The sequence below is a fragment of the Pleurodeles waltl genome, chromosome 3_2 (genome assembly GCF_031143425.1).
Source record: "Pleurodeles waltl isolate 20211129_DDA chromosome 3_2, aPleWal1.hap1.20221129, whole genome shotgun sequence".
NCBI classification, from domain to species: Eukaryota; Metazoa; Chordata; class Amphibia; order Caudata; family Salamandridae; genus Pleurodeles; species Pleurodeles waltl.
The window spans coordinates 193,391,213-193,463,301 of record NC_090441.1 but is presented as its reverse complement, the minus strand read 5'-3'; positions in this window follow the sequence as shown (position 1 = coordinate 193,463,301).

Here is a 72,089-nt window from a genome sequence, read left to right as displayed (position 1 = left end):
CCACATACACAAATCCGCCAGCCCAAAGGTCAGTGTTAAACTGTCGGTACCAACACCCATACTGTTACGCCAACAAAACAACGCTCACCACATCATGACCAACGAATCACCACAGTGGACATTCAATACCGTCAGTACATACCGCCGCGCTCAGAATGGACACCCAAATACAAACAACACTCCATTGACCAATACCAAAAACACACACCTGACACTCATACAACCCACAGCACCATAAAACACACACCCACATTACTCACAACCCTTTACGAACAAAAATGACTGCCTGGAGATTGACACGAACAGCACAGAAACAACACGACATACACCACATACACCCATACATTCCTCACACACCCCACCACATTACTCAACACACTCTCACCAACACACACCACAAAACACCCATGTCCCCACTAAGGCACCCTCGTTTCACTGATGAGGAGTTAAGGGTCATGGTGGAGGAAATAGTCAGGGTACAGCCACAGCTGTTTGGAGCACAGGTTCAGCAAATATCCATTACCAAGAAGATAGAGCTATGGCGGAGAATCCTGGACAGGCTGAACACCGTGGGACAGCATAAAAGAACAAGGGACGACATCAATAAGAGGTGGAACGACCTACAGGGGAAGGTACGTTCCATTGCATCAAGGCACCAGCTCGCCATAAAGAGGATTGGACAGTGGACCCTCACCTCCTCCCCCACAGCTCACAGCATGGGAGGAGCAAGTCTTGGCATTACTGCATCCTGAGGGACTGGCTGGAGTAGCCGGAGGACTGGACACTAGTGAGTCAATATTTACTACTTATCACCCCCCATACCTGCATGCCATCACACCCCCTCACCCTCACTCCCATCACTCCACTCGATCCCACACACTGCGCTTACACATATGACTAACCCCAATGCCAAACACTGCATGCCATACCAATGCATGGGCAGCCCTCCCAGCCCTGCGTGGACACCAATCACTAAAGCATGCACAACATAGGGAAACTAACAATCCCACAATATATCACCATACACAACCAAAGGTGTCAGGGCAACAGCAACGATAGAGGGGAAGCTAGGGATGTACAATATGCCACAGGCAAGAAGCAAACTACATTACTAACATCCCCATAGGTGCCCAAGGTCAGCAGAGAGGAGGTGCCACGACTTACCAGTCCCCCCATCAGAAGATGCCCCCAGTGATGACAGTAACTCTAGACTTCAGGATCTGGATCAACAACCTGGCCCATCAGGGTCCACTGGACAGTTGGTCACCCCAGCCCACTCACAGTCCACCACAGAGCCTCCCCCATCAGTATCCAACACCACAGCACCCACCCAGCGTACCCACACCTCTGTCCCCAGGACACGTCAATCAGCAGTGTGCACACCTGTACAGGGACCCCAGTCCTCACCTTGCCCCCAAGACAATCAGGGACCTGGGGTCAGTTGCAGAGTGCACACCGTTCAGGGGACAGAGGCACAGGTTGCAACAGGGACACTGGGAGGTCCGCTGTGCGCCAGGGGGAGGACAGGCCCAGGGAACCGATTCTCCAGGAGGTACTCACTGAGATCCTGGGAGCCTTCTAACATTCCCAGGATACGATGGGCCAGATCCTTGACAACGTGCAGGAGAACAGGCGGCTGCAGGAGGACCAGTATCAGGGGATCAGGGAGGACTTGCAGGCTATCAACATCACCTTGATCTCCATAACAGGGGTGCTGGCAGACATGGCCAACATCATGAGGGAAGCAACAGCACAGCAGCGGGCCTCTACCACTAACCAGTCCATTGAGCAGCCCTCCACCACCGCTGCAGCTAGTGGACAGGAGGCCCCACCACAGGACCCACAGGCCACCAGCACCCCTCCCCCTGCAGAAGGTGAACCACCCACAAACGTTCCCTGTGGCCCAGACAGAAGCCAGAGACACTTGCTAAGACCACCACCAGGAAATGAGACTCTCCTGATTGTCCCCCTTGTGTCCCACACTGTCACCTTGTCCAATCTGAACTGCCTTTGCTCCCCTTCCTATGGCCCCTTGGACATTGGACCTGTGCTACAAACAGACAGGAACAATACCCTGAAATTTCCTCCACCATCACCCCCTTCCATTGCACTTTTCCCTCAATTTCATAGCACTACAATAAACACCCTTGAACACAACTTCAATAATAGTATTTTATGTGTTGAAAATGTGTATTTATGGAAACAGTCACATCTAGTGCAAATTATCTGAACACTGTGATAGCATACAAATAATGACCTGTAGCTGTGTGTAGTCATCACATCATTACACAGTTGTTATATCTCCAACATCTGTAAAATGACGAGCCATAGGTGACAGTAAGTTGAGATGCAAAGGAAGTCAATGCCATCATGCTACAGCCACACAGAAAACATCAATAGTCAGAGGAATGGTCAGTTGCACTGTCTCACTTGTGTGTCATTGGAAGTATTGACTTATAACTGATGTTCTGTTGTCCTCATCCTCTGCCTCCTCATCCTCACTGCCCTCAGGGTCCACTGCTGCCACAGGGGCATCTCCAGTCTCCTCCTCCTGCAGAAACGTTCCGTTCCGTCTGAGGGCCAGGTTGTGCAACATGCAGCATGCCACTACTATCTGGCAGACCTTCCCGGGTGAGTAGCACAGGGATCCACCTGTCAGATGGAATCACCTGAACCTGGCCTTCAGGAGCCCAAAGGTCCTCTCAATGATTCTTCTGGTTCGTCCATGAGCCGAATTGTAACGATTCTCAGCCCCTGTCCCGGCATTCATCACAGGGGTCAGGCGCCACGATAGATGTGGGTAGCCAGAGTCACCTGCAAGTATTGAGGGAAAACATTTAGCCTCACACAATGCTATGGGGATGACACCTGAAGGCATACACTAACATACAGTGGGTGGGGACCCTAGCTCACCTATTAGCCACACCCCATGCCTCTATAGTTGAGCCATCAGATTTGGGATGCTGCTATTCCTCAGGACAAAGGTACTGACCCAGGATACTTGGCAGTGACGTGGGAGATGTACTGGTCTGCCAGGCACACAATTTGCACATTCATTGAGTGGAAACTCTTATGATTCATGAACACCCATTCATTCTGGCGGGGGGGGACAGATGCTATATGTGCCCCATCAATCGCCCCAACAATATTGGGGATATGTCCCATTGCATAGGATCCAGCCTTCTCAGTGGCCAAATCTTCCACCTGGGGGAAAGCTATGTAGCTGCACATGTGTTTCACCAGGGCAGACAAAGCTCTTGCCAGCACGATTGAAAACATTGGCTGTGACATTCAATCAATCAATCAAATTTATTAAGTGCGCTACTCACCTTGTAGGGTCTCAAGGCGCTGAGGGGGGGGATTACTGCTCAAAAAGACAAGTTTTTAGGTGCTTTCTGAAAGTTAGGAGGTCCTGGGTCTTGCGTAGGTTGGTGGGGAGGGAGTTCTAGGTCTTGGTGGTGAGGTGGGAGAAGGATCTGCCTCCGGAGGTGGTGCGTTGGATGCGGGGGACTGTTGCGAGGGTGAGGTCGGCGGAGTAGAGCTGTCGAGTTGGGTTGTGGAAGTTGATGCGTTCCTTCCGGTAGGCCAGTCCGGTGTCGTGGAGAGCTTTGTGAGCGTGGATTAGGATTTTGAAGATGATCCTTTTGGTGATGTGCAGCCAGTGTACCTCCAGCCAGACACATCCAACAACTACTCCCTCAACCTTCACTCCCATCCCGCATCCCTCATCGCACCCCACCGTCCCTAAGAAGCTTTTCCTTGCCCAACTTGACCTCTTCACTCACCCTCCCACACCGTCCTGCCCGTAAGAGCAGGGTCTCAACTACCCAGCCCAGCACCTCAGCCAAACAGTCCATGCGGACAGTGGAGGCACCTCCTAGTCGTGGTGGCAAGACGGTGAAGGATCCAAGGTATCTGAGGTGGGCGGAGATGCGTTTGTGGCGAGGGAGGTTGAGATGTGCGGCTGCGTTCTGGATGCACTGGAGTTTTCTCTGAAGTTTGGCTGTGGTCCCTGCATAGAGGGAGATGCCATAGTCTAGTCTGCTGCTTCTGAGGGTGTGGGTGACCGTTCTTCTTGTTTCTAGGGGAATCCATTTGAAAGTCTTGTGTAGCATGCAGAGAGTGTTGAAGCAGGAGGACGATATGGCGTTGATTTGCTGAATCATGGAGAGAGAGGAGTCCAGTATGATGCCGAAATTGCGTGCGTGGGTGTTGGGGTGGTCCTAGGATGGTGGGCCACCATGAGTCGTTCCATGCTGTCTTGTTGGGACCGAAGATGATGATCTCATTTTTTTCTGAGTTCAGTTTGAGGTGGCTTGCTGTCATCCAGTTGGCGATGGCGAGATGGCGAGGAGTCCGGTGTGTAAGTTATTCTTGGCGGTAGATGGGTTCCTCGTCAGGGAGATAATGAGCTGGGTGTCATTCCGGCTGCCAAGCCAATGGTCACTTGTAAAGAACCAGTTGCCAGGAAATGGAGCACTGATAGCACTTGCACAAGAGGGGGGATCCAAGACGGATGGCAGATAGCTGAGATCAGGTCAGGCTCCAATTGGGCACACAGCTCTGTGATTGTGGCCCTGTCCAGTCTATAGGTGAGTATGATGTGCCTGTCCTCCAGTGCAGCCAAGTCCACAAGGGGTCTCTACACAGGGGTTGTCTCCTCCTCCTATTCATCTGCAGCGGTAGAAATCTAAGGGACACAAGAGTGAGTAGGCTGTCACAATTAGAACAATGGAACCATCACCTCAGTGTACATAGTGCATTTCTGTGATGGGACAGTGGGAATGGTGAGGTATGTGCTAATCTAGGCTGTGACGCAGTTAAGGTTGATATGCTAATTGTCCACTACCATGAAATGGCGACCGCCTGTCCTGTATGTAGGGACAGGTAGAAGTGAGGTAACTCCGCCGACGCTGGACGTCATGGCGGAAGGAGGTCTTGCACCACCGTGCAATTCCTCTTTGGATAATATGGGGCTCTATGGAGTACAGTAGCCAATGGGGATCAGCGCCGGTGGTGACGGTGTACACTGCCACGGACGAGACCACCATTTTCCATCCGATTCCTCACTTGTTTCCTGACCTTGAACAGGAGAACACCTACACTGTGTGTGCTGCTGTGACCTGTGTCTGGAACCTACCATGGCCCGTGTGACTTGGTAAAGGGCCCCTGCCTTCATTGCGGAGGAGTTGGAGAGATTGGTGGATGAGGTCCTACCCCAGTACGGACTGCTGTATGGGCCTCCAGACCAACAGATGAGTATACCTTGGACATAATGCATGTGGGAAGGATACATGGAGATGTGTGTGCAAGCATCGTGTCATCAGGGGGAGGATGTCTTGTGGTGGAGTACATGGTGTGCGCCGGGCGATGTTTGTGCCAATGGTGATGGAAAAAAGACTGGTGGGCCATATGTGTGACAAGCTGGATTGTATGTGTAATGGTGTCATCCTGTCTGTATTACCTCTGCAGGTCAGCTCCCATCAAAAGAAGGGATTGTGGCGTGCCATCACTAAGGACGTGCTGACCATGGGGATGTATGGCAGGCGGAGTACCCACTGTCAGAAACGGTGTGAGGACCTGAGACACTGGGCACGGAAGACGGCGGAGGCCCAGCTGGTGATGGCCTCCCAACGAGGAAAGGGTGCCCGTCAGTACCTGACCCCCCTGATGGCCCGCATACTGGCGGTGGCCTACCCAGAGCTGGATGGGATCTTGGGGGCATTACAGCAGCCATAAGGGGGTGAGCACAGTGGGTGTTACAACTAGAATTGGTAGGTGTCATGGGATCAGGGTGGTGGTTGTGACTTAGTGGGTGCCCCTTACTGCCAGGTCAGACATTGCAGTGTGATCCAGCTCAAGGGTAATGGGTGTATGGCAAATGCAGGTAACCTAGCTTGTTAGCATTCCATGTCAGTCAGGTCTTTGTGGGTCCAGGAGGGGTGCAGTTGGCGGTGTGTGCCCTCATCTTGCCGTGGCATCTAGTCAAATCACTGGCAGTGCAATGCATAGTGCTCAATCCTGATCCCTGTGTGTGATGGTACTCTGTATGCCAACTGTGGTGTTGGTGCAGTAACTGCCCCAGTGTTTCCTTTCCCTCTCCCCCCTCTTTTTCTTCTGTCATCTTGTCCATGTGTGCATTAGCATCATCTGGCAGAGGAGCAGGGGCACCGGTGACAGAGAGAGCTGCATTTTTCTTCTGTCATCCTGTCCATGTGTGCATTAGCATCACCTGGTGGAGGAGCAGGGGCACTGGTGACAGAGAGAGCTGCATCCTACAGGACCCTGGAGGCAGAGTCCACCGAGGCCGAGGGAACCAGTGGGAGGGAGGGCGAGGGGAGCACCACGGTGGAGACAACACAGACTTAGACACCTCCTCCGATGGAAGCTCCCTGGTGGTGGCGGACACCTCTGTGACCACCCCAGCTGCAGGTACAGCCGCCACCCCCGCACCAGCACCGCCCTCCCAGTAGCCCCTCAGAGAGTTGCCCGTACTCGCTCACCCAGGAGGGTGGGCATCTTCTTTGCCCCAGGCACCTCAGGCTCTGCCCCAGTGAGCCCTGCTGACCTGAGTGAGGGACTTTTGACCTCCTGAGATCCATCTCTGTAGGATGGTCAACCATTGTGAATGCCATCCAGGGGCTGGCATCCCAGATGCAGCAATGCAATGCATTCCTGGAGGACATCCACGGTGGATTGGCGGCCCAACAGAGATCGTTTCAGGCTCTGGCCTCCTCTCTGATGGCAGCCATTGTCCCTGTTCCTATTGTTCCCTCCTCCAACTTCCACTTCCCAGTCCCAGTCTCCTCAACCTCAACCCACCCCATGCACACATACAGACGAGCATGCACACAACAAAACACACATGAGTGGCACAGTCAAACAAAGGCACCACACTTCATCCCACAAGCACTCGCATAAACACCAGACAGTTGCAGACACAACCACATCTACTGCCTCCACTGTCTCCCCCTCCTCCTCATCCACCTCTCTCACAGTCACGTCCACACTCACAGCTGCATGCACTGCATCAACATCCCCCACCAGCATCACCACACCAAGCAGCACACACACCTCACTAGCAGACACCTCCACTATATCCATGCACGTGGCCCCTGAGCCCTCTCCCACCCTGTCTGTCCCCCCCACCTAAAGGACACAAACGCAAGCACTCAGACACCCAACAGCCATCCATCTCACATCAGCACACTGCCCATGCACCTGCACCCAAGTCCAGCAGACATACACCTCCAACAACTACTCCCTCAACCTTCACTCCCATCCCGCATCCCTCATCGCACCCCACCGTCCCTAAGAAGCTTTTCCTTGCCCAACTTGACCTCTTCACTCACCCTCCCACACCGTCCTGCCCGTAAGAGCAGGGTCTCAACTACCCAGCCCAGCACCTCAGCCAAACAGTCCACGCGGACAGTGGAGGCACCTCCTAGTCGTGGTGGCAAGACGGTGAAGGATCCCACTCCACCAGCCAGGAAGGAGAAGAAGACCCCAGCTCCTGCCATGAAGGGGAAGAAGCCCTCAACTCCTGCCATGAAGGGGAAGGAGCCTGCACCTCCTGCCATGAAGGGGAAGAAGCCCTCGACTCCTGCCAGGAAGGGTAAGGAGCCCGCACATCCTGCCATGAAGGGGAAGAAGCTCTCAACCCCTGCCAGGAAGGGTAAGGATTCCACACCTCCTGCCATTAAGGGGAAGAAACCCTTGACTCCAGCAGAGGCTGGCAGGGTGACACCGCCACCACCAGTGGTCACGGAGCCCACACCGCCAGCTGAGGAAGTGCAGCCCACTACTCCTGCAGAAACTGCCCAGGAGGCACCTTCACCTGCTGCCAAAGTGCAGCCCTCTCCTCCAGCAGAGGCTCTCAGTGTGACACCACCACCACCAGTGGTCACAGAGTCCTCACCGCCAGCTGAGGCTGCCCAGGAGGCACATTCACCTGCTGAGACAGTGCAGCCCTCACCTCCCTATGAGACAGTGCAGACCTCACCACCAGCGGAGGGCATGTAGGCCACCCTTCAGGGACTGCTGTACAAGGGGCCCCCTCCAGAAGCAGTGGGCATGTTCCCTACCTGAGAGACTGTGACCTTGCACTCCCCTGCACAGAGAAATGGGCATGGAGCCCTCTCCAGAAGCAGTAGGCAAGTCACCCACCTGAGCGACTGTGACCTTGCACTCCGCAGCAGAGAGAAATGGGCATGGAGCCCCCTCCAGAACCAGTGGGCAAGTCACCCACCTGAGAGACTGTGACCTTGCACTCCCCAGCAGAGATAAATAGGCATGGAGCCCCCTCCAGAACCAGTGGGCAAGTCACCCACCTGAGAGACTGTGACCTTGCACTCCCCAGCAGAGAAAAATGGGCATGGAGCCCCCTCCAGAACCAGTGGGCATATCCCATATTCGGCTGAGGTGCCCCTCACCCCCATCCCCCGAGGTGCCTGCCCACTTGCAAACCGATGGCCCTGCAGAGTTCTATCCTGATGATGTCAGGATTCAAGTTGGACCTTGGACTGTGCCCTGTAGCCATGTGGGCCCTTAGTACTTTGGACTAGGCATTGGCCCTTTGTATACATTTGTACTTTGTTTTTCGTACAATTGGTTCATTTGGTGGCTGTTCACATTCAATACATTCTCATTACTGCATTCTTGTTGTCCTTGCATTATTATGACGTGTGTCCTGTGCCAATGTTTTTCGTCTGCAGCTGGTTGTGTGTATGGTGTGTGTGTGTCGGGTGTGTGTTGTGCACGTGTGTGTGTGTCACTCTTGTTTTCCTCCCACCTCCCTTGTGTGCTAGACGGCTGTACTCACCATTGTTGTCTTCATCGGCGTTGGTGTTCCAGCTGGAGCATGGCGTAGATGAGCATGGGGAAGACTTGCAGTTCCGGTTCCATGGTGGCTTTGTCCTTCTCTGTCTCCGATGGTGAGTCTTTGGTCTTCTGTGATGTGTTTCCGCCAGGCTGTTGATGGCGTACCTCCCCGGAAATCGTGGCGGTTGCCTGTGTCAGATATGGTGGGGGGAACTTTGTCTTCGGCCTGGCTGTTGATGGCTACCGCCGTGGTGAGTGTTGTTAACGCCCTGGCGGTTGGTGTGGTACTTTGGCTGTCTATGGTAGTTATCTGCGCCATGGTCATAATTTGGCGGTAATTATCGCCAGCCTGTTGGCGGTATTACCGCACTTTAACAGTCCCCGCCAATGTCATAATGAGGGCCATAGTGAGTGCTCTTACATGAGGGCGGTGGTCTCCACTAACTTGAGAGAAGATAGAGAGTGCTCTTACAAAAGGGTGATGTTCTCTACTCGCTTAAGAGAAGACAGTGAGTGCTGTTATGAAAAGGAAGTGGTCTCTACTAACTTGTGTGAAGATAGTGAGCGCTCTTACAAAAGGGTGATGTTCTCTACTCACTTGAGAGAAGATAGTGTGTGCTCTTACGAGAGGGCGGAGGTCTCTCCTCACTTGTGAGAAGATAGTGAGTGTTCTTACGAGAGGGCAGTGGTCTCTCACCACTTGAGAGAAGATAGTGAGTGCTCTTACGAGAGGGCGGTGGTCTCTCCTCACTTGAAAGAAGATAGTGAGTGGACTTATGAGAGCGTTGTGGTCTCCACTAACTTGACAGAAGATAGTGAGTGCTCTTACAAGAGGGTGATGGTCTCTACTCACTTGAGAGAAGATAGTGAGCGCTCGTATGAGAGGACGGTCTTCTCTACTAACTTGTGAGAAGATAGTGACTGCTCTTAAGAGAGAGCGGTGGTGTCTACTCACTTAAGAGAAGACAGTGAGTGCTGTTATGAAAAGGAGGTGGTCTCTACTAACTTGTGTGAATATAGTGGGTGCTCTTACAAGAGGTTGATGGTCTCTCCTCACTTGTGAGAAGATAGTGAGTGCTCTTACAAGAGGGCGTGGACTCAACTCAGTAGAGAGAAGATAGTGAGTGCTCTTACAAGAGGGTGATGGTCTCTACTCACTTGAGAGAAGATAGTGAGCGCTCGTATGAGAGGACGGTCTTCTCTACTAACTTGTGAGAAGATAGTGACTGCTCTTAAGAGAGAGAGGTGGTGTCTACTCACTTAAGAGAAGACAGTGAGTGCTGTTATGAAAAGGAGGTGGTCTTTACTAACTTGTTTGAATATAGTGGGTGCTCTTACAAGAGGTTGATGGTCTCTCCTCAATTGTGAGAAGATAGTGAGTGCTCTTACAAGAGGGCGTGGACTCAACTCAGTAGAGAGAAGATAGTGAGTGCTCTTACGAGAGGGCGGTGGTCTCTACTAACTAGTGAGAAGATAGTGAGTGCTCTTACGAGAGGACAGTGGTCTACTCACCTTTGAGAAGATAGTTTGTGATCTTACGAGAGGGCAGTGGTCTCTCCTCACTTGTGAGAAGATAGTGAGTGCTCTTAAGAGAGGGCAGTGGTCTCTCCGAACATATGAGAAGATAGTGAGTGCTTCTACGAGAGTTCGGTGGTCTCTATTAACCTGAGAGAAGATAGTGAGTGCTCTTACGAGAGGGTGGTGGTCTCTCCTCACTTGTGAGAAGATAGTGAGTGCTCTTACAGGAGGGCGATGGTCTCTACTTACTTGTGAGAAGATAGTGAGTGCTCTTACGAGAGGACAGTGGTCTCTACTCACCTTTGAGAAGATAGTTTGTGATCTTACGAGAGGGCAGTGGTCTCTCCTCACTTGTGAGAAGATAGTGAGTGCTCTTAAGAGAGGGCAGTTGTCTCTCCGAACATATGAGAAGATAGTGAGTGCTTCTACAAGAGTTCGGTGGTCTCTATTAACTTGAGAGAAGATAGTGTGTGTACTTACGAGAGGGCAGTAGTCTCTACTCACTTGTGAGAAGATAGTGAGTGCTTTTACGAGAGGACGGTGGCCTCTACTAATTTGAGAGAAGATAATGAGCGCTCTTATGAGAGGACGGTGGTCTGTTCTCACTTGAGAGAAGATAATGAGCGCTCTCACGAGAGGGTGGTGGTCTCTCCTCACTTGAAAGAAGATACTGAGTGCACTTACGAGAGGGCAGTGGTCTCCACTAATGTGAGAGAAGATAATGAGTGCTCTTATAAGAGGGAGATGGTCTCTACTCACTTGAGAGAAGATAGTGAGCACTCCTATGAGAGGACTGTCTTCTCTTCTAACTTGTGAGAAGATAGGAGAGGGAGGTGGACTAAACTCAGTAGAGAGAAGATAGTGAGCGCTCTTACGAGAGGGCGGTGGTCTCTACTAACTTGTGAGAAGATAGTGAGTGCTCTTACGAGAGGACGGTGGTCTCTACTCACCTTTGAGAAGATAGTTTGTGATCTTATGAGACGGCAGTGGTCTCTCCTCACTTGTGAGAAGATAGTGAGTGCTTTTAAGAGAGGGCAGTGGTCTCTCCGAACATATGAGAAGATAGTGACTGCTCCTACAAGAGTTTGGTGGTCTCTACTAACTTGAGAGAAGATAGTATGTGTACTTACGAGAGGGCAGTAGTCTCTACTCACTTGTGAGAAGATAGTTAGTGCTCTTACGAGAGGATGGTGGTCTCTCCTCACTTGAAAGAAGATACTGAGTGCACGCACGAGAGGGCAGTGGTCTCCACTAACTTGAGAGAAGATAGTGAGTGCTCTTATAAGAGGGGGATGGTTTCTACTCACTTAAGAGAAGATAGTGAGCGTTCTTACAAGAGGACGGTGGTCTCTACTAACTTGTGAGAAGATAGTGAGTGCTCTTATGAGAGGGTGGTGGTTTCTCCTCTCTTGAGAGATGATAGTGAGTGCTCTTACGAGAGGATGGTGGTCTCTACTAACTTGTGAGAATATAGTGAGTGCTCTTAATAGAGGGCGGAGGTCTATCATCACTTGTGAGAGGATAGTGAGTACTGTTACGAGAGGGCGGTGGTCTCTACTCACTTGTGAGAAGATAGTGAGTGCTCTATCGAGAGGGTGGTGGTCTCTCCTCACTTGAGAGAAGATAGTGAGTGCTCTTATGAGAGGACGGAGGTCTCTACTCACTTGAGAGAATATACTGAGTGCTCTTACGAGAGGGTGGTGGTCTCTCCTCTCTTGAGAGAAGATAGTGAGTGCTCTTACGAGAGGGTGGTGGTCTCTACTAACTTGTGAGAAGACAGTGAGTGCTCTTATGAGAGAGCTGTGGTGTCTACTCACTTAAGAGAAGATAGTGAGTGCTCTTATGAGAGGGCGGTGGTCTCTACTAACTTGTGAGAAGACAGTGAGTGCTCTTATGAGAGGGCGATGGTGTCTACTCACTTAAGAGAAGATAGTGAGTGCTCTTATGAGAAGGTGGTGGTCTCTGCTAACTTGTGAGAATATAGTGGCTGCTCTTACTAGAGGGCGGTGGTCTCTCCTCACTTGTGAAAAGATAGTGAATGCTCTTACAAGAGGGGGTGGTCTCTACTCGCTTGAAGGAAGATAGTGAGCTCTCTTATGAGAGGGCGGTGGTCTCTGCTCACTTGTGGAAAGCTTGTGAGTGCTCTTACGAGAGGAAGGTGGTCTCTATTAACTTGTGAGAAGATAGTGAGCGCTCTTATAAGAGGGTGGTGGTCTCTCCTCACCTGTGAGAAGATAGTGAGCGCTCTTACGAAAGGCCGGTGGTCTCTCCTCACTTGAGAGAAGATAGTGAGCACTCTTACGAGAGGGCGGTGGTCTCTACTCACTTGTGAGGAGATGGCGAGTGCTCTTACAAGAGGACGGTGGTCTCTCCTCACTTGTGAGAAGATAGTGAGTGCTCTTACAAGAGGGCGGAGGTCCATACTCACTGGTGAGAAGATAGTGAGACCTCTTACGAGAGGACAGTGGTCTCTACGCAGCTGTGAAAGGATAGTGAGGGCTCTAACGAGGGGGCGGTGGTCTCTACTCACTTGTGAGAAGATAGTGAGTGCTCTTACGAGAGGGTGGTGGTCTCTTCTCACTTGAGAGAAGACCGTGAGTGCTCTTACGAGAGGGAAGTGGTCTCTCCTCACTTGTGAGAAGATAGTGAGTGCTCTTACGAGAGGGTGGTGGTCTCTTCTCACTTGAGAGAAGACCGTGAGTGCTCTTACGAGAGGGGAGTGGTGTCTCCTCACTTGTGAGAAGATAGTGAGTGCTCTTACGAGAGGGCGGAGGTCTCTACTCACTTGTGAGAATATAGTGAGTGCTCTTACGAGAGGGCGGTGGTCTCTACTCACTTGTGAGAATATAGTGAGTGCTCTTACGAGAGGGCGGAGGTCCATACTCACTGGTGAGAAGATAGTGAGTGCTCTTACGAGAGGGTGGAGGTCCATACTCACTGGTGAGAATATAGTGAGTGCTCTTACGAGAGGGTGGAGGTCCATACTCACTGGTGAGAAGATAGTGAGTGCTCTCACTTGAGGACAGTGGTCTCTACGCAGCTGTGAAAGGATAGTGAGGGCTCTTACGAGATGACAACAGTCTCTGCTCACCTGAGGGCCATGGTGTTTACCCACCAGGTGTAAATAACACTTTTGGAGTAAATTTACACTCGTATCTTGTCAATAGCCAACATTTATTAAACCTGCTCAAAAGTGTAAATTTCTCAAAAGCATTTATCCACCAGGCCCTTCCATTTGGTGAAATCACGAGTTACACTTTTGGAGTAAATTTACATTGGGATGATTTTGTGAACAGCCATCAAGTAGAAAACGTACTGGAAAGAGTAAACTTCTCAAAGGTGCGTATTCACCTTTTTGAATCAGGCCTGAGGTGAACACAGAGAAAGAGAACATGTGTTCTACCCCCAGTTATTGATACAGAGAGTCTGAACAGGGCTTATGAGGGGAGAAACCACAGCAGTTGCTGTAATTTCCGTACAGAAACCCCTGTACATTAACATCTTCAGATCTGCATAATTCCTGTGATGCGCCAAGCAGGACCTGTTAATTTGAGATGTTAAATGGGTGATAAAGCTGTCAGATGAGCTTCAGTGTGGATTTCCTAAGGTGTCAGAAGTGATTCATGTGGAGAGGGGGGTAGGGAGGGTGAGGAGGAATTATTAAATCTCAGGCCCACCATAAAGCAGAATTGTTTACTGCCACTGAGGTGCGTCAGATTAATCACCCTGATGAGGCAGCCCCAGCCCACAAATCCTCCAGGCTCCCAGGCAGAGAACAGCACAGGGCTGCGAGGGGTGGGTTATGTAAGGTGAGCATCGCTTGCCAAGCAGAAGAGGTACAGGACTGTTAGCTGTACTGTGGGAATCAAGGTACTGATGGGTACAGAGGAGTGACACCCCAGGCTCCCTGGCAGAGAACAGCACAGGTCTGCAAGCAAGGGGTGGGTTATGTTAGGTGAGCATCGCTTGCCAAGCAGAAGAGGTACAGGACTGTTAGCTGTGCTGCTGGAATCAAGGTACTGATGGGTACCAAGGAGTGACACTCCAGGCTTCAAGGCAGGGAACAGCACAGGTCTGCTAGGGGTGGGTTAGGTAAAGTGAGCATCGCTTGCCAAGCAGAAGAGGTACAGAGGAGTAACACTCCAGGCTTCCCTCGTGAGTAGAAGAGGTACAGAACAGTTAGCTGTACTGCGGGAATCAAGGTACTGATTGGTACAGAGGAGTGACACTCCAGGCTTCCCTCACAAGAAGAAGAGGTATCACAGTACCGCGGAGGTACCGAGGAGTGACACTCCAGGCTTCCAGGCAGAGAACAGCACAGGGCTGCGAGGGGTGGGTTATGTAAGGTGAACATCGCTTGCCAAGCAGAAGAGGTACAGGACTGTTAGCTGTGCTGCTGGAATCAAGGTACTGATGGGTACAGAGGAGTGACACTCCAGGCTTCCCTCACAAGCAAAAGATGTATCACTGTACTGAAGAGGTACAGAGGAGTGACACTCCAGGCTTCCCTCACATGCAGAAGATTTACAGAACTGTTAGCTGGGCTGTGGGAATGAGGGTACTGATGGGCAAAGAGGAGTGACACTCCAGGCTTCCCCCACAAGCAGAAGGGGTATCACAGTACTGCAGGTACAGAGGAGTGACACTCCAGGCTTCCCTCACAAGCAGATGTACAGACCTGTTAGCTGTGCTGTGGGAATCAAGGTACCGAATGTGCACAGAGAAGTGACAGTCCAAGCTTCCTTCACAGTGACAAAGAGGCGTCCCAGTACTGAAGAGGTACAGACCAGGCAGCCACAGTCCACGTCTCCCATAGGTTGCTTATGGGTGTCAGAACTGTGCCCATCATTGCATGCACAGGTTTGTGCAGGAGGCACATTAACCACATGAGCTACCTCCCTGCCAGTACGGGAAGCAGGGACCTGCTGTTACTAATCTTACACTTGGCCACAGGACATAACCTGCGAGGTAACTCGGCGGATTCATGCACATTTTTGTGGTAATCTGCAGACAACCTTAAGGTTGCGGGTGTGTATGTTAATGGGACAAACTCAGCCTTTCATCTTTCTGGGGTCAGAACCGCTTAACCTGTTAATAATGGCGTATTAGGAATCAGAATGCTACACACTTGCTAAACGGAGGTTAGAAACAACGTGTAAAAACACACCGGAAGCGTGTGTGAATGTGGGTGCCTGCACTTAAGCTATCATATAGGGGAGACTGCGTCAAGGGGGCGCGTCCCCTTCTGACATGGGGGACCTCCCACCCCCCTGCACATCCGCCTTTTCAGTACACTGCAGCCCACAGACCAGATGTGCACAGCTGGGAAGGCTGGCTGAACACTCCTTCCGATCCAGTCTTAATCCACCAATGTATTTATCTTCACTTCTGGAACACCGGGTGGTTTTATGTCCAAGCCATACAGGTCACAAGTCAATGACGTTATCAAATCACCATTTATCCCATGTTAGTGGTTCCTGCTGCTTGTCAAGCATTCTGCATGGCCAGTGCTTCACCACCAACCATGGCCACAAGAGGGCGCTTAACTGTAAGAAACCGCCTACAAAACGTCAATGTCGTTATATGTGAAGGGAGCAGGCAAATGGCAAAATGTCATTTGTCCTGCTACTCTATGAACCCTTCCACAACACTGCAACCAGGCCTCCGATCCTCACGGTGCAGGGCCTTCATTGAAGTGAATGCATTCTAGGTGAGAAGTGGCTCCACGTCGAAGTGGTGTGCAAAGCCACGACTATTTTTTTCAAACTTGGAAAAAGCCTTAGAATACTTTGCCCACTTTGTGTATGTTGCTCCTGGGAAGTGGGTGTTGGGGAAGGCCTTCTCATATGTGAGTCAGGAGGCACATAGTTAGATAGTAGTTGGAAGCAAGGGTCACATGTGCAAAGGTAACTCTGCCACATTACAGACACGCGTGCCAGGCCAAGGGCCTCCTGGATTGTGTGGCAAGTCTGAGGACTTTCACAACTCCTGAGTGCAGTTTTGATAGGAGAGTACAGGGGTCCTGGATAGTCCTAGGCCTTTCTATCACATAATATTTAGATAGCTAATATCAGCACAAAAAACACTTATTAAAACAGTATCAAGAACCCAAATATCTCCATCCAGTACATAAAACACAAACACCGACTTCAGTCTTAGGGCCAGATGTACCACCACTTCATTTTCCGAGCCTCTAATTGCAATTCATTGCGAATGACAATAAGAGACTCCCAAAGATCTACATCATCAATATTCATGAGGTAGGTTGCAATTTGCGACCCATTGGGAATGGCCGCACTCACAGGGATGGTGGCCTCCTGGCGACAGCAAACCACCATGCCTGTTACTGCTTTTCAATAAAGCATTTTTTTGTAATACAGTCTGTTTTCCTTAAAGGAAAATAGGAAGCATTTCAAAAAGAAAAATGAAAAGTTTTCTTTTCATTTTTTCAGAGTAGGCAGTAGTCCGTGGGAACACTACCTGCTCTGAAAATATATTTTGCTGCCATTCACAAAGGGGAAGGGGTCTCGTGGGGACCTCTTCCCATTTGTGAATGGGTTAACACCAATTTGAAACTGGTGTAACTGCGATTGTTTTGCGACAGCATTCACAGTCACAAAAAAATCATACATACCTCTGCGACTTGCAACTAGGAAGGGACTCCCTTGGGATGCCCCTTCCTGACTGCGAGTCGCAGTCCCTATTTTACGGGTCAGTAACTGCATACCGACTTGCAAAATAGGGATGGTACATCGTACTTGGCCTTTTTGCTGTGGCAAAAGTTAAAAATCTAATTTCTAACTACAACATTTCAACTTCATAGCAGTAAAATTAAAAAAAGAATATGTTTCAAGTTTATTTATTATGATACGGAACTCCACAGGAGGTCCACATAAACGATACATATTTATGAAGAACCATTAGAGAAAAGTAAAAGGATTTAAGTTTCCTAGACGGTTAACTAAATTAATACAATAAAAAAAAAATACTTAAAATAGTTAAAAATTCTGACACAAAACATTTCATTTGGCGGAATAAAGAGGGCATGTAATAACTCCAAGGCAGTGCATAGGGAACGATTGAGGCAAACAGGGTGAAGCCAACTGCGGCAATGTAGCGATAAGGCCGGACAAATAAGCACCACATGTTTCAAATCTTGGGGGCCATTGTGGCAAAGATTACAAATAGCAGAGGAACCGAACCATCTGGCCTGTAATGTATTAAGGTGAAGCAGCCCCTGTCGCACCTGGGGCCAGAATCTTCTCACCCCGTGGGGCAAGTTCCAGATGACGTAGAGCTGTGTAACCCTCGGCCTTAAGGTATCAGATATAATATGAAAACTCTGCCTGTGTACACAAGCCTGGCTGACCTGGCGGAAACTCGCCGCCCAAGTTGCATTCCTAAGTGTGGATTTGAGCAATGCTGGAGAGAAAGTGAAAATTGCAGAAGAATCTAATTGCAGAAGATCTATGGCATATAGAAAATTCCTGCAGATGGTATATTTTGCTCTGTGGCCAGCTAATATTTCTTTTTTAAGAGTGACCGCAGAGAGTCATCGCTGCATGTCATCAGGCTAACCATCCAGCGAATTACCGCAGCCAATCCTTGAATGAAGGAACTGTGGAAGCCCAGATCAAGTCTTAATGTTGGTGCCAAAAAAGCAGAGTTTATGGATGAGAGATTCTTCAAGACACGTCCCTCGTGTTTATCGAGAAAGACCCATTTGGAAATCACAATGTGCTCTATGCCGTAGAGTAGGGACAGGGGTATCCTTGCCCGATAAACCTATAGATGTTTGAAGTGCCTTCTACCCATTGCCCTATATAGCGTATTCAGACCATTATTATGGTTGTGCTCGATATGCTCTCTATCTTGAAGGTTACCCAAAAAGGTGTATGAGTTTACTCTTTGGAGTTGTTGGGCTCCCATGGTCTAACGGAAACTACTGTACTTAAATCTTTTTTCCCATGAAATCCAAGATTTTGCTTTTCGAGCAATTTACCTGTAAAAAAATGGGCTTCGTGTACTGCTCGAGGGCTTGAAGACGGTTATTAAGCCCCTTTGGGGTACGATCTAATATAATTATGTCATCTGCATAAAGCAGACCAAATAACGGTCTACTTCCTAATTTAGGGGTGAAACCCTCACACTGAGTTAAATGAGTAGGTGAGTGTGGTGTGTTACATCATTTCTTTATTGAGTTTATTACAGAATTGTTCCTTTTTTCTGTATTGTGTTCCTTTTAGTTATATCCTTTTCTTAGTTGGTTTCTCCCACTGCTTCTCCTCCTTTCCCTTGTGTTCTTTGACTCTCCGGAATGTTGACGGGGGAGTCTTGGAAGCACTGGGAGTGGAGAGTGGATGCTCTGTGTCTTGGTGGTGGATGAAGTTTCTTTTATGGATCAAACTGGAAATAAACCTACATCAAATCAATCAACTTGTGTCAACTTGAATCTCTGCTTGGATGACAGCAATACCACATTTTTGGCGACGAGGGTGGTTCAAGACCCCTGAAACTGTTACCTTTGGAAACTTCAACACCCTCATTTATTCTGTTTCTACCGTTAAAAAAAAAAAAAAGGTACTGTAATATTTCGTTATTTCTGTGGCAAATTTTTTTTTCTCAAACTATTTCATGTGCCACATATTTTTTTTGTTCGTGTTTATTTATAAACTTTATAAGCGCGTTTGCCAACCGTCTCCTTATCTCGTGCCTCCGGAGACGCGCGCTCCTCATATGCTGTGTTGATTTCGTTGCCATAACAACGTGTACACGTGCCTTTTCTTCCCGGCCGCGCTCAAAGGAAACACGCGCTGTTTGTTTACCCAGCCGCGTTCAAGGGTAAGACGCACTGTCTGTTTATCCGGTTGCGCTCAAGACAACTCTTTGTTTTTCTCCACGCTCAATTTTGAGCTGTACCTATGTAGTTGCAAGTGGATTCTTAACTAATGAAGACGCGCATATATATTTTTTCCTTTCTTCTTGCATGCGCTTGTACAACATTTTCAACATATAAACAAAGAGTCCAGTTTTGAACTGTCTGTTTAAAACTACTATTGTCCAACTTTTATTTTCTTTAGCCATTTGGAAACAATGTTGGCCTGCTCTTAACTTGTCATTGTTGCAGTTTAATTTGTCCTGGATATTTTGTTTCATTTTGTGTGGCACTTCATATTTTGGTATTCTACACTATTTCTCTGCAATAAGAAGATATAATGCAGAACATTACACCTCCAACATTTTTCCTTGCTCTTCCTGGAGATCCGCCTTTACTGTGGCAAAAATGGAAAAAGGTTTTTCTGACCTACATGCGCGTCTGTGGCAGCAATTTATCATCTGAAAGAAAGACTTCTGTTTTACAACATTGTCTTGGTGCGGAAGGATAGGAAATCTTGGAAACTTTACCTGCAATAACAACATCAGATGGTGCTGAGGGTGACAACTCTCTGAATGAATTTGAATCTACGCTACTTAGACTAGACAAGCACTTTCTACCTAAAGTTTCAATCATTTTACAACGCTACTACTTTGGGAAACGAAAGCAGACTGATGATGAATCTACTGAAGACTTTGTGACAGCATTACGCAAACTAGCTTCATCATGTAATTTCGCAGAAAATCTAGAAGAGCGCATTAGAGACCAATTCATGCTTGAGTGTAAATGTGACAAAGTAAGAGAGGCGTTTTGGGCCAAGAATGATCCATCATTGGATGAAGTGTTAATTATTGCGAAGCAAGTTGAACATTCAATGGATTGTATTGAGAATTTGAGGAAATCGAGAAATGTTGCAATGGATGTCCAAGCTCTTGATACAAAAACTAATAACAAATTTCAAGCTAACATTAGAACAAGACTAATGTGTTTTAGATGTGACTCTACAACTCATTTAGCCAATAGTAAAGACTGTCCTGCATTACTTGTTACCTGTAACAAATGTTCCAAGAAAGGACATTTTGCTAAATATTGTAAATCATCATCAAAGTTTAAAGTCAAAGTTCAGGAAATTGATTTTAATGATGATCGAGATTTTGTTTTACAGATTATTAATGATGTTAATTGTGTCGCTAATATCAGTTGTCAGTATCCTTCGGACTTTGTGGATGTCAACGGAACATCTATTTCAATGATGATGGATTCGGGTGCGAAACTTTCTCTAGTCTCAGTTTCAGATTTTACTAAGCATTTTAAGGGGAAAGTTTCTCTACTGGATCCTGACATCATTCCTTACAGTTATGGTGGAAAACCTATTGAGCTGAAGGGTTACTTTGAAGCTACTATAACCTTCAGAGGGAACATGATTACTGGAAAAATATATGTTCCGGTTATTGGTGACACAATTCTAAGCTGGCCACATTTGAAGATGCTAGGCATTATATTGAATCCCAACTCTATTCCTCAGGTGTTGGTTCAAAATGTGTGCAGCATCAAGGAGGACATCATGGGTGAATTTCCTGACGTATTTACCTCTAAAGTGGGGTGCATTACAGGATACAAACATCGCATTTGTCTTAAGGAGGGTGTAAAACCAGTAGTGTGCAAGGTCAGGAAAATTCCTTTTACTTTGCAGGACAAAGTTAAATCTGAATTGCAAAGGTTACAATCTGAGGGCGTAATTGAAGAAGTCGAGGCGGCACAATGGATCGCTCCCATTGTAGTTGCCGTGAAAAAATCGGGGGATATTAGACTTTGTGTGGACCTTAGACAACTCAACAAAGCTGTGATTGAGGACAGATTTCCATTACCTAACATCAATGAAATGGTCAGTCTTTTAGGGGAGGCTAAATATTTCACAACATTAGATTTTAGTTCAGCCTATCACCAAGTCCAATTGTGTGAAGAATCCAAATTGCTGACTTCATTTATCACTGTGTTTAAATTTAATAGGATGCCATTTGGTTTGTGCTCTGCTGCTTCCGTATTTCAAAGATTAATGTATCATATTCTTGGTAAAACTGATGGCGTTAGTTTTTTTCAAGATGATGTTCTAATTTTTTCTAACACCCTTGAACAACATCTTTCTAAGGTTAGAGAAGTCTTGAAAAATTTTCGTAGTAAGAGAATCACACTAAAGGGAGAGAAATGCAAGTTTGCATGTACAGATATCACTTATTTAGGCCATGTAATTTCTGCTCAAGGTGTGAAACCAAAGGAAGATCTAGTTAAAACTGTTGTTAATTTTGCTGATCCTGAAAAAAAAGAAGACGTGCAAGTGTTCTTAGGCATGGCGGAATTCTATTCTAAGTATGTCCCCAAATTTGCCAGTAGGTCTTGCTGTATTAGAGAGTTTCTAAAGAAGGGTGTTGATTTTGCATGGTCGGAAGCGTGCAGGAAAGAATTTGAGGATTTAAAATGTGCACTATCCTCTGCTCAATGCCTCAGCAGCTTTCGTCCAGGGTTTCCATGTTGTGTCATAACTGATGCCTCGGATAAGGGTTTAGGAAGTGTTCTTAAGCAAAAGTATGATGGTAAGGATGTAACAATTGCATTTGCTTCCAGAGCGTTGAGGGGAGCGGAGTCGAGGTATTCCACCATTGAAAAAGAGGCTTTGGCTATTTACTGGGCTATAAAGAAGTTTAAACAGTTTCTTTGGGGATCTCAGTTTGTTGTGCAATCCGATCATAAGCCTCTACAAGAAATGTTTGATAAGAAAGGGATAGATTGTATTTCCTCACGTATTTGCAAGTGGATTGTTGGTCTACAAGACTTCCAATTTTCTGTCAAATATGTTCCTGGATGTGAGAACCACACAGCTGACTGTTTGTCAAGACTAAGGTCACTTGGTTGGGACCAAGATACAGATTGTAGCTCATGGTGGATTGATGAGAATGTTAAAGTGTGCACTTTGACTGATGGTTGTATAACAGAAAATGAATGGTTAATGGAGTTTAGTAATGATACTAGTTTAAAGCGGGTGAAGGATTTGATTGAATCTAATCGCATTTCAGCTGATTGTGACGAAGAGAATGTGTATAAAAAAGTTTGGAATGAACTTTCTGTCGAGGATGGTTTGGTTTTCAGGAGTGGGAGACTAGTGCCTCCATCTGGTTTACGAGAAAGATTGTTACATCAAGCTCATTTGGGCCACCATGGAATTTGCAAGACAAAGGAACGTTTGAGAGAATTTTATTGGTGGCAGAGAATGGATTTAGCGTTAGAGAGAGTTGTTCGCGACTGTGTCGAATGCAAATTTGCAGATAAAACGCTCAAGTGTAGGTCTCGTCCTTTGGAAATTAGAACAATTCCTAATGAAGTGTGGGAGGATGTTGCAATGGATATTATGGGACCTGTGGTTTGTGGTTCTGCTTCTAAGTACATTGTAGTTGTAATGGACATGTTGTCTCGCTGGCTGGAAATTTTGATTACCTCTGACATAACATCTCAGGGAAGGATATCCCAAGTGCGTCATAACGGACAATGGTGTTCAATTTACCTCTAAGCACATGTGTGAGTTTTTAGCATCTAGAGGCATATTACATAAGAAAAGTGCTCTATACCATCCTGAAACTAATGGTATGGTTGAGCGCTTTAACAGGACGTTAAAGGAAACCATTCAAATGGCTAAATTGACAGGACGTGGTTGGATAGAAGTTGTCAAATCTAAGGTTGAAAGTTATAGATATACACCACATTCCAGTACTGGTCAGTCCCCATTTGTATTGTTCAAGAAAAGGGTACCCAACACCAACATAAGTCCTTCATGGGTGAATAAATATATTGGAAAGGAGTTGAATCATGAGAAAGTTAAAGAACTAGCTGTAGCCAAAGAGAAGAATTTGCAGGAGAAGAGGAAGTGGACACATGATCTTCGTAAAGCAGTCAAACCTCTTGTTGTTGCAGTTGGTGATGTTGTTAGGATTAAGTTACCGAAAAAAAATCGCACAAGCTTTTCTCAATACAGTAAAATATTTAAAGTTACTAAGGTGTTTAAAGGAGCTATCAAAGTGGATGATGGGCGTATTTGGAATTTGAATAGAGTTGTCAAAGTGTTCAAAAAAAGTATTTTTCTTTTCATTTAGGGGGAAGATAGTGTGGTGTGTTACATTATTTCTTTATTGAGTTTATTACAGAATTGTTCCTTTTATCTGTATTGTGTTCCTTTTAGTTATATCCTTTTCTTAGTTGGTTTCTCCCACTGCTTCTCCTCCTTTCCCTTGTGTTCTTGGACTCTCCGGAATGTTGACGGGGGGGTCTTGGAAGCACTGGGAGTGGAGAGTGGATGCTCTGTGTCTTGGTGGTGGATGAAGTTTCTTTTATGGATCAAACTGGAAATAAACCTACATCAAATCAATCAACTTGTGTCAACTTGAATCTCTGCTTGGATGCCAGCAATACCACAGTGGGTCTGAGAGGAACAAAGAAAATAGCAATGGGGCCAACATACACCCTTGTTTTAGGCAGTTTTTAGTCGGAATGACATGGAATAGGCCTTGTTCACCCCCTAGCAATACTCTGCACCAGGTGGAGGAGTGAAGGGCTACCACAAGGTCAAGGAGAATATCAGGCATGCCTAGTCTTAAGAGCTTCTTTCACAGCGAGACACGGTCTACTTTATCAAATGCTGTGGAGAAGTCTACGAAGGCTGTGTATATTACTTCTCCTCTCAGAGAGACGTATTTCTCATCAATTACTTGCAGGACTGAGATATTGTCAATTGTGCAGTGATTTCTCCTGAAGCTTGACGGTTCCAAGGGGATCATTTTATTCCTTTCTGCCCAACCGCTAATTTGGGAAAGCAACCATTTGGCAAACATTCTCCCGACTGCATCCAAAAGTGCAATCTGGCGGTAATTCCCAGGGCAGCTTCGATCCCCTTTTTTGTACAGAGGAACGATAATGCTACGCTTCCAGGAAAGAGGGACATTCCTGGCTCCGTAGGAGTATTGATACACTGGGAATAAAATCTTACACCAGGAGGGTATGTCCTGTTTTATTAGCTGTATGGGGATTTCATCTGGGCCCATTGCGGCAGAACTACGCATTCCTCCTATGACAGACACAATTCCTTTTGGAGTGGGATGAATATAAGGAGTCTATTCTGGTTTGGGGGAGTTCCACTGTGGTCCCATTAGAGGCATAGAGTCTGGAAAGAAAAGCCGACCAGCTCGATTCATTGATGGACGTTGGGAGGGGCCTGGTTCTCGTACCGCACCCGTCTGCAATCAATTACCAAAACCGCCTAGTGTGGCCGGTGGAGACTGCTTCTCTTACTGCAAGCCAGAATCTATCTGTAGCTTCCCTTTTAAGGCACACTCTTAGCCTCCCCCTCCTCCTTATTAAAATGCCTAGGCAGGATTGTCTTGCTGATGTATGTTCCCTATACTGTTTACAAATAAGGGCATTGATTTCTCTATTCAATAGAAGTAAGGGGTGAGGTTTCACTATGTGGTTGCTCTGGGACTTCTGGTGGGGGATCAAAATAATCTGTTGCATAAATACAGCAAAATTCTCCATTACTTTTCCTGCCCAGCTGCCGAGATCGTTCAGGGTGCTTTCTAGGATACCTTTGAGCCCCTCGAAACTTCCAGGGGACCAATGTGTTCTTCCCATTTTGAAGTTAAGCCGGGGATCTGCCCTTCTAAGCTCCAGGGATCATCAGATTGCGCATTCAAGTCGAGAGAAACAACCAAAATGTTATGATCGCTGAGGGCGGTCTGTAATACTGCTATATCCTTTATCAAGGAAAATGTCTGATAGCTTGCTACCATGTAATCCAAAATTGCAGCACCCCCGGGTGACTTATATGTAAGATGGGCTGGGGAGTCGGATGGAAGTCTACCATTAGCAACGACACAATCATTCACCATCAGGTGCTCGAGAAAGAGCTCCCCACGCTTATCCGACCTTATTTCATGGGGTAAAATACAGGAAGGTATCCCAAATGCTTCCTCCTTTTCCTCGTCCCGAAAGGATGACAGCCCTAAGTTAGAAATGTTACAGTTTAAATCTCCAACCATAATGATTTGAGTTCCTTGCTCCCTATCGCAGAGCTCCTTAATGAAGTAAAATACTTTAACTAAAAGATTATTGAAAGGGGCGCCGGGGACATAAGAGTTTATCAATGCAAGGGAGGTTACCTTGTCTCCATCACAAATGCTGTGTAAGGTTACGACTAAAAACAGGTTACTGGGGTCTCTAAAGCATTCATACTGCCAGTGCAGCCTGTTGACCACAAACATGCAGCCCCATCCTTAGCATGACCCCTCTTTAATGGGGTGGCATTGCAGCAGAACGAATAGTAGTTTTCGTACTGCAGCTCCCCAGTGGACCAAGTTTCTTGAAGGCAAACTATATCTACATTTAAGGAGTCCAGAAAATAATTTTTTCCCCCATTACACTTTACACCTGCCACATTCCAGGATATAAGGGTAAACTCGTTGCTCCATTGATGGAGCAGTTAGCCAGGAAGGTGTGGCAGAACAACTTAACACTGCCGGTAACCAGTTCCAGGAGTTGGGATTAATGCATGGATCGGGAAGTGGACGTTCTGGGAAATCCCTGAATACTACTCCCCAGCCATGATCCCCCAGGCAGATTTTTAAGTCCTGTTAAATATGGGAATTGGTGTCAGGATTAACTAGGCGGATAGATGGGGGGGTAAGTTTCCACACTCCATCGTGGAGATGCTGGGGCGCCCACTCGGTTAACCTAAAACCCATCTCGCTCAAGACAGGTAATACATCAATACCTCTACATTGTAGGGACTCTAAGGGCCAGATGTATAACTTTTTACAATAGCGATTATCTAATTGCAATTTTTTGCGAATCGCAATTAAGTAATTGCTATTGGAATGTATGAAACTCCAGGAGTTCCAAACTGCGAGTCGCAAGGGCTCACAAATTGACCTACCTCATTAATATTCATGAGGTAGGTTGCAATTTACGAGCCATTGCGAATGGCTACAATCACAGGGATGGTGGCCTGCTGGGATCAGCAGACCACCATGTCTGTGATTGCTTTTCAATAAAGCAATCATTTTTTTTTTTAACGCAAACAAAGGAAAACGGGATGCTCTTAAAATGACAAATTAAAAGTTTTCTTTTCATTTTTTTAGGAGTAGGCAGTGGGCCATGGGACCACTGCCTGCTCTTAAAAAACGTTTTTGCATGCATTCACAAAGGGGAAGGGGTCCCTCCGGGACCTCTTTCCTTTTGCCAATGTGTTACCACCAATTTGAAATTGGTGGTAACTGCGATTGTTTTCCGACTGCATTTACGGTCACAAAACAATCATACATACCTCTGCGATTCGGCTTGAGACGCCCCTTCCTAATATCGAATCGGTATGTAGTAGCAAATCCAATTTGCGATTCGGTAAATTGGACTTGTTACATACCAAAATGCATTTTTGCTTTCGTTTGCGATCGCAAAAATGTTTGATCGGTGAGGTACGGACGTTACTCGAGAGACGTAGATTTGGAATGGGGTTGAGACCTGGAACCTCCTGGGTTAAAAGTTCTTGCGGGCCAGATTGATTTTCGGAGAATCGTTACTTTCTCTGACCTTTTTTGGGAAACTTCTGGATTGTTTTTTTTAATTCATTTTGGCTTTTTTCCTATAGCTTGTTGGTGTTTGCGCTGAAGTACCCAGACCCTGGTCGTGATATTTGCCTTTTGTTGAGTTCTAAAAATTGAAAACATGTCCAGGCCAGAACTTTGGAGGTCAGGATCTGAGCCTTTCCCTGATGAAAAGTTGCTCAATACAAATCTAATGGAGTTAACTGGGCTCTCAATGGAAGTGGGATTCATGGGTGGTAGCTAAACCTGGGGTGCACCAGCCTGAGAGCAAAAGTCAGTACCAAGGTTTTTTTTGTTGTTCACAGGAGTATGAAGCTGTGCTAAATGATCGCCACGATGTAATGTGAATAGAGATGAGACCATAATGAAGAGTGGTTAGAGGCTGTACTGCTGAAGAGCTGCAAACCCGTGGATGGAGGCAGGGGGAGAAGCAGGGAGATTTTTCTTCTTGGCAGGGCCCATATCTTTTAAGGAGTTCTAAGTCTAGGTCACGCAGGGTGAAATCCACAACGGTATTTTCTGGGCCAGCACGTGGAAAAGGAGCGTCAATAACAGATTCAAAAGGCAAGTTCTCCCTTGCGAGGGCCAAGCTGGTGGAATCGTGGATTGATGGAGGGGTTACATTTGGAGAAGGCAAAGCAGCTTTATGAAAAGCCGGAGTCTCGAGGATGAAGAAAGATGTGTGGCGTGTGGCAAGGCCCCTGTTTGGATCTGCTGAGACGTGAAGGAGGGCTGGGTCCTTGAGACAAAGACAAGAAGGAAGGGATTCTCCTGATGGGAGAGTGACCTTACAGCCTGGAGATCCAGACTTTGGAGGATTGGGGCAAGCCTTCTCTTTGTCCCGTGGAGAGAAGATTTGATGTCTGCATTTTTAGGTCTGAAGTGACTGCTCCCTTGTTACGCAAAGGATTGGATTTTGTTTTGGAACAAGATCTCTCCGGGAGTAATCGGCTGGATCTCAGTTTTTTAGCAGTCATTGTGACCCACGATGTTTTGTTGCATGTTTCACTTCTATTGCAATGGGAGATGTTCTAATAGATGGTGGAGTCTTCTGAAGGTGACATATCAATTTTTGCAATGGCATAGAATATACATAAAAATAATGTATATTTGTATAATTCTGTTATTCACAGATATAATGTTAGAAAGTTCAATTTACACCAAATCACAAAAGTATATACTACTGATAAGTTATAAGAGAAACACTTGGCGCAAAGAAGGTGCTTCTGGTGCTAGTACACATTAACTACTACTTCAGTGCTTGCATTTGTAGGGCCACCATCAAAGAAGATATGGTGGAATGTGTGAGAGAAAGAAGCAGAAAGTCACAAGAGCCCACAAGAAGTATACTAAAAATATACTTCTCAAATTCCTGGAGAAGTAACTGGACAACTCCCTCCCATAGAAAACTTAAAAAGACATAACTAGAACAAGGATGGAGCTTACTAGGGAAACGCCAGGAGCACCTACAACACAAGGAGAAAAATAAATCCCCAACATTTAAAAATAACACATAATAATAAATTCTCACAGCAGGACAATGAGAGCAGTGACAAAAAATGACTGACTATGCAATTAACAATTACTCACTAATGCTCACAGAATGCAACATATGAATGATGGGCGGGATATTTGAATCATGACTACCACTATTTACAGAAGTATACACTAAACAGGGACAATACCAAACAAGCAAAGCATAATGTAATGAATCTTACCACTAATCAAACAAAAACAAATAGCTACAATTGGAAAAAAAAACATTTTTGATTTTGAACAAGTTATGATTTCAAACATCCTTAAGGTGTGGCCACACACCGGGATACAAGGGCGCTACTACCATTTTAATCAAAGCATATGGAGGCGCCTACAAAAATCAACACAGTAAAGAAAAGCAGAATTTCCAAATAAAATAAAATAATTGCATTAGTCTATGTCCATGTCACGGAAGTAACCCATCACTAAGAAATGTTAATAAAACCCCCACACTATGAAAGAAAGGAAAACAAACTGCTAGGACTAATGGAAGAATTGCCGGATGGCTTTACTCCACATTAGGTTCCAGCAAGCAAGGCAACACAGGGCAGAGCACAGGGAGGTTTGCTCACATGCCTGTCATTCACACTTGCTGCTAACATTCATGCAAGCTCAGCAGTAAACCACTGTATACAGCATCTCGCGTCAAGAAGTGAGTCCCTGATTTGTTTACACCATCAATGTTTACGTGCCTCCAGACAAAAAAAATAATCCTAACAGCAGCAATCTGGACTACTTGTAGCCTTTTAATATCATATTTAGGACTTCCCTTTATACAGGGAAATAAGATAATCTAGCTTTGAGCAGATCATGCTCAGCACCAGCACTCTCTTAGTGGAGTGAAGCCAGTGAAGACATTTCCTGAGAGATCTAAGGGTGCTAAAGCATGAGCCTGATAACTTGTGGGCCTGGGATTCCTTACTAAGGGCCTCATTTACTAAGTTTAGCACAGGGCAGTGGCGCAAGCCTTTTTGCTGTGCTGCGCTGCATCAATACAAAATGGTAATCTATAAGATACTGCGCATTCCTGTCCTTGTCCCCTGCGCCCGTGCACAAACTGCTGCCTAGCTCCAATGCAGGCACCCTTGCACCATGGTGCAAAGGTGCCTGCGTTGAAGGGATGATTGTTTATGTGCAGGTAGGGACACCTTCCTGCACATAAACAATTATTAAGGGCATATTCCTCTTCCTATGTGTGCTGCACAAAAAGTGGAAAAAAACAGGCAGAAATAATGTTATTTCTCCCTGTTGCACCACTTTAACACCACCCCGGAGGTGGCATAGGAATCTGACGCATCCCCAGACTTGTAAATCTGGAAATGCGTCTGATTCCATCAGACTCCATGGGTGTTGCGTGGTAGCACCCACAGCAACATCCATGAAATGCCCCTTTCACGCATTGTTATGTGTGAAATGGGTCCATATTTACTATGTCATGAAAAGCCACGCAAGGTGGCTGTGCCACTGTACCATAAAAGAAATGACTCTCCGGTGGTGCAGTGCGCCACCTGGGCCTCATACATGAGGCCCTGAGTTTCTTATCAATCCAGAATCCTAGGTTTTTTTAGGCCTGTATTAGCGTAGTACGGTCTCCTAAATATTATGGCCAGTCAATTTCAGTCCATTTTGAGAGGTTGTTTCACACAAGAATGACCTCTGTCTTTCTGCCATTTAGTTTAAGACAGCTGCTGGCCATCCAGTCCGTAACCCTTGTGAGGCACTGGCCAAGCTGGGGTTGGGTGGAGTTGAGGATGGGATTAAATAGCATAATAATGTGTGTGGCGTTCGCATTCGACACAAGGTCCAGGTCAAATGATCGGACAATCTCAACTAGGAGGTTAACATAAATGCTAAAAAGCGTGTGGCTCAGGAAGGATCCCTGGGGTACTCCGCACATAAGTGGAAAAACATCAGAGAAGTCTTCCTCGCATACCCAAAGCTTCTATCAGCCAGAAAGGCTAAAAGGGCCTCAATTCCCACTTCCTTCAACCTTTGTATAAGGGTAGTATGAGAGGCAGTGTCAAACGCCACACTTAGGTTTAACATGATCACGGTGGCAGTACCACCCCGGTCCAGGATCATCCTCAACTCAGTGGCGGCAAGTAGGGTGGTCGCTGTACTGCTCCCCAGCCTGAGACCAGTTTGTGTGGGGTCCAGAATATTATAGACTTCTAGAAAATCTTGTAGATATCTATTAACATGCTTTTCTTGAATTTTGCTTGCCAATGGGAGAAGAGAAATGGGTCCGCAATTTATTAGAAATTTGGGATTGGTCCTAGGTTTTACTACTGCCTGCTTCCAATCCACAACTAAAGAAGAGGCTGGCTCAAATAGAAAAACTAAAATAATTCTGCTCTGCAGTGACTTCTATATTAAACGGCATGCTTCAATGTCCGAGTTAGATCCTATTGAAAAGGAAATGGAATGGGGTATACCTGAATTCTCAATGGACATTTTCAGAATCACAAAGGAAGTGTGGGAGGCTGGTGGCTCAGTTTTTGGTGCACACCTAGGGTGTGGCCCCCTCTACTGAGTCCAGGCAACCCTTAGTGATAGTATTTTGGTGTACAGATAGCAAACACTCTCTAGGGGCAGCTGTGGAGAGCAGCTCAGGATTATCAAAGAGGAGTGTAAAGTACTTACATTACCACAGTAGTCAGTCAGTGATGTTCACACAAGAAAGAACCACACCAGGTGTTACAAAAATAAAGGTTTCTTTATTACAACACTACTACTACACAGACATTGGTATATCTCCACTTGGAGATATCTACACACAAAATATACACTTAGCAACAAGCAGGAAAAGCATAGAAACACATTGGACCTTATGGGGAGCCCAAACCACATGCTAAGAAAGTGGTATAAGAATGGAGGTGCCCAACCAAGGTAAGTGTGTCAGGATCCCAGGGGCTGGGGAAGTAGGAAATTACCCACAAAAGTACTAGAAATCCCACAGGAGCACAGGTGCAGAGTTGTTATCGAGCCGGGTGTCCCATAGGCTAACACAGAACTGTCACAGTTGGATTTTTATGGATTCAGGACCCTTCCCAGTGGAACCAGAGGAAACCAGTCAGCACAAAGAAGGATGGATAGTGCCCCCACCCGTGGATACTCAGAGAAGTGGAGAACCTACACAAGGGAGCCCAGGTGCATAGGGGTGAAGTAACATCGGAAACCCTCATTGAAGTCAATGGGAGCCTCGGTTGTCCAGCTGCTGTAACAGCCCGTGGACCAGGTCGGTGGAACACAAATGTGGATTCCGGACATGAGAACCTCAAAAAAAAAAGGGGACAGTGTTCAGACCACTCAGAGATGTTAAGGCGGTGCAGGTAGGCGATGCCCACCCTCTTACAGGATGCAGGATGGTGAAAGAAGAAGTCCAGCTGCGGAGTCTAGGGGATGCAGGGGATCCTTGGAGTAACCCACGAGTTGTCCCCTGTCGGTCGTCGGATTGGAGGGGGAAGTCAGTGGCCCATAGGTCTACCAACAAGTCTTGGCAAATGGAAAAAGTTGTTTCAAGTATAATTTTAGGTTTTTGAGGACCAGCAAGGTCCTAGTGACTCGACCCTTTGAAGGGAAACAGAGCAGGCCTTCAGCAGGAAGGAAAACCAGTTGAAGTCAGAGGAGCCCCCACAAGTAACCCACTGGCAGCAGGCACAGGAAAGTCACAGGGAGGGCCTCAGCAGCACAACAAAACAGGAGTCCCACTTAGCAGGACCTGCAGAGTGGAAGCTGAACTTGGATTTGCAGAGTGCTGGAAGCTGGGGCTTCTTGGAGCCTGAACATATCCTGGAGAAAGCGCCAACAAGCCTTGGTAAGAGCAACAGTCACGGTGCACAGGGGTTCCATTCCAGTGGATGCAGCAAGAGCCCACCATTTCCCAAGTTGGTCAGAAGCCAAGTTGGACCCGGTGAAGACCACAGAACCACCACCTGTGTCCATAGGATAGTAGGATCCACTAGCCGGCCATTGTTGTCTTAAGGTGCCTGCAGATGCAGGGGAGTGACTTCTTCACTCCAAGGGAGATTCCTTCTTGCTTCTTGGATGCAAAAAGAGTCCTTGTGACCCTGGAGAATGCCCACCCATTGATCTTGCAGAAATATTGCAGGAGCTAGAGAAACAATGTTGCAGTGGGAGCCCTCCCAACTGGATACAGACTTGTTTCAGTTCCAAAAGCAGATCAGCAACGGTTCCTGAGCCTACAGGAAGAAGATGCCTTGCAAAGAGTTCCTAGTAGAGTCTTGCTCAACAAATCTGAGGACCCACCCTCAGGGGAGCCCTTAAATAACACTAAAAGGGGATTGGTCACTCTCTGAAGTGACCCACCTATCAGAGGGGGTCAGGGACATCATCTATGTGGCCTAATCATCAGAAGCTCCCAGGGGCCTCTGTCTACATTGTTTCCAAGATGGCACAATCAACCAGCCACTTGACAGATCTCTGTGCACCTCCCTAGAGCAGGAGCTGGACAGGGGGGTGGTCACTCCCCTGTCCTTTGTGTCGGTTTGGAGCGGGAACCAGGAGTTCCTGCACTGGTGCAAACTGGTTTATGCAAAGAGGGCACCAAATGTGCCCTTTAAAGTATTCTGGTGGTGCTGAGAGGCCACCCCACCTGAGAGACAACTAAGGGCTGATTTAAGAAAAGTGGCACTGCACTCAGTGCAGCGCCACTTTCTTTAATAAGTCCCCTTAGTGCCCCTCCTACTGCCACCATGTGTGCGCCGTATTTAAAAAATGGCGCACCATGGAGCAGGGTAGGCAGCAATAGTGTCAGAATTTTTAATGCACTAGGGGCCAGATGTAGCAAAGGTTTTTACCCATTCTGTGTCTATGGGAAAAAATGTTCGTACATATGGCCCCAGATGTACTGTTCGAGGTTATCGCCAAAATGTTGGTGCTAACCCTGAACAGTACATAGGGGCCCATTGTAAGCAATGGTGTGCCCCCTTTTAACGTCTGCTCTGAGCAGGCATTAAAAATGCTGTAGAAAATGGCACGAAGAAATCTTTAAAATTTCTTTGTGCCATTTTTTCAGACCCCCCCTAATGAGATAACGCCACCCCTTGCATACATTTAGCCTGCCACAGGCATAATGTGGCACAAGGGATTACAAAGTGGCTCTATGCATCCATTATGCCACTTTGTAAATCTGGTGCAGCGATTTTGGCCTCGTTGGGCCACATTAGCGTAAAAAAAATGATGCTAATATGGCGCAAGGAGGCACTAGGCCCTCTTAAATCTGGGCCCTAGTTCTAAAGGAGAGGAGGTCACATCTGCTCAAGTTAGGCTCAGCAGCAGGAGGGCAAAACAGTGTCTGGGAGTCTGCAGCAGCCTTGACTGGCAGGCATATCCTGCAAGGCTGAACAGGCAGATCTGAGGGATCCTCTAAGGAACCCCCAAAGTACATGGTATCATGCAACTAACACTGGAATCAGTGTAGTTGCAGGATTCCAACATGTTTGATACCAAACATGCCTAGGTCCAGAGGAGCCATATGTAGTTAGACAGCTCATGTTGACCAGTGTCCACTCCATACCTTAAGATGGCTTCCCTGCACTTGCAAAGCCCAGGAAATGGAGTCTGGGGTTTGTATGGGGTACCTCTGCGTCTGCGCCCTGCCCTTGGCCTGAAAGGCCTACCAGAGGGGTGACTTACAGTTTCCAAGTGCAGTGACCGAGATATAAGGCAAGCCTTATATCTAAAGTGAGAGGTGCGTGCACCATTTCATGCAGGCTGCAATGGCAGGCCTTAGACACAGTTTGCATGGGCTCCCATGGGTGACATAATACATAATGCAGCCCATGGGAGACTCCTGGTGTACCAGTGCCCTGGGTACCTAAGTTCCTTAGACTAGGGACTTACATGGGTGCCCCAGTATGTCAATTGTGGGGTGTAAAGGTTTACCAGCAGACAAATTTAGAGGAGAGAGCACTGACATTGGGGTCCAGATCCGTGGGATCCCAGTGTACTACAGTGTAAACACACTGACACCAGGCAAAAAGTGTGGGTATCTATGTCGCAAAGATGCTGCTCTCCTACCGGAAGGCCACCTACTCAACTCAATGTTGGCAGCATTTGGCCTCCACAAGTTAAGTGGAAAAACCATGTCAGATGCTCCAGAAAAGGAAACACAGAGAGATAACCATCGCCCAAGCCACATTGACTATATTCTAGTCATCCTTGTATCATGGGACCTCGTTGTTGACATGCACGTGTAAAGGAGAAGTGATCATGACCCGTTAATTCCATCACTTTCTATGGAAGGCCCAAAACTCATGTACAATAAAGCAGACAACAATTTGGCCTCTCCTAAGATGGCAACAAAGTCCCACTGGGGAAGAATCATTTGGCATCTGATTACCCTGATCACCCAGAATTATTGTTCAGATAAAACATTCAAGCAAAAATGTGAAATGATTGAAAACTTAGAGGAAAAATCAGAGCAAGGAACCGAAACATTGAACACTTTTGACGCTTTGTTCATTACGGTTTGCAGATCCTTCGCTGGGCCAGAACATTGACAACCCTTGCAGCCCAAGTCTATCTAGTAACACTTCTCGATGTCCAAAAAAAGACTCATCACAAATAGAATGGCTGCCTGGTGATAAAGATACTGAAAGAAGGCTGTCTTGACTGATGACTGGGATACTCTGAGTCTTTTGAATGAATCAAGTATTACAACAGTTAGAACCTGGTATTGGGTGAATGTCCTTCCACGTGCCACTCAACAGCAGGCAAAGAGGATCCGGTGCTGTCACAACTGGACATCAAGTTCTCAAGCATCTGCGAACCTTACATGGACGAAATGGATCCAGAGCGAAAAAGAAGTCATTAAATAAATATTAGGCTAGGAGCTCTCCCAGTTCTATTTTATGTCAAAAATGATTCCCCACTGGTGAGAATACAGCAACTATGAGATAAGTGGCTGAGAAACATCATCACATTTTATGCTGCTTTGTACCAAATCTTTGTTACAAAGCAGCTTTCCCGTTCTGGAAGGACAGCATAACGTCTTGCAGAAAAAGTCTATGTGGCATATTTACAAGCTCCTGGCACCACCAGAGCGTCGCTTTTTGTGATGCTCTGATATCACTGTGACCTGCGCCATATTTACAAGGCAGCATTATGGACCCCCGGTGCAGTTTTCTGCGGCTGAGGTGCGTGCGATGGGTGTTGCTATGGGCGTACCCACTCAACACCCATCACTTTTTTACGCTACCCCAGATTTAAAAGGAAACGTGAATCTGAGGCAGCGTCAAAAACTAACGCCACCTCAGGGGTGGCATTAGCATGGCACAATGAGGAGAAATATGTTTAATTCCCCTTGTTTTTGCTTTTTCTATGTGTGCTGCGTTCTGCCACGCACTTTGCACCGCATTAAGAGGGGGAGGACACGAGCTGTATTGTTTGTTTTAATGCACCGAGACACTCCAACTATTTTCTATAGACATCGTCTGCCTGATGTGCTTTTATATTAAGATGACTTTTTATCTGTGTTTATTATTTGTATTTTATATGAGGTGCTTTTATGGTTTGACTCAAACCGAATAAAGCTTTGATGAACACGAACATATTGTACAGTCTTTTATTATCTTTCATTGATGTTTTTATGCTGTAATTATTTGCTCAACCGCTGTCCTCTTTAAAACGTAGATTTATTTATTTTTTATGGCTTATTAGCTGGAGCAGATAAATATTTTTTGACTTAATTAAATCAAAGGTAACATTAATGGACTATTTTGAAGACACTTGGATGTGTTTGCCTGCACTGAACAGGAAACAGGGGCTAATTCAAATTTCATATTCCATAGTGGATTGTATATTATAGCAACATCTGCCAAGAAGCAAAAAACCAGCAATGCAGTGGAATATGAGGAGGAGGAGGAAGGGAGCACAGGCTGCTTTGATCAATAAGCGTAGTGGATGGAGTTACTTCAACATCTGCAACAGAATTTGTTCTTCCATGGGATAACTAATCAAAGAGATCTACTTTGCACATTTCCTCTGTTCCTCTAATCCACAAAGTCCTGAGTTAGACACAAGATGCTCTTGCAGAGCTCCTCATGGTAGCCCCTTGTAGGCCCCACTGGCCATGGGATTAGCTTCTGCTACAACTGTCAGTTCATTGTCAAGTTCTGGCTGAAAACTAGTCCTCCTGCCTTTCTTATATAGAGATAAAGTTGTATTTAAAATAGACCTTTCTTGTTTATCAGAAATATGGTCCACATTTCATGTTGAGCAAGTTTTAGGCCCATAATTATGGAAAAGTGGCACATCAAAGCTGATGTGCCACTTTTTCTTCACCGTCCCCTAACGACACCCTGGTTGGTCCAAGTTTATAGTACGACGCACCGTGTTGGTCATTAGCCCAGTAGCGTCAATTAGTTTACGTTATTGTGGCGCTTTGCTACTCTAGCATCAAAAATGTTAATGAAAGTGCAAGGAGGCCCATAGGTTACTATGGGTGCGTCATTTTAAACCCTGCTCTGAGCAGGCGTTAAAAATGATGCCAAAAACGGTGCAGGGAAATCTGTTAAATATCACTGCACCATTGTTTCGGGCATCTCTGCATCAGAACGCCCCCCCTTGCATACATTATGGTTGGCGCAGGCATAATGTGGTGCAAGGGGTTACAAAGTGGTCCAATGCATGCATTGTGCCACTTTGTAAATATGGTGCGGGGAAAAGGCCACCTTAGCGCTGCCTTAGCATTAAAAAATCACACCATGGCGGCGCTAAGGTGGCCTAAGGTGAAGGTTCACTTCTTATTCCGTCTCCCACATCAGAGAAAGAAACGCTTGTCTGTACTCTGGGTTTACGTCCTTCACATTCTGTTTATCTTTCCATCTGTTCTACTCATCCTGACAACAGGACACGTCTCATAAGGCCCTACAGAGCTAGAGGACAAGGGATGAAGTGTAAAAGGCGTGTGAAGGGACACCTTCCTGCACAAAAACAATCAATGGAGGCAATTTCCTCCTTCTATGTGCGCTGCAGAATGCAGGACACATAGAAAGATGAAAAATTGGGGAGAAATAATGCTATTTCTCCCTGCTGCGCCACTTTTACTCCACCCCTGGGGAAGCGTAGGCTTTTGACGCATTCCCAGATTTACCAACCCTTGTAAACCTGGGAATGTGTCACAATGCATGCGTGTTGCATGGAAACATCAACGCCACACCCATGGAAACCCCTCCAGGGTGCCAAGTAAGGCAACGCAGCGACCTGTGCTGCCGTGCCTTTCTCCATGTCTACAAAGTGGCTTTGCGTGGACTTGTAGATACGAGGTGCGCAGCCCGAGCTGCCCGTGCATCACAAGTAACACACCACACCGTGGCGCGGGCTGCTTCTAAACATTGGCCACAGTTTGAAGTTGACAACTTGTGGGGGGCACCTGCTGGCCCAGTCAGGGGGCAGGGGAGCAAGCAGGCCACAAGGGGGAGGTGAGGGAGCTGGGGGCCAAAGGATGAAGGGACATATTCTGTATGCTGCAGCTGCACCCCCTCCATCACTGAGGCAGACTCCTAAATGAACTGTCTGCTCCCAAGTCTTGTACTGTGACTTATGCAATCATCCATCCTCCTGCATCAATTATTGATGGCCGAAGGCTGGCGTTTGTCATCAGCCTGTAGCCGGCTCTGCTGCATCGAGGCTCGGCCCCTGGGACGGCCTGCATGTGTGTGCATGTAGGATGTATATTGTGAGACACGCCACCTCCAGGCAGCCTCAGAGTACATGCTGATAGAAACAAGAGCCACGTGAAACCGAGGAGACTGTGTGAGGCTGGAGACCGTCTTGTGGCCCAGGCAGTCCAGGGCAGAGCTCAGAGCAAGGGTCCAGCGCCCATTGGAGTGGCCATCCTCCTGCTCTGAGGTCTCTGTCCTTCCAGAGTCCGGGTACCCCTGGAGGTGAGTACCAGCAGTGAGTATCACCAGTCAGTACCAGCGGTGACTGCCAGCCATGAGTGCCAGAAGTGAGTACCAGCAGTGAATACCAGCAGTGAGTACCAGCAGTGAGTATCACCTTTCAGTACCAGCGGTGAATACCAACAGTGAATACCAGTGGTGACTGCCAGCAGTGAGTACCAGAAGTGAGTACCAGCAGTAAATATCAGCAGTGAGTACCAGCAGTGAGTATCACCAGTCAGTACCAGTGCTGAGTACCAGCAGTAAGTACCAGCAGTGAGTAACAGAGGTAAATACCAGCAGTGCATACCAGTGATAAGTACCAGCAGTGAATACCACAGGTGAATACCAGCAGTGAGTAGCAGCAGTGAGTACCAGCGGTGAGTACTAGCAGTGAATACCAGCAGTGAGTACCAGGAGTGAGTACCAGTGGTGAATACCAGTAGTGAGTACCAGCGATGAGTACCAGCAGTGAGTACCAGAAGTGAATACCAGCAGTGAGTACAAACAGTGAGTACCAGTGGTGTGTACCAGCAGTGAATACCACCAGTGAATACCAGCCGAAAGTACCAGTAGTGAGTACTAGCAGTGAATACCACCGGTGAGTACTAGCAGTGAATACCAGTAGTGAATACCCGCAGTGAGTACCATCACTCAGTGCCAGCAGTGAGTTTCACCAGTAAATACCAGCTGTGAGTACCAGTGGAGAGTACCAGAGGTGAATACAAGCAGTGAGTACCAGCAGTGAGTACCAGTAATGAGTAGCAGCAGTGTATACCATCGGTGAATAGCAGCAGTGAATACCAATAATGAATAACAGTGGTGAGTACCAGGAGTGAGCAACAACAGTGAGTATCAACAGTGAGTACCAGTGGTAACTACTATCAGTGAGCACCAATGTACCAACTGTGAGTACTAGTGGTGAGTACTAGCAGTGAGTTCCACCAGTGAGTACCAGCAGTGAGTACCAGCAGTGAATTCCAGCAGTGAGTACCATCAGTGAGTTCCACTGGTGAGTACCAGCAGTGAGTACCAGAGTACCACCAGTGGGTACCACCAGTGGATATCAGCGGTGAGTACCAACAGTGAGAACTATTAGCAAGTACCAACAGTAAGTAACAGCAATGAGTACCAGCAGTGAGAACTAGCAGTAAGTACCAAGGGTGGGTAGCAGCAGTGAGTACCAGCAGTGAGCACCACCGGTGAGAACCAGCTGTGAGGACCAGAGTACCACCAGTGAGTAGCAGCAGTGAGTACCACCGGTGAGTACCAGCTGTGAGGACCAGAGTACCACCAGTGAGTACTAGTAGTGAGTACCAGCAGTGAGTACCAGAGTACCACCAGTGGGTACCACCAGTGAGTATCAGCAGTGAGCACCAACAGTGAGAACTATTAGCAATTACCAACAGTAAGTAACAGCAATGAGTACCAGCAGTGAGAACTAGCAGTAAGTACCAGGGGTGGGTAGCAGCAGTGAATACCAGCAGTGAGTACCACCGGTGAGTACCAGCACTGAGTACCTTCAGTGAGTACCAGCGGTCAGTACCAGTGGTGAGTACCAGAGTACCATCAGTAGTACCACCAGTGAGAACCAGTAGTAAGTAAAAGCGGTATCAGCAGTGCGTACCAGCTATGAATACCAGCGGTGACTACTGATGTTGAGTACCAGCAGTGAGTACCAGAGCTAAGTACCAAGAGTGAGTATCAGCGGTCAGAACCAGCGCTGAGTACCGGCAGTGAGTACAAGCAGTGAGTACCACCGGTGAGTACCAGCTGTGAGGACCAGAGAAATGTAAATGTAATGTAAATTAGCACTTGTATAGCGCACTACTCACCCGTTAGGGTCTCAAGGCGCTGTACTCATACCGCTATGGAACCCCTCCTGGCTTTTCCCTGTGAGGTGCCCACTCCTGAGCACCCCCAGGGTGAAACCAGGCATCCAAGCGCTGTTGGGGCCGTTGTGGAGATTAAGCAAGCTATTGCCCAGAGTTGCAGAGTGGGACCCATGAATTAGATGAGGCACCGAGGCGAGAATTATCTGGTCAAGGGGAATTGAGCCCAAGACCTGCCGAAGCGGGACTTGAACCCTGGTCTTGAGCCAGATCTCTGCTTCAGGGTCTGCCGCACTAACCTTTGAGCCACACTTCTCCACCAGAGTACCACCAGTGAGTGACAGCAGTGAGTACCATGAGTGAGTACCAGCAGTCAGAACCAGCGCTGAGTACCAGTAGTGAGTACCACCAGTGAGTACCAGCTGTGAGGACCAGAGTACCACAAGTGAGTATGTAGTAATCACGCAGATAACTCAAAGAAAAGATGTTTATTTCTCAACTCCTCACAAGCCCACTGGCACAATCAACTTCAGCATTCTATGGCAAGCTCCCGGTAATTCCAAAGTCCCAACATTCTAGGGTGAACGGAATGTACTACTATTACTACTTTAGGCATGAATTATGTACAAATTTAACTTATACTCTATGTCTCTATATTATGCTGATATACATAAATATATATACATATTTACAATGACAGACGATGTTCTCTTCACATTCAATGCTTATAACACATATCTCCTTCCCTCACGGAAAGAAAACATAGGGGGTCAATCTGACCCTGGCGGTCCAAGACCGCCAGGGCCACGAATGACGGAAGCACCGCCAACAGGCTGGTGGTGCTTCAATCCCCATTCCGACCGTGGTGGTAAAGCCGCGGTCGGATTGCCGGGGCCGGCGGTCATCCGCCGTTTTTGCCCCGGCTTGGGGAATCCGCCAGGGCAGCGCTGCAAGCAGCGCTGCCCTGGGAATTCTGACCCCCGTACCGCCAGCCTGTTTCTGGCGGTTTTCACCGCCAGGAAGAGGCTGGCGGTAAGGGGTGTCCTGGGGCCCCTGGGGGCCCCTGCACTGCCCATGCCAGAGTTGGAATGACCCCCATAGTCTCTCTGCCACATTGGAACTCTTCGGTCACGTGAACTTATCTTTCTCCGAGGAATATTTGGAACTTGTCCAGCATTGTTCATGGTTCCGGTCTCTTCTTCAGGCCTGTTTTCTCCTTCATAGCAAGGTACAATACGATCCATGCTCCATACTTTACCGTTCTGTAGTCTAACTACATTCCGATACACTTCCTTTATTTTAATGGGATCAGAAAATTTGCTTCCGTTACTCGGATTGTATCTGGGGAGTCGGATTCTTATCCATTGGCCTGCATGCCATTGTTTGTCCTTGACTCCACATTTCCTATTGTACCACTCTACATATTTGCTCTGTTTACGCTTGAAACATTCTGCAGATACGTCTCTTTGTTCATGTACTTGTTCTCCACCTTTTAGCCAATTGGGATTCAATTTAGTACCGGGTTGCCTGCCCTTCAATGATTGGAAAGGTGACAGACCCGTGACTAAGTTCGGTGTGCTATGATATGACCAGAGCATCTCATTGAGTGCTTGATCTCCTTGCACACCTGATATTTTAGCCCTTTGAATACATTCTTTTATTACTCTATTCATTCTTTCTACTAACCCATTAGCTTTCGGATTGTACAATGCTGTTCTGAAATGTTGCACTCCCCATTTCTTAAGGAATTCTTCCATGTTATCCGAGGTGAACTGAACTCCATTGTCCGTCACCAAGGTGCTTGGGATACCTTCTCTCATGAATGCTTCTGACAGGAATTTAATGGTTTCACTTGTGGTTATTTGGTTAACTATCTTGAACATAGTCCAGCGTGAGTGATAGTCCACTAGGACGAACATATACTGACCTTTGTTTCCCAGATGACTCATAGACCCAAGATGTCAAGACCAAGTTTATCCCATGGCTTCAAAGGAATCTCCACTGGAGACAGTGGACCTCTACGAGTTGCATGAGATTTATCACTTGCCGCACATGCCCAACAATCCTTCACTACTCTCTCTACCTCTTTATCCATCTGGGGGAACCAGTACACAGCATGCAATTAATTTTTTTGTGAGACTGCGCCCTAAATGTCCCTCATGTGCCAATTCAACTAATTTGGTCCTCAGTGCACTAGGGGGTATTATCCTTTCGCCTCTCATAACTAAATCATTAGATATATGAAGTTCAAATCTGACATTCCAGTAACTTTTTAAATGTTCTTCTACATCTTTTGCCCTATCAGGCCAACCATTTATAATCTTGCTCTTGATTAATTGCAATATTTGGTCTTTCCCTGTTTCTTCAATCCATTCCTTCTTAGTGAGGCAAGTGAGATCTATCCAAAATATGGATTCAGCTGCTTGTAAATCCTCTCCTTGTTCCTCCACCTTCCCATCTATTTTGTTATCTCCTGTGGATCTGGACAAGAAATCAGCTATGTTGTTTTTATTTCCCGGTACATATTCTACACCAAAATTATATCCTTCCAAGCCTAATAACCATTTGGCTATACGTGGGGTGGCACGTTCCCTGCCTTGCGTAGTGAATACATTAATTAAGGGTTTGTAGTCCGTTTTGATTACAAATGGTAGACCCCATAAGAAAAATTTAAAATGTGTTATGGCCCAGGAACAAGCCAATGTTTCCCTCTCGATGGTTGAGTATTTCTTTTCTGCATCATTTAATGCTTCTGACGCAAAAGCTACAATTATTTCTTGCCCATTAGCTTTCTGACATATCATGGCTCCCAACCCTTGCCCGCTAGCATCTGTCGATACATAAGTTTTTAGTTTAGGATCAAATTTTCCAAGATGTGGTGAATTAATTATGGCTTCTTTAATGTCACAGAATGCTTGTTGACATTCACCACTCCATTCAAATTGAGTGGTTTTTTTTAAAAGTGATCTCAGAGGGGCAGTAATCATAGCAAAGTTCCTTCTAAATTTCGCCATGTACTCAGCTAGGCCTAAAAAGGATCTGAGTTCCTGTTTGTTTGAGGGGGCTAAGGCTTCCTTGACTGCTTTCACCAGATCATTTTTAGGTTTGACACCCTCCTCCGAAATATTATGACCCAGGTATTCTACTGATGACACCCCAAACCGACATTTATCTTTCTTAATTGTCATACCAGCCTTATCTAAATCATGAAGAACACTCCTTAGAGTGTTGTCATGCTCAGATTTGCTGTTCCCATAAATCAACACATCATCTTGGAAGCACAGCACATGTTCCATATCTCTCAAAATATTTTGCATGATGCGTTGAAATACAGCTGCCGCCGAGGCCAACCCAAAGGGCATCCTGCGATACCGGTAAGCTCCAAATGGTGTAATAAATGAAGTGAGGGAGCGTGAGGATGGGTGAAGCTCCACTTGGTGATACGCTGACGAAAGATCCAATACGCTAAAAATTTTGGCTGGACCCATTGTGCTCAGCATTTCATTAATTTTAGGTAGAGGGAACCTCTCTACCCAAATGTTTGCATTTAAATCCCTGAGATCTACGCACACAGGCAATCCATGACCACCTGATTTCTTGGTGATCACGACTGGAGCAACCCATAATGCACTGTCAATTGGTTCTATGACTCCTAACCGTTCTAACCGAACCAGTTCCTGTTTAAGAGGCTCTCTCATCATTAGTGGCACAGGCCTGGCCCTATGTGCTACGGGGACTACACCTTCTTTAAGTATGATTTTGTGCTGATAATTTACTAATCGGCCCAGTTTATCTTCAAAGAGGCTAGGAAATTCATCACATACAATGTAATCATTCTCTGGATTTCCCACTAACCATACTGGTTCCTCCCTGTTAGGGTCTAAGCGTATCCCTAGATCACGTTGGTGTTCCCATCCTAGTAAATTCGAACCCTTGCTGGTGAAGTACACCTTGCCCTTAGTCGATCTACCCTTAAAAGTTATCTGCATAGACATCCTTCCCTTCAGGGGTATTGGATCACTATTGTACCCTCCTGGACTGATGTCCGCTGGTTGCAATTCATACCCTTTATCCTTGAATTTACTCTCGTAAGAGTCAAAGTTTATAAACGTGTATGGTGAACATGAATCAGCATACACTTTTATTCGTTCTCCATCGAGATCTATTTCACATGATGGATACTTGGTCTTCATGCCTGTGACCCCATTACTCTCTTTCACTTGTAGTACAAATTTGTTATGATTATCTTCGGTCTCTTCCACTTTATGTACAATTTTTCTACCATAATTCTCATTTTTCTCTCCCTTACAAGCTCTTGCATAGTGCCCCTTGTTTCCTTGTTTGCATATGCAATATCGGGCTGGGCAATCTAGGCTGTTAGCCAAATGTTTCACACTACCACACCTGAAACACCTATTCCTACAGGTTCCCACGATACTTTTCTTATTAGTGATTTCCTGAATCTTGTGTTCCTCAAATCCACTATGTTCCTTACTTTCTTGGTTGGGTGTTGGTTTCACTTCCATTACTTCCTTCTTAAAGGAAGAATTTTTAAAAGCCTTTATACATTCTGCTGTTTGCTCAATGCTCTTAGCTACTTCAATAGCTTCCTTCAAAGAAGGGCTTGTAGTTAATAGTCTTTCCTGTACTTTGCTATTATTAGTACATCTCACCAATTGGTCTCTAATAAGAGAGTCTTCAAGGTGGCCAAAATCACAGGTCGCAGCCAGACCTCTCAGACAAGCTATGTAACTTGAGACTCTCTCTTCCCTCCCTTGGACTCTACTGAAAAACGTATGTCTTTCTAATACGATATTTACTTTTACTCCAAAGTGTCCTTCTAATTTTTTAAGAGTCTCATCGTATACATCAAGCTCTCCATCGTCATCCTCCTCCTCCTCCCCATAATCCGTTAAATTGTCATACACTTTACGCCCATGTACACCTAAATTGTGCAATAAAATATGTGGTTTCCTTAGTGGAGAAAACTTTTCTCCACCGATCGCTATTAGGCAGGATTCAAATAACCTTCTCCAGTCCTTCCATAATAGGCTTGGTTCCCCTGCATCATTTAGGAAGGGAGGAGGTTGAGTCATGCTAGCTGCGGCAATGTTCCCTACAGTTTTTTTTTTTTTCCCTATTTACTCAATGTCACTCACAGTGTATTATACTTCCAGAGATTGTGAAATAAAATCTTATGAGCACTTATCATTCACACACTATCGCAATATTTTACTTTTTGTTCCCACGTAGATTATAAACAGTTAACTAAATATTGCTTAATTACAACACTGTTCTATTGAGAAAGACTTTATACCCTCTTGAGGAAATATTGAATTCTTTTGACACCACTTGGAAAACATGAAGTTACTTCAACCTAAGAATAACAAAAGCAACTGAAATGCTGACAGCATAGAACCCGTCTCCTAATGATATTCGATAACACGTCACAAGACCTTCTGGGAGTTGTAGTCTTAAATTCTTGACGCAATCCGGAAGCTTTGCTAACACACACACACAAAAGGAACAAGATGCTGCCGAAGTGTTGGCCGCTCGGGAACTGCCTCCCGATGACGTCCTCAAGGCGCGCCACGCATGAATGCTCTCGGACGTGTTTCCTGACGAGACTCTGAACTACGGTTCAATCGCGTCTCTGGTCGCTCAGGAACTGCCTCCCAATGACGCCCTTAAAGCACCACGTAGAAAGGCTCTCAGACCTGTTCACTGACGAGATTCTGAACTGCAGTTCAGTCGCATCTGTGCTGTAGTTTACTGTTCTGCTTGGACGAACTTCCGATACACAAGGAGTGCTTCCTAGCCAATTACCAGTGCTTCAGTTCAGCCGTTTCTCCACGTTTGTTTTCCATCCAGGTCGGACACACTCCCGCTGAACCAGGAAACGCCTCACTAGCACCACTTACTTGTTTGAAATAAAGAGGTGCTTCCTCGCCTATCGCTTCTGTAACTTCTACTTGCGATTCTCGGCGGGGAGCATGCTACCCAACCGTGCTGCTGCGGAAATCGCCTCCATTACACCTTCACGAGTGATAGCCATGACGGTGCACTCCAGTGACTTGGAAACTGGTCTACTCCAAAACCTCCACGGCGGTGAGACAATCTAGAACTCCACCGCTTTGTCTGTTTGATTGAAGGAAGATGTTTCACCTGCTCCACTGCTCACAAGTGGACATCACGAGACTTCGTCAACCGAGCCGAAGAGTGGCCAACTAACAGGTACAGGGGTGAGAAGTCACACTGCCCCTGCGCAGTTCTTTACTTGTAGATAAGGCATCCCATCCTAGTCGCCAATTTAAGTTATCCTGTAGTAATCACGCAGATAACTCAAAGAAAAGATGTTTATTTCTCAACTCCTCACAAGCCCACTGGCACAATCCACTTCAACATTCTATGGCAAGCTCCCGGTAATTCCAAAGTCCCAACATTCTAGGGTGAACGGAATGTACTACTATTACTACTTGAGGCATGAATTATGTACAAATTTAACTTATACTCTATGTCTCTATGTTATGCTGATATACATAAATATATATACATATTTACAATGACAGACGATGTTCTCTTCACATTCAATGCTTATAACAGAGTAGCAGCAGTGAGTACCAGCAGCACCCTCACTTCAACCCTTGCTTTAGCTTTTGGCACAAAGATAAATCTATCAGGTTGGGCCAGCTTTCAGCATCTCATTGCTTTTGAACCCCCTTTGTCCCAGTATTTACTATATTTTATGAGCGCCCAATCCCCAGGCACCACGTGACTTCTTCTGTCCTCTCCATCACAAGAGACCTTAATGGGGTAGTACCCCCGGCGGGGCCACACGCTGAACATTTTTCTGTGTCCTGCAGTCGGTATCTTGGGCCTGTACAGGCGGGGGTCAGACACCTCTCCTGTCCGGGAGCCTCAGTAGCGGGGCTGCACCACACCCCAGTGTCCTTAAGGGTTGCTCTTTCCAATGGTTGTTATTACTGCCCGGCCCCCTCTCCTCCCTCGAGGTGAAAACAGTGCTTCAGATGTGCTTGCACCGGCACTTATTTTTGGTGGCCGGCACTTATTTTTCTGCCTCAAGCATTTACTGCCGGCAAAAGACACATATGGGAAAGACGGAGGAAGGGAAAAATGAAAAAGGGTCACAAAGGGAGAAGGCAGAGAGCTGCAAGAGTAAGCTGAAGGGGATGGGAGTGGCTGTAAATGGATTGAAGAGGCCCGAGATGGCTTCAGGATTACGCTGCCTCAGTGTTCCGTGGTCCGACATTTAACTGCAGCAACCGTGTGTTTCAGAGGAGAGCAATGGGCACCAGCACGTTTTTATTCACAAATTAAGCACTGGATGAAAGGGGTAATTCCCTGGTGCCCTGAAGGTCACCTGACTCCGCTTCAGACTCCTGGGTCTGGCTCCTGTGGCCGATGCTGGCATGAGGCTTTCTGCCCACCTTGCAGCTGGGCGGCTCTGAGTCATGCTGATGTGCCTCTCTGCAGCCCTGGCAGAAGAGGATGATCCTCCATGCAGGAAGCCCTGGCAGAAGGGGTTTGCCCTCTCTGCAGCCCCGGCAGAAGGGGTTATCTCTCTCTCGCTCTGCAGCCCTGGTAGAAGGGGATGACCCTCTCTGCAGCCCTGGCAGCAGGGGTTGCCCCCCTCTCTTTCTGCAGCCTTGGCAGAAGAGAATGGTCCTCCATGCAGGAAGCCCTGGCAGAAGGGGTTTGCCCTCTCTGCAGCCCTGGCAGAAGGGGTTGGCCCTCTCTGCAGGCAGCCTTGGCAGAAAGGATGGTCTCTATCTGCAGCCCTGGCGGTACAGTTTAGCCCTCTCTTCTTCCCTGTCAGAAGGGGTTGGACCCAGTTTTTGGCCTGGTCCTTGGTTGGATGATGCATGAACTGTCTCTCCGACCCTGGCCGGGGGAGCTTCCCGCTTTATGGGCTGTAAGGAACTGGCAGGGCTGCCTCTCTCTGCCTCGTGTCGTGGCCTCGCTCCTCCTGTGTGGGGCATGCATATCCTGGGCACCAGTATACCAGGGCCACCAGTTCCTTTCTGGTCGGTTCCGTGCACTTGTGTGGGTTGGGTGGATCCCTCCACCTGTGCAACGTGGCAGGGAACAAATACATAAGGAGAAAAAACCCATCCGGCCTATTAGGTTTTATGGCATTAATCCCACAAATTTTTATATAACAAAGTGAGGCTCAGTGTGTTACCATAAATTACACATATATTTTATTTCATCTATTCATGTTTGTATGTTGTGTTTACACTTTTGACTATAAATCACAAAACTTTAAAAATTGCAGGTCAAGCAGCTAACAAAATGACATATCCCACCACACCACACTCCTTAGTGTGAGTCACAAACTCATTCATATCATTCAGTCATGTCCACTCATCCATACTCAACCTCAAAACAACCGGTTACAAACATGTATTGATTCCTTTGTAGTCTAATGTGACTTGTTGACTGTACATATTCAACAAGTCACATTAGACTAAGGGCCACATTTACAAGGCCCTAGCGCCACTGGAGAGTCACCTTTTTGCAGCGCTCCGGCGTCGCTAACCACTTCTCCATATTTACAAGAGTTGTAACTACACTTTCACGCCACCTTGTAAATATGGCCCATGATGCAGTTTTCTGCGTCACAGGGGCGTGCAATGAGCGTTGTTGTGGGCGTTCCACTGCAACAGCCATTGCTTTTGACACTGCCCCATATTTACAAGAATCCGTAAAACTGAGCCAGCGCCAAAATCTAATGCCACCCAGGGGTGGCATTAGCACGGCACAACGGGGAGGAATACCTTTATTCCTCCTCGTTTTTGCTTTTTCCATGTATGCTGCATTGTGCAGCACACATAATAGAAGCAAAATGCCATGGATGATTGTTTATGTGCAGATAAACAATCACACCCCTCAATGCAGACACCCTTGCACTATGGTGCAAGGATGCCTGCGTTGGCACAGGCTGCTTATTTTCACGACGGTGCAGTGGGAAACTCAGGGGGGGGGCAGCGTATTCTTGTAAGTACAATGCATGCCTCTGTTTCAAAACTGGTGCAGCGTTGCTAATTTTGGCGCAGCACCTCGTTGCGCCAGTTTCTTGTAAATCTGTAAAGAACTGCAATGCAGCACCACTAGTAGAACTGTATAAATAGGAATGAAGGACACGGAATAAGCCAAAGTATATCATGAATGCATTTCACGCAGATGTCTTAAGATAAATGATGATGTTAAGGTATACTCAACATCCACGGCGACAGTTGAGATTCATCTGGATTTAGCAAGCCACACTTTATAATGAAACACAATGGAGGACTATGAAAAGAATGTGCGGTGTGAGGATTGAGGTCTTGGGACCAAAGATGATGTTTATCTGCACCATCCCACAAGTGGTGGCTATTATGGGATTTTATGCTTTTTTTTAATTGCAATTGGTTGTTTTGAGATTGAGTATGAATAAGTGGACATGTCTGAATGAAATGAAGAAGTCCGGTCTTGGTTCGAGACAGTCTGTCTTTCTAACCTATAAGTCCAGCTAAGGTATGGCTCTGAGATTGGGTCCAAGTGCCTCTCTGCCTGGGAATCGCCTGTGTGAGCCTTACTGCGCACGTTGTTTGGTATTTTGACTGCCATTCGCTATATTTCCTGGGATTTGCTTGCACCTGTGTCCCCTGGCGCGGATAACACGCCTCTCTTTAGCAGGGTTTTACAAAACGCTCACACTCACTGGATTATGTCATTTAAGATATCAGTGATGTCTTCAGTGATGTCACTGACCACGTCATGAGTGATGTAATATTTGAGGGATTAAACAGTTCATTGCGAGAGGCGTAAGTTACAGTTAGCTCAAGTAACTGTAGGAAGGTAGCCTCTTTCAAGCCTTGTTACCCCCACTTTTGTCCTGTTTGTGAGTATATGTCAGGGTGTTTTTACTGTCTCACTGGGATCCTGCTAGTTAGGGCCCAGTGCTCATAGTGAAAAACCTATGTTGTCAGTATGTTTGATATGTGTTACTGGGATCCTGCTAGCCAGGACTCCAGTGCTCATAGGTTTGTGGCCTAAATGTGTTCTCTGTGTGGTGCCTAACTGTATCACTGAGGCTCTGCTAACCAGAACCTCAGTGTTTATGCTCCCTCTACTTTCTAAAATTATCACTGCAGACTAGTGACTACATTTTCCAATTCTCATTGGCACACTGGAACACCCATATAATTCCCTTGTATATGGTACCTAGGTACCTAGGTCAAGGTTATTTCACAGCCATTTTTCACTGCACATAAGTAACTTATAAGTCACCTATATGTCTCACCCTAACTTGGTGAAGGTTAGGTGCAAAGTTACTTAGTGTGTGGGCACCCTGGCACTAGCTAAGGTGCCCCCACATTGTTCAGGGCAAATTCCCTGAACTTTGTGAGTGCGGGGACACCATTACACGCGTGCACTACACATAGGTCACTACCTATGTGTAGCGTCACAATGGTAACTCCGAACATGGCCATGTAACAAGTTTAAGATCATGGAATTGTCATCCCAATACCATTCTGGTATTGGGGTGACAATTCCATGATCCTCTGGGTCTCTAGCACAGAACCCGGGTACTGCCAAACTGCCTTTCCGGGGTTTCCACTGCAGCTGCTGCTGCTGCCATCCCCTCAGACTGGATTCTGCCCTCCTGGGGTCCAGGCAGCCCTGGCCCAGGAAGGCAGAACAAAGGATTTCCTCTGAGAGAGGGTGTTACACCCTCTCCCTTTGGAAATAAGTGTGAAGGGCTGGGGAGGAGTAGCCTCCCCCAGCCTCTGGAAATGCTTTGATGGGCACAGATGGCGCCCATCTCTGCATAAGCCAGTCTACACCGGTTCAGGGATCCCCCAGCCCTGCTCTGGCGCGAAACTGGACAAAGGAAAGGGGATTGACCACTCCCCTGACCTGCACCTCCCAGGGGAGGTGCCCAGAGCTCCTCCAGTGTGTCCCAGACCTCTGCCATCTTGGATTCAGAGGTGTTGGGGGCACACTGGACTGCTCTGAGTGGCCAGTGCCAGCAGGTGACGTCAGAGACCCCTCCTGATAGGTCCTTACCTCTCTTGGTAGCCAAACCTCCTTTCTTGGTAGCCAAACCTCCTTTTCTGGCTATTTAGGGTCTCTCCTCTGGGCTATTCCTCTGATAACGAATGCAAGAGCTCACCAGAGTTCCTCTGCACTTCCCTCTTCGACTTCTGCCAAGGATCGACCGCTGACTAATCCAGGATGCCTGCAAAACCACAACAAAGTAGCAAGACGACTACCAGCAACATTGTAGCGCCTCATCCTGCCCGTTTTCTCGACTGTTTCCTGGTGGTGCATGCTCTGAGGGCTGTCTGCCTTCACCCTGCACTAGAAGTCAAGAAGAAATCTCCCGTGGGTCGATGGAATCTTCCCCCTGCTAACACAGGCACCAAAAGACTGCATCACCGGTCCTCTGGTTCCCCTCTCATCCTGACGAGCATGGTCCCTGGAACACAGGAGCTGTATCCAAGTGACCCCCACAGTCCAGTGATCCTTCAGTCCAAGTTTAGTGGAGGTAAGTCCTTGCCTCCCCACGCCAGACAACAAACCTGTTTACTGCGTGATTTGCAGCTGCTCCGGCTTATGTGCACTTCTCCAAGGATTCCTTTGTGCACAGCCTAGCCTGAGTCCCCAGCACTCCGTCCTGCAGTGCTCAACCCTCTGAGTTGGACTCCGATGTCGTGGGACCCTCCTTTTGTGACTCTGAGTTCACAGAACTTCCAAGTGCCTGCTCTGGTACTTCTGCGGGAGCTGCCTGCTTCTGTGGGGGCTTTTTGAGTTGCTGAGCGCCCCCTCTGTCTCCTCCTCTGAGGGGCGATATCGTAGTCCTTCCTGGTCCCCAGCAGCACTCAAAAACCTCAACAGCGACCCTTGCAGCTAGCAAGGCTTGTTTGCGGTATTTCTGCGTGGAAACACTTCTACAACATCCAGAACGCCGTGGGACATCTTCCATCCAAAGGAGAAGCTCCTAGCCCTTTTCGTTGTTGCAGAATCTTCGGCTTCTTCCACCCGGAGGCAGCCCTTTTGCACCTTCATCCGGGGTTTCCTGGGCTCCTGCCCCCCCCGGACACTATCGCAACTCTTGGACTTGGTCCCCTTGCCTTGCTGGTCCTCACGTCCAGGAATCCGTCTTCAGTGTTTTGCTGGTACTTGTGGTTCTTGTAGAATCCCCCTATCACGACTATTGTGTATTTCTGGGGTAGTAGGGTAGCTTTACTCCTACTTTCCAGGGTCTTGGGGTGGGGTATCTTGGACACCCTGACTGTTTTCTTACCCAGCGACCCTCTACAAGCTCCCATAGGTTTGGGGTCCATTCGTGATTCGCATTCCACTTTTGGAGTATATGGTTTGTGTTGCCCCTAGACCTATGTTCACCTATTGCATCCTATTGTGATTCTACATTGTTTGCACTACTTTTCGTACTGTTACTTACCTATTTTGGGTTTGTGTACATATATCTTGTGTATATTACTTACCTCCTAAGTGAGGGTATTCTCTGAGATACTTTTGGCATATTGTCATAAAAATAAATAACTTTTATTTTTAGTAACTCTGAGTATTGTGTTTTCTTATGATATTGTGCATATGATATGAGTGGTATAGTAGGAGCTTTGCATGTCTCCTAGTTCAGCCTAAGCTGCTTTGACATAGCTACCTTCTATCAGCCTAAGCTGCTAGAAACACCTCTATTCTACTAATAAGGGATAACTGGACCTGGCACAGGGTGTAAGTACCACAAGGTACCCACTATAAGCCAGGCCAGCCTCCTACAGTAACCATAGCTGGTTTTGTACGTGTGAAATCTTAACGTAACTTTAACACCCCTGAGACCTTTGTTTTTTTCAGTTAATTTCTATTGTTTTTTAATTCTATTTCCCAACTATAACGTTCTAATAACCTTTGTTTTTTCCAGTGAATTTCTAAGATGTTTTGCTGTTATTTCCTAACTATAACATCCCTGTAACCTTTGTATTTTCAGTGAAAAATTCTATTATCTAGTATTCTATCTAGTATATAAATTATACTACAATTTGACCTTCAACTTTAATGTACTAATATACAATTTCAAAAGTTTATAAATTTCTCTTATTCACAAATTCATTCTCATTATGTATTTTTAAACTAAACATTAACAAATTAAAGTAACATAACTTATGTAGACTTTCTACAAGTGCAATGAACCAAATCTTTCTATTTTTTTTATTAATCCTATGGAACCACAGATCCGTCGCAAATCCTCTGACAAATGAGGAGTCTGGCGGTTACATTGCGTGATGATTCATGATGGATCCACAAATCTGTTTCCAACCAAAAGCACACTTTCAATACTAAAACAACAACACATTTAATACAAACATATGCTACTGCAATTTCTATAATTAAATCACTGCCTGTGAGTGGGTGTGTGAGTCGCTGTGTAGATATGTGAGGGTCTATATGGGTGTGTGAGTGGCGGTGTGAGTGTGGAAGTGGCTCTGTGAGAATGTGAGTAGGTGTGTGAGTGACTGTGTGGTGTGTGAGAGGTTTTGTGGGTATGTAAGAGGGTGTGTGAGTGGCTGTATGGGTGTGTGTGGGTGCATGAGTGGTGTGGGCATGTAAGTGAGTGAGTGGGTGAGTGAGTGAGTGGGTGAGTGAGTGTGTGAGTCAGTGCATTAGTGGATATGTGAGTGGCTGTGCGGACCTGTCAGTGCGTGTGTGAGTGGTTTTTTAGGTCTGTGAGTGGGTGTGTGAGTGGCTGTATGAGTGTGTGAGTGGTTCTGTGGGTGTGTAAGGGGGTGTGCGAGTGGGTGTGTGAGTGGCTGTGCGGACCTGTGAGTGCGTGTGTGAGTGTTTTTTTAGGTCTGTCAGTGGGTGTGTGAGTGGCTGTATGAGTGGTTCTGTGGGTGTGTAAGGGGGTGTGTGAGTGGGTGTGTGAGTGGCTGTGTGGGTGTGAGTGGCTGTGTGGGTCTGTGAGTGGGTGTGTGTGATTTTGCAGATCCTCTTGTGCTAAACAAATGCTTTTGGACAATTTCTTGCACATGAGGGGCCCTTCACATCCCCCTCCATCAGTCCCATGGGGTCAGGGTACCTCTATCCTGGCCATTTCTAGCACTTAAAATTTTTAGTTCCCGTTTTTCTTGTTAAATTTGCATCTGCAATTATGTTCAGTGACCAGCCTTTCCCTCTGTCTGCTTTCTCTGACAGCAAGCATTCTGATGTCACGAATCAAATGTAATATCTTATTACAGTTGAGCATCTGCATGACGTCTTCATTGCAGGCTACTTAAGAACTCACAAGTTGCCTGTAATAAAGAATTTTATAAAGGGATTGGCGGCTCATGTATGTATTTAGATTCTTTATAGAATTTAAGGCTTCCCTCCCAGGCATCCATTAGTTACCAATGATTATTGAACATTTGTAGGTTTAACTTCACTTTTCTCATTCTAACATTTTTCATGATTTTTTCAGATAATAAATTCACGTTTTAGAAATTCTGTTCTGCACCTCTTACGCTTCTAGAGTTCCTTCACTGGCTCCTCTCACAGGGTGGCCCTAATGAGTAGGGTCGGCAAGGTAAGCACAGCATGCTTCCCACTTGCAGGAACTGCAGATTTTACACGTGATATGTGAGGAGGGCCATCGGCGTCAAACTCAGGACTTTTGCAGTACTTATCATCACGAGATTCACTGTCTGTTTGTTGGAGGCAGCACATTCTGGTTGGCTGCGGCAAGGCCCGGCCAGGCAGGATCTCGCCACTCCCGTTAGGCGTGGGGGATTACACTGCCTGCATATCCTTGGTTAGCTTGGCAAAGAGCAGTCAGGCTTATCACAGAGGCAATGAGTATAGCAATGGCACAGCACTTCCCCACCACAACCACGCTGAGCGGCACAAATGAGACTTCAGACACCGTGTAGGTATATAAAGATTCTATTCAATGCACACATTGTCAACCCAGCATGAGTATCATGGCAATCTGGGCATAAATCCCCTTTGTCAATAGAGACAATGGGGCACATTTACAAGCCCTTAGCGCCAACAGAGTCCCACTTTTTGTGACACTCCTGTGGTGCTGTGCACTGCACCGTATTTACAAAGTGATGTTAGGCCACGTTTTGTGGCTTAACGCCACCCTGTAAATATGGCCCCTTCACACGCAGCACTTTGTATTGAATGGGTATGCAATGGGTGTTGCTGTGAGCGGGGTACCGCAACGTACCCCGCCGCAACCACATCACACCCCATCTGAGAGACCTCCACTGGCTCGCCGTTGACAAGAGGATCACAGTCAAGATCCTCACCCACGCACACAAAGCACTCCACAACACCGGACCTGCTTACCTCAACAACAGACTCAGCTTCTACACCCCCACCGACAGCTCCGCTCCGCAGACCTCGCACTCGCCACCGTCCCCCGCATCCACCGAAAGACATCCGGCGGCTGATCCTTCTCCTACCTCGCCGCCAAGACATGGAACACTCTCCCAACCAACTTGCGACTGACCCAGGACCTACTCACCTTCAGAAGACACCTCAAGACCTGGCTCTTTGACCAGTAGCAGCATACTCCCCCCCCCCTCAGCGCCTTGAAACCCTAACGGATATGTAGCGTGCTCTATAAATATAGTGATTGATTGATTGATTTTGATGCTGCCCCAGATTTGGAAGATTTCATTAACCTGAGACAGCACCAAAATATAACGCCACCCCTTGGGTGGCGTTAGCATGGCGCAAAGAGGAGAAATGCTTTCCTTTCTCCTCGTTTTTTGCTCTTTCTAAGAGTGCTGCATTCTCCAATACCCATAGAAAGAGTAAATCGCCATTGAAGATTGTTTGGTGCAGGAAGTTATCACTTTATGCACAAAAACAATCTCCCCCGCAACGCAGCCATCCTTGCACCATGGCGCAAGGGAGGCTGTGTTGGCGCTCGGCAGCTAATTTAGCACAGGTGCAGGGGGCAACACAGGGTTGCACTTTGTTCTAGTAAATACGGTGCATCCCCGTATTGTAGAAGTGATGCAGCATGGCACTGCCAATTTTGGCGTAGTGGCCGTGCTGTGCCACTTCTTATAAATATGTCCCAATATTTGGTCCAACTGTGTGTAACAATGACAGTATTTACAAGTGAGAAAACAATACATTCCTTCCCCACACCCTCATGTGGTGTTAAATGTTGTCAGCACAAGACCCACCCTAGAGTTTACCAACTTTGATATAACACTTAAAATTCAGGGTGCACCCAGTTCCCAATGCTAACAGCAGTAAGCACATACAAGGATTGTTATACTTCCACATAGCACTGCGGCGTAGGCCTGCACTAGTAAATTGAAATGCCAACATCAGGAATTTGCTGGCAGACGAATGTGACCAGCAATACCACTTGCTGCCTTCACATTCAACAGCACTCACTCTCGCACATCCACTCTGCACTGCCAGGCAGTGCCACGGGTATCAGTCAGCTTGTGGTCACACACACACTCATATGCTTGCGCTCCTAGCACTCTAATGTGGTTTTGGCTATCCAGTCCCACCACAAACCATAGATTGAGCCAACCTTCCCCCTGGATACTAGGATGCTTGCAGCCCTAGTCACACTACACAGGATCCCAGGGACAAGATGGGAGGGGAGAAGGAAAGACAACAGCCAATCTGGCAACAATTAGCAAGTAGACGGTTGGGCTCCCAGTAGAAGATTTACTCAGAGGTCTGCCACCCAAAGGAGGATAGTCACTGGGGCCACTTGTTAGCCACTGCGGCGCCCAGACCCACCTGGCAATCAGTGTTACAAAATCGTTGCCAATATCTGCACCTCCGAACAGAGGTGCAGTTTTGGCCCCTCCAGAATAGAGGTGCACTGTGGGGGCGTATTGACTTGAGTTGCCCTCGACAATTCCCATTGCACATGACGAGTTACTAGGTTTTGTGGGAGGCTGGCCTGGCTTGTAGTGGGTACCAAGGGGTACTTACACTCTGTACCAGGTCCAGTTATCCCTTATTAGTGTAGAAGAGGTGTCTAGCAGCTTAGGCTGATAGAAAAGGTAGCTTAGCAGAGCAGCTTAGGCTGAACTAGGAGACATGTGAAGCTCCTACTATACCACTGGTGTCATATGCACAATATCATAAGAAAACACAATACACAGATATACTAAAAATAAAGGTACTTTATTTTTATGACAATATGCCAAAAGTATCTCAGTGAGTACCCTCAGTATGAGGATAGCAAATATACACAAGATATATGTACACAATGCCAAAATTATGCAGTAATAGCAATAGAAAGCAATGCAAGCAATGTACAGTCACAATAGATTGTAATGAGAGCACATAGGTATAGGGGCAACACAAACCATATACTCCAAAAGTGGAATGCGAATAACGTATGGACCCCAAACCTATGTGACCTTGTAGAGGGTCGCTGGGACTGTAAGAAAACAGTGAGGGTTATAAAAATAGCCCACCCCAAGACCCTGAAAAGTGGGTGCAAAGTGCACCTAAGTTTCCCAGAGAGCACAGAAGTCGTGATAGGGGAATTCTGCAAAGAAGACCAACACCAGCAATGCAACAATGATGGATTTCCAGACGAGAGAACCTGTGGAACAAGGGGACCAAGTCCAAGAGTCACACTCAAGTCGTGAGTGGGCAGATGCCCAAGAAATGCCAGCTGAGGGTGCAAAGAAGCTGCCACCGGATGGTAGAAGCTGTGGATTCTGCAAGAACGAAGAGGACTAGGAACTTCCCCTTTGGAGGATAAATGTCCCACGTCGTGAAGAAGCTTGCAGAGGTGTTTCCGTGCAGAAAGACCACAAACAAGCCTTGCTAGCTGCAAGGGTCGCGGTTAGGGTTTTTGGATGCTGCTGTGGCCCAGGAGGGACCAGGATGTCGCCAATTGCGTGAGGAGACAGAGGGGGCGCCCAGCAAGACAAGGAGCCCACTCAGAAGCAAGCAGCACCCGCAGAAGTGCCGGAACAGGCACTACGAAGAAGAGTGAACCGGAGCTCACCCGAAGTCACAAAGGAAGGTCCCACAACGCCGGAGGACAACTCAGGAGGTCGTGCACTGCAGGTTAGAGTGTCGGGGACCCAGGATTGGCTGTGCACAAAGGAAATCCTGGAAGAGTGCACAGGAGCCGGAGCAGCTGCAAATCACGCGGTACCCAGCAATGCAGTCTGGCATGGGGAGGCAAGGACTTACCTCCTGTAGGAAAGTTCCATCTTGCCTGGCATGTTACCCCCATTTTTCACTGTATATATGTTGTTTTAGTTGTATATGTCACTGGGACCCTGCCAGCCAGGGCCCCAGTGCTCATAAGTGTGCCTGAATGTGTTACCTGTGTTATGACTAACTGTCTCACTGAGGCTCTGCTAATCAGAACCTCAGTGGTTATGCTCTCTCATTTCTTTCAAATTGTCACTAACAGGCTAGTGACCAATTTTACCAATTTACATTGGCTTACTGGAACACCCTTATAATTCCCTAGTATATGGTACTGAGGTACCCAGGGTATTGGGGTTCCAGGAGATCCCTATGGGCTGCACCATTTCTTTTGCCACCCATAGGGAGCTCTGACAATTCTTACACAGGCCTGCCACTGCAGCCTGAGTGAAATAACGTCCACGTTATTTCACAGCCATTTTACACTGCACTTAAGTAACTTATAAGTCACCTATATGCCTAACCTTTACCTGGTAAAGGTTGGGTGCTAAGTTACTTAGTGTGTGGGCACCCTGGCACTAGCCAAGGTGCCCCCACATTGTTCAGGGCCAATTCCCCGGACTTTGTGAGTGCGGGGACACCATTACACGCGTGCACTACATATAGGTCACTACCTATATGTAGCTTCACAATGGTAACTCCGAATATGGCCATGTAACATGTCTAAAATCATGGAATTGCCCCCTCTATGCCATCCTGGCATTGTTGGTGCAATCCCATGATCCTACGGGTCTCTAGCACAGACCCTGGCACTGCCAAACTGCCTTTCCCGGGGTTTCACTGCAGCTGCTGCTGCTGCCAACCCCTCAGACAGGTTTCTGCCCTCCTGGGGTCCAGCCAGGCTTGGCCCAGGATGGCAGAACAAAGGACTTCCTCTGAGAGAGGGTGTTACACCCTCTCCCCTTGGAAAATGGTGTGAAGGCAGGGGAGGAGTAGCCTCCCCCAGCCTCTGGAAATGCTTTCATGGGCACAGATGGTGCCCATTTCTGCATAAGCCAGTCTACACCGGTTCAGGGACCCCTCAGCCCTGCTCTGGCGCGAAACTGGACAAAGGAAAGGGGAGTGACCCCTCCCCTGACCTGCACCTCCCCTGGGAGGTGCCCAGAGCTCCTCCAGTGTGCTCCAGACCTCTGCCATCTTGGAAACAGAGGTGCTGCTGGCACACTGGACTGCTCTGAGTGGCCAGGGCCAGCAGGTGACGTCAGAGACTCCTTCTGATAGGCTCCTTCAGGTGTTGCTAGCCTATCTTCTCTCCTAAGTAGCCAAACCCTCTTTTCTGGCTATTTAGGGTCTCTGCTTTGGGGATTTCCTTAGATAACGAATGCAAGAGCTCATCCGAGTTCCTCTGCATCTCTCTCTTCACCTTCTGCCAAGGAATCGACTGCTGACCGCGCTGCAAGCCTGCAAAACTGCAACAAAGTAGCAAAGACGACTACTGCAACTCTGTAACGCTGATCCTGCCGCCTTCTCGACTGCTTTCCTGGTGGTGCATGCTGTGGGGGTAGTCTGCCTCCTGTCTGCACTAGAAGCTCCGAAGAAATCTCCTGTGGGTCGACGGAATCGTCCCCCTGCAACCGCAGGCACCAAAGAACTGCATCACCAGTACCCTGGGTCTCCTCTCAGCACGACGAGCGAGGTCCCTTGAATCCAGCAACTCTGTCCAAGTGACTCCCACAGTCCAGTGACTCTTCAGTCCAAGTTTGGTGGAGGTAAGTCCTTGCCTCCCCACGCCAGACTGCATTGCTGGGAACCGCGACTTTTGCAGCTACTCCGGCCTCCGTGCACTTCCGGCGGAAATCCTTTCTGCACAGTCCAGCCTGGGTCCACGGCACTCTAACCTGCATTGCACGACCTCCTAAGTTGTCCTCCGGCGACGTGGGACTCCTTTGTGCGACTTTGGGTGCGCACTGTTTCACTCCACTTCGTAGTGCCTGTTCCGGCACTTCTGCGGGTGCTGCCTGCTTCTGAGAGGGCTCCTTGTCTTGATCGACGCCCCCTCCGTCCCTAGACGCAATTGGTGACATCCTGGTCCCTCCTGGGCCACAGCTGCATCCAAAAACCCTAACCGCACGATTTGCAGCTAGCAAGGCTTGTTGGCAGTCTTTCTTCAGGAAAACAGTTCTGCACAACTCTCCACGGCGTGAGGGATCCGTCCTTCAAAGGGGAAGTTCCTAGCCCTTGTCGTTCCTGCAGAATCTTCAGCTTCAACTGTCCAGTAGCAGCTTCTTTGCACCCACAGCTGGCATTTACTGGGCATCTGCCCATCTCCGACTTGCTTGTGACTTTTGGACTTGGTCCCCTTGTTCCACAGGTACCCTCAGTTGGAAATCCATCGTTGTTGCTTTGCTGATTTGTGTCTTTCCTGCAGAATTCCCCTATCACGACTTCTATGTCCTTTGGGGAACTTTAGTGCACTTTGCACTCACTTTTCAGGGTCTTGGGGTGGGCTATTTTCCTAACCCTTACTATTTTCTAATAGTCCCAGCGACCCTCTACAAGGTCACATAGGTTTGGGGTCCATTCGTGGTTCGCATTCCACTTTTGGAGTATATGGTTTGTGTTGCCCCAATCCCTATGTGTCCCCATTGCATCCTATTGTAACTATACATTGTTTGCACTGTTTTCTAATACTATTACTGCATATTTTGGTAGTGTGTACATATATCTTGTGTATATTTGCTATCCTCATACTGAGGGTACTCACTGAGATACTTTTGGCATATTGTCATAAAAATAAAGTACCTTTATTTTTAGTATATCTGTGTATTGTGTTTTCTTATGATATTGTGCATATGACACTAGTGGTACTGTAGGAGCTTCACTCGTCTCCTAGTTCAGCCTAAGCTGCTCTGCTAAGCTACCATTATCTTTCAGCCTAAGCTGCTAGACACCCTATACACTAATAAGGGATAACTGGGCCTGGTGCAAGGTGTAAGTACCCCTTGGTACCCACTACAAGCCAGTCCAGCCTCCTACATTGGTTGTGCAGTGGTGGGATAAGTGCTCTGTAACTGCTTACCACTTTTGTCATTGTACTTTTCATAAGAGAAAAATATACAAAACAAGTTCAGTGTATGTACACCTAACTAAAAAGTTTTGCATTTCTTTTCTCACTTCTTTTCTAAAGTGCTGAAAAGTACTTCTAAACTTTCAAAAAGTTCTTAAAAAGTTTTAAAAGTTTTTTTTCTCCTGTCTTTCTAAAAGTTCTGACAAACTTTTTTCCTTTTTCTGTCACTAAAACACTTTCTAAAATGTCTGACACAGGCCAAACTGTTGATCTGTCCAAACTTGCTTATTATCACCTTAGCTGGAAAGGAGCAAGGAGTCTCTGCATAGAAAGAGGTTTAAGTGTAGGGAAGAATCCCCCCAGAGAACTATTGGTTAACATGCTTATAGAACAGGATAAGGCTAGAGGTGCCCCATCTGTTGAAAAAGTAGCTAATGGTTCACAATCTGATCCAGGGACACCCCTAGAAAAAGAGTCAGGAAAGAAACTTCCTAGCCTGCCCATTACAAGACAGCCTAGCATAGTTGGTACTGATGTAGAGTCACACCATACTGATTGTGTTGTCTCACATCTTAACAAGAGTATTCCTTCACATCATAGTAGAAGTGATGTTTCTGTTAACCAAGCTGTTAGGATGCCCTCTGTAAGGGATGGTTCTCCTTCTGTACATTCTCACCATACTTCTGTTTCAAGGAATGTCCCACCCACCCACCCTGATGACAGAGTGTTAGAAAGGGAGCTCAATAAATTGAGAGTGGAACAAACCAGACTGAAGCTCAAGAAGCAACAGCTGGATTTGGATAGACAGTCCTTTGAACTAGAAAAATAAAGACAGAAATTGGGTTTAGAAACAACCCATGGTGGCAGCAGCAGTATTCCCCATAGTCATCCTGCAAAAGAGCATGATTCCAGGAATCTGCATAAGATAGTTTCCCCTTATAAGGAGGGGGATGACATTAACAAGTGGTTTGCTGCACTTGAGAGGGCCTGTGTTGTACAGGATGTCCCTCAAAGGCAGTGGGCTGCTATCCTATGGCTATCATTTAGTGGAAAGGGTAGGGATAGGCTCCTTACTGTAAAAGAAAGTGATGCCAATAATTTTGCAGTTCTTAAGAATGCACTCCTGGATGGTTATGGCTTAACCACTGAACAGTACAGGATGAAGTTCAGAGAGACCAAAAAGTAGTCTTCACAAGACTGGGTTGATTTTGTTGACCATTCAGTGAAGGCCTTGGAGGGGTGGTTACATGGCAGTAAAGTTACTGATTATGAAAGCCTGTATAACTTGATCCTGAGAGAGCATATACTTAATAACTGTGTGTCTGATTTGTTGCACCAGTACCTGGTGGACTCTGATCTGACCTCTCCCCAAGAATTGGGAAAGAAGGCAGACAAATGGGTCAGAACAAGGGTGAACAGAAAAGTTCATACAGGGGGTGACAAAGATGGCAACAAAAAGAAGGATGGTAAGTCTTCTGACAAGGGTGGGGACAAATCTAAAAATGAGTCTTCATCAGGCCCACAGAAACACTCTGGTGGAGGTGGTGGGCCCAAATCCTCTTCTAATCAAAACAAAGAAAAGAAACCATGGTGCTATTTATGTAAAAAAAAAGGCCATTGGACAACAGATCCCAGTTGTCCAAAGAAAAGCACCAAGCCTCCTACCACTACAACCCCTACTGCTACACCTAGTGTCCCTACTAATAGCAGTGTTGGTGGGAGCAAACCTACTAATAGCCAATCCAAGGGAGTAGCTGGGCTCACTTTTGGTAACTTAGTTGGGGTTGGTCTTGTTAGGGAGACCACAGAGGCTGTGTTAGTCTCTGAGGGGGCTATTGATTTAGCCACCTTAGTTGCTTGTCCCCTTAACATGGATAAGTACAAGCAACTACCCCTAATAAATGGTGTTGGGGTCCAGGCCTACAGGGACACTGGTGCCAGTGTTACAATGGTAATAGAGAAACTGGTCCACCCTGAACAACACCTACTTGGTCACCAGTACCAAGTAACCGATGCTCACAACAACACACTTAGCCACCCCATGGCTGTTGTAAATCTCAACTGGGGGGGTTACTGGTCCAAAGAAAGTTGTGGTAGCCTCAGATTTACCTGTAGACTGTCTACTAGGAAATGATTTGGAGACATCAGCTTGGTCAGATGTGGAGTTGGAGGCCCATGCAGCAATGCTGGGCATCCCAGGGCATATTTTTGCTTTGACAAGGGCTCAGGCCAAAAAGCAAAAAGGACAGGGTGACTTGGATCCTGGAACAATGGACCAAGTGCTCCCTAAAGCTAGGGCTAGTAGAAGTAAAGCACTACCTACTATCCCTCCCTCTACAGTGGATTCTACTTCTGAGGAAGAAAAATTTCCACCCTGTGCAGAACCTACACCAGAGGAGCTGGAAGCAGACACTGCTGAGCTTTTGGGTGAAGGGGGGCCTGCCAGGGAGGAGCTGAGTGTGGCACAGCAAACCTGTCCCACACTAGAGGGTCTAAGACAGCAAACTGTCAAACAAGCTAATGGGAATGTCAGTGACTCTCACAGAGTTTACTGGGAGGACAATCTCTTGTACACTGAAGCAAGGGATCTAAACCTGGAACTGCCAGGAGGTTAGTGATTCCTCAGGAGTACAGAAAGTTCCTCCTAACTCTAGCCCACGACATTCCCCTACCTGGACATTTGGGACAAATGAAAACTTGGGACAGACTTGTTCCCTTGTTTCATTGGCCTAGAATGTCAGAGGACACAAAAGAATTTTGCAAGTCCTGTGAAACCTGTCGAGCCAGTGGCAAGACAGGTGGCACTCCAAAGGCACCCCTTATTCCACTGCCTGTGGTTGGGGTTCCCTTTGGAAGGGTAGGGGTTGCCATAGTTGGCCCCCTTGACCCTCCTACTGCTTCAGGCAATAGGTTTATCTTGGTGGTAGTGGACCATGCCACAAGATATCCTGAAGCTATTCCTCTAAGGACCACTACGGCATCTGCAGTGGCAAAGGCCCTCCTGGGAATATTTTCCAGGGTGGGCTTCCCAAAAGAGGTGGTATCAGACAGGGGAAGCAATTTCATGTCTGCTTACTTAAAGGCCATGTGGAAGGAGTGTGGTGTGACTTACAAGTTCACTACACCCTATCATCCACAAACAAATGGACTGGTGGAGAGATTTAACAAAACTCTCAAAGGCATGATTATAGGACTCCCTGAAAAACTCCGCAGGATATGGGATATCCTTTTACCATGCCTCCTTTTTGCCTACAGGGAGGTATCCCAGAAAGGAGTGGGCTTCAGTCCCTTTGAACTCCTCTTTGGACACCCTGTGAGGGGTCCACTAACACTTGTCAAGGAGGGTTGGGAACAACCTTTAAGAACTCCAAAGCAAGATATAGTGGATTATGTACTTGGCCTCAGATCAAGGATGGCTGAGTACATGAAAAAGGCCAGTAAAAATCTTCAGGCCAGCCAAGAGCTCCAAAAGCAATGGCATGACCAGAAGGCTGTTTTGGTTCAGTACCAACCAGGGCAGAAAGTGTGGGTCTTGGAGCCTGTGGCCCAAAGAGCACTCCAAGATAAATGGAGTGGACCCCACACAATTGTTGAAAAAAAGGGTGAAGTCACCTACTTAGTTAACTTAGGCACTGCCAGGAGTCCCCTTAGGGTGCTCCATGTCAATCGCCTGAAACCCTACTATGACAGGGCTGATCTCACCCTGCTCATGGCAACTGATGAGGGACAGGAAGAAGAGAGTGACCCTCTCCCTGATCTCTTCTCTTCCACAGAACAAGATGCTCTAGTGGAAGGTGTAGTTTTGGCTGATTGTCTTACTGCGGAGCAGAAAGACCATTGCATAAATCTCCTGGGTCAGTTTTCTGAACTCTTCTCTACTGTGCCAGGTACCACTTCTTGATGTGAGCACACTATAGATACTGGAGACAGCTTGCCTGTCAAAAGTAAAATCTATAGGCAGCCTGACCATGTCAGAGACTGCATAAAGCAAGAGGTGCAGAAAATGTTAGAACTGGGAGTGGTTGAGCACTCTGAAAGTCCATGGGTTTCTCCTGTGGTACTTGTACCAAAACCTCATTCCAAAGATGGAAAGAAGGAAATGCGGTTTTGTGTTGACTACAGAGGTCTCAACCAGGTAACCAAAACTGATGTTCACCCTATACCCAGGGCAGATGAGCTCATAGATACACTGGCATCTGCCAAGTATCTAAGCACTTTTGACTTGACTGCAGGGTATCGGCAGATCAAATTATCAGAAGATGCAAAAGCAAAAACTGCATTTTCAACCATTGGAGGCCATTACCAATTCACAGTAATGCCTTTTGGATTGAAAAATGCACCTGCCACTTTTCAGAGGTTGGTGAATACAGTCCTGCAAGGGCTGGAAGCTTTTAGTACAGCATATCTGGACGATATAGCTGTCTTTAGCTCCAGTTGGGATGATCACCTGGTCCACCTATGGAAAGTTTTGGAGACCCTGCAAAAGGCAGGCCTCACTATCAAGGCTTCAAAGTGCCAGATAGGGCAGGGGAAGGTGGTTTATCTCGGACACCTTGTTGGTGGGGAACAGATTGCACCACTTCAGGGGAAAATCCAAACTATTATAGATTGGGTTCCCCCTACTACTCAGACTCAGGTGAGAGCCTTCCTAGGCCTCACTGGGTATTACAGGAGGTTCATTAAGAACTATGGCTCCATTGCAGCCCCTCTTAATGACCTCACATCCAAGAAAATGCCTAAAAAGGTATTATGGACAGCAAACTGTCAGAAAGCTTTTGAGGAGCTGAAGCAGGCCATGTGCTCTGCACCTGTCCTGAAAAGCCCTTGTTACTCTAAAAAATTCTATGTCCAAACTGATGCATCTGAATTAGGAGTAGGGGCAGTCCTATCACAACTTAATTCTGAGGGCCAGGATCAACCTGTTGCTTTTATTAGTAGGAGGTTGACCCCTAGAGAAAAGCGTTGGTCTGCCATAGAGAGGGAGGCCTTTGCTGTGGTCTGGGCACTGAAGAAGTTGAGACCATACCTGTTTGACACTCACTTCATTGTTCAGACAGACCACAAACCTCTACTTTGGCTAAAACAAATGAAAGGTGAAAATCCTAAATTGTTGAGGTGGTCCATATCCCTACAGGGAATGGACCATACAGTGGAACATAGACCTGGTAGTAGCCACTCCAATGCAGATGGACTCTCCAGATATTTCCACTTAGACAATGAAGACTCATCAGGTCATGGCTAGTCTTATTGTCCTTCGTTTGGGGGGGGGGGTTGTGTAGGAAAGTACCATCTTGCCTGGCATGTTACCCCCATGTTTCACTGTATATATGTTGTTTTAGTTGTATGTGTCACTGAGACCCTGCCAGCCATGGCCCCAGTGCTCATAAGTGTGCCTGAATGTGTTACCTGTGTTATGACTAACTGTCTCACTGAGGCTCTGCTAATCAGAACCTCAGTGGTTATGCTCTCTCATTTCTTTCAAATTGTCACTAACAGGCTAGTGACCAATTTTACCAATTTACATTGGCTTACTGGAACACCCTTATAATTCCCTAGTATATGGTACTGAGGTACCCAGGGTATTGGGGTTCCAGGAGATCCCTATGGGCTGCACCATTTATTTTGCCACCCATAGGGAGCTCTGACAATTCTTACACAGGCCTGCCACTGCAGCCTGAGTGAAATAACGTCCACGTTATTTCACAGCCATTTTACACTGCACTTAAGTAACTTATAAGTCACCTATATGCCTAACATTTACCTGGTAAAGGTTGGGTGCTAAGTTACTTAGTGTGTGGGCACCCTGGAACTAGCCAAGGTGCCCCCACATTGTTCAGGGCCAATTCCCCGGACTTTGTGAGTGCAGGGATACCATTACACGCGTGCACTACATATAGGTCACTACCTATATGTAGCTTCACAATGGTAACTCCGAATATGGCCATGTAACATGTCTAAGATCATGGAATTGCCCCCTCTATGCCATCCTGGCATTGTTGGTGCAATCCCATGATCCCACGGGTCTCTAGCACAGACCCTGGCACTGCCAAACTGCCTTTCCCGGGGTTTCATTGCAGCTGCTGCTGCTGCCAACCCCTCAGACAGGTTTCTGCCCTCCTGGGGTCCAGCCAGGCTTGGCCCAGGATGGCAGATCAAAGGACTTCCACTGAGAGAGGGTGTTACACCCTCTCCCTTTGGAAAATGGTGTGAAGGCAGGGGAGGAGTAGCCTCCCCCAGCCTCTGGAAATGCTTTCATGGGCACAGATGGTGCCCATTTCTGCATAAGCCAGTCTACACCGGTTCAGGGACCCCTCAGCCCTGCTCTGGCGCGAAACTGGACAAAGGAAAGGGGGGTGACCACTCCCCTGACCTGCACCTTACCTGGGAGGTGCCCAGAGCTCCTCCAGTGTGCTCCAGACCTCTGCCATCTTGGAAACAGAGGTGCTGCTGGCACACTGGACTGCTCTGAGTGGCCAGGGCCAGCAGGTGATGTCAGAGACTCCTTCTGATAGGCTCTTACCTGTGTTGCTAGCCTATCCTCCTTCCTAAGTAGCCAAACCTCCTTTTCTGGCTATTTAGGGTCTCTGCTTGGGGGAATTCTTTAGATAACGAATGCAAGAGCTCATCAGAGTTCCTCTGCATCTCTCTCTTCACCTTCCGCCAAGGAATCGACCGCTGACTGCACTGGAAGCCTGCAAAACCGCAACAAAGTAGCAAAGACGACTACTGCAACCTTGTATCGCTGATCCTGCCGCCTTCTCGACTGCTTTCCTGGTGGTGCATGCTGTGGGGGTAGTCTGCCTCCTCTGTGCACTAGAAGCTCCGAAGAAATCTCCTGTGGGTCGATGGAATCTTCCCCCTGCAACTGCAGGCACCAAAAGACTGCATCACCGGTCCTCTGGGTCCCCTCTCAGCACGACGAGCGTGGTCCCTGGAACTCAGCAACTCTGTCCAAGTGACTCCCACAGTCCTGTGACTCTTCAGTCCAAGTTTGGTGGAGGTGTATGAGGCTGGACTGGCTTGTAGTGAGTACCAAGGGGTACTTACACCTTGCACCAGGCCCAGTTATCCCTTATTAGTGTATAGGGTGTCTAGCAGCTTAGGCTGATAGATAATGGTAGCTTAGCAGAGCAGCTTAGGTGAGATTGGTCACTAGCCTGTTAGTGACAATTTGGAAAGAAATGAGAGAGCATAACCACTGAGGTTCTGGTTAGCAGAGCCTCAGTGAGACAGTTAGTCATCACACAGGGAACACATACAGGGCACACTTATGAGCACTGGGGCCCTGGCTGGCAGGGTCCCAGTGACACATACAACTAAAACAACATATATACAGTGAAATATGGGGGTAACATGCCAGGCAAGATGGTACTTTCCTACACAACCTCCCCCCCAAACGAAGGACAATAAGACTAGCCATGACCTGATGAGTCTTCATTGTCTAAGTGGAAATATCTGGAGAGTCCATCTGCATTGGAGTGGGAACTCCCAGGTCTATGTTCCACTGTATAGTCCATTCCCTGTAGAGATATGGACCACCTCAACAATTTAGGGTTTTCACCTTTCATTTGTTTTAGCCAAAGTAGAGGTTTGTGGTCTGTCTGAACAATGAAGTGAGTGCCAAACAGGGAAGGCCTCAACTTCTTCAGTGCCCAGACCACAGCAAAGGCCTCCCTCTCTATGGCAGACCAACGCTTTTCTCTAGGGGTCAACCTCCTGCTGATAAAAGCAACAGGTTGATCCTGGCCCTCAGATTAAAGTTGTGATAAGACTGCCCCTACCCCTAATTCAGATGCATCAGTTTGGACAATGAATTTTTTGGAATAACAGGGGCTTTTCAGGACAGGTGCAGAGCAGCACGTGGCCTGCTTCAGCTCCTCAAAAGCTTTCTGACAGCTAGCTGTCCATAATACCTTTTTCGGCATTTTCTTAGATGTGAGGTCATTAAGAGGGGCTGCTATGGAGCCATAGTTCTTTATGAACCTCCTGTAATACCCAGTGAGGCCTAAGAAGGCTCTCACCTGGGTCTGAGTTGTAGGGGGAATCCAATCTATAATAGTTTGGATTTTCCCCTGAAGTGGTGCAATCTGTTCTCCACCTACAAGGTGTCCCAGATAAACCACTTTCCCCTGCCTTATCTGGCACTTTGAAGCCTTGATAGTTAGGCCTGCCTTCTGCAGGGCCTCCAAAACGTTCCACAGGTGGACCAGGTGATCATCCCAGGTGGAGCTAAAGACAGCTATATCATCTAGATATGCTGCACTAAAAGCCTCCAATCCTTGCAGGACTGTATTCACCAACCTCTGAAAAGTGGCAGGTGCATTTTTCAACCCAAAAGGCATTACTGTGAATTGGTAGTGCCCTCCAATGGTTGAAAATGCAGTTTTTGCTTTAGCATCCTATGATAACTTGATCTGCCAATACCCTGCAGTCAAATCAAAGGTGCTTAGATACTTGGCAGATGCCAGTGTATCTATTAGCTCATCTGCCCTGGGTATAGGGTGAGCATCAGTTTTAGTTACCTGGTTGAGACCCCTGTAATCTACACAAAATCTCATTTCCTTCTTTCCATCTTTGGAATGATGTTTTGGTACAAGTACCACAGGAGAGGCCCATGGACTTTCAGAGCGCTCAACCACTCCCAGTTCAAGCATTTTCTGAACCTCTTGTTTTATGCAGTCCCTGACATGGTCAGGCTGCCTATAGATCTTACTTTTGACAGGCAAGCTGTCTCCAGTATCTATAGTTTGCTCACACCAAGAAGTGGTGTCTGGCACAGTAGAAAAGAGTTCAGAAAACTGACCCAGGAGATTTATGCAGTGGTCTTTCTGTTCAGCAGTAAGACAATCTGCCAGAACTACACCTTCCACTAGAGCATCTTGTTCTGTGGAAGAGAAGAGATCAGGGAGAGGGTCACTCTCTTCTTCCTGTCCTTCGTCTGTTGCCATGAGCAGGGTGAGATCAGCCCTGTCATAGTAGGGTTTCAGGCGATTGACATCGAGCACCCTAAGGGGACTCCTGGCAGTGCCTAAGTCAACTAAGTAGGTGACTTCTCCCTTTTTATCAACAATAATGTGGGGACCACTCCATTTGTCTTGGAGTGCTCTTGGGGCCACAGGCTCCAAGACCCACACTTTCTGCCCTGGTTGGTACTGAATCAGAACAGCCTTCTGGTCATGCCATTGCTTTTGGAGCTCTTGGCTGGCCTGAAGGTTTTTACTGGCCTTTTTCATGTACTCAGCCATCCTAGATCTTAGGCCAAGTACATAGTCCACTATGTCTTGCTTAGGAGCTTTTAAAGGTTGTTCCCAACCCTCCTTCACAAGTGTTAGAGGACCTCTCACAGGGTGTCCAAATAGGAGTTCAAAGGGGCTGAAGCCCACTCCTTTTTGGGGTACCTCCCTGTAAGCAAAAAGGAGGCAAGGTAACAGGACATCCCATCTCCTGCGGAGTTTTTCAGGGAGTCCCATTATCATTCCTTTGAGAGTTTTATTAAACCTCTCAACCAGTCCATTTGTTTGTAGATGATAGGGTGTGGTGAACTTGTATGTCACACCACATTCCTTCCACATGGCCTTTAAGTAAGCAGACATGAAATTGCTTCCCTGTCTGATACCACCTCTTTTGGGAAGCCCACTCTGGAAAAGATTCCCAGGAGGGTCTTTGCCACTGCAGGAGCTTTAGTGGTCCTTAGAGGAATTGCTTCAGGATATCTGGTGGCATGGTCCACTACCACCAAAATAAACCTATTGCCTGAAGCAGTAGGAGGGTCAAGGGGGCCAACTATGTCAACCCCTACCCTTTCAAAGGGGACCCCAACCACAGGTAGTGGAATAAGGGGAGCCTTTGGGGTGCCACCTGTTTTGCCACTGGCTTGACAGGTTTCACAGGACTTACAAAATTCCTTTGTGTCCTCTGACATTCTAGGCCAATGAAACAAGGGAACAAGCCTGTCCCAAGTTTTCATTTGCCCTAAATGTCCAGCCAAGGGAATGTCGTGGGCTAGAGTTAGGAGAAACTCTCTGTATTGCTGAGGAATCACCAATCTCCTGGCTGCTCCAGGTGTTGGATCCCTTGCTTCAGTATACAAGAGGTTGTCTTCCCAGTAAACTCTGTGAGAGTCACTGACATCCCCATTTTGCTGTTTGACAGCTTGCTGTCTTAGACCCTCTAGTGTGGGACAGGTATGCTGTGCCACACTCAGCTCCTCCCTGGCAGGCCCCCCTCCACCCAAAAGCTCAGCAGTGTCTGCTTCCAGCTCCTCTGGTGAAGGTTCTGCACAGGGTGGAAATTCTTCTTCCTCAGAAGTTGAATCCACTGTAGAGGGAGGGATAGTAGGTAGTGTTTTACCTTTACTAACCCTAGCTTTAGGGAGCACTTTGTCCATTGTTCCAGGATCCAAGTCACCCTGTCCTTTTTGCTTTTTGGCCTGAGCCCTTGTCAAAGCAAAAATATGCCCAGGAATGCCCAGCATTGCTGCATGAGCCTCCAACTCCACTTCTGCCCAAGCTGATGTCTCTAAATCGTTCCCTAGTAGACAGTCTACAGGTAAATCTGAGGCAACCACAACTTTCTTTGGACCAGTAACCCCCCCCCCCCAGTTGAGATTTACAACAGCCATGGGGTGGCTAAGAGTGTTGTTATGAGCATCAGTCACTTGGTACTGGCGACCAAGTAGGTGTTGTTCAGGGTGGACCAGTTTCTCTATTACCATGGTAACAC